This window comes from Trichosurus vulpecula, chromosome 3 (genome assembly GCF_011100635.1).
Source record: "Trichosurus vulpecula isolate mTriVul1 chromosome 3, mTriVul1.pri, whole genome shotgun sequence".
Lineage (NCBI taxonomy): Eukaryota > Metazoa > Chordata > Mammalia > Diprotodontia > Phalangeridae > Trichosurus > Trichosurus vulpecula.
In genome coordinates this window covers 377233614-377305702 of record NC_050575.1, presented here as the reverse complement: position 1 = coordinate 377305702, position 72089 = coordinate 377233614, and the positions used below count along the sequence as shown (strand labels likewise).

Sequence of the window (72089 nt, the reverse complement as noted above, 5' to 3'; positions counted from 1 at the left end):
GGCAAACCACTCCAGTATCTTTGCCAAGAAAACCCCAAATGGGGTCACAAAGAGTCGGACACCATTGAAACGATAGAACAACAACCTCCATTTAGTCTGGGAAAACTACAGATAGCCCAGTTTTTCAGCCCTGCCTTTGGTGGCAGGCAACCCACCCGCTGCCTCCACCCACCTGAGTAAGTGCATCTGTGCTGACAAAAGAGAGGAAAAGAGAAAAGTCATCAGACTCATTTAATTATCTAATGAGGCCTCTTTATCATTCCATTAATCATCCTCTGACAATAATAGCCCTAGGGAAAAAGTTGTCCAGGATAAAGTCCATGGAAATTGTGGGTTAATAGAAAAAGGTGGTGCTCAAACCATATATTTAGCCTGGGGGGTAAGATGAGGTATCTTGAAGGTACAGAATTCACACTGGTTGCGAAAGGTACTTGATTCTTAACTGGGACTTTGACACTAGGCTTGTCATTGCTGGACCTGGCCACCTCAAGGCCAGAATCTATTGTTAATCTTAATGTAGTTAGAGCTAAGAGGGCCTTCTTCTTGAATGGAAGCCTGCTCTTCCCCTTCCCACTCACCGCCCTCCCCACCTCACTCTTATTTTCCTATTCTTTTTTCTTTTCTTTCTCTTTTTCTTCCAGACCTGCCCAGTCCCGCCCCCTATTTTTCAAACTGTCCCTCACCAAGGTACTATCACATCCATAAATCTAGAGTACAAAGACCAACCACATCTCTGAAGCTCCAGGGGGCAGTTTTGGCAGCTGGATTAGAGAAGGGGGAGGTGAGGCAGGCCTGGGAACACTGTCCCAGAATCTGAGAATTGTGGAATCGAGAAGTAGGAAATGACCTCAAAGGTTATCTACTGTAGTACATCCTCTATTCAGTACAATAGATCCCTCTATATCGTTCCTGACAGCTAGAAAAATATTAAGCTGAGCACAAAAGAGTCCTAGGTTCAAGCCCTAGATCTGATGTTTGTCTGTGGCAAGACACTTTTAGATCTGGTGGAAATGAAGTGCTCATGGAAACCAGTGGAGAACAGGCACTAGGGAAAAAAAAATCATGGGGACCTGACCATGGATTAGGAGTTTGGGCACTAGTTAAATAGCTAGGATCAGATCCCCTTGTGCTTATCTAAAGAACTTCACACTTGGGACAGATAATCTTTTGCTTTGATGAAAAGCCTATTGAGCTAAGAATGTGGAAGGAACAAACAGTACACTACTTGAGGGGAAAATAAATCAAGGAAAGGGTCCTCTTTCCCCTCAAAGACTCAAGTCGTTAAAACTAAAAGAATATGATAGAGACTGCTCTTCTCAAAAAGAAGAGAAGGTTCTTTAGCCAAGGACTCTAGTTGTAGCCAGAGCTGGCAGTAGAGAAAAACTCCACAACTATGAGTCCAGAGGAATAGTCCCTAGGAGTGAATGGCCAGCAGCAATGGTAGGACCAGTGGGAAAGCATCTGAAGGAAAGAAAATGTCCAGTAAGGACAATTTATCTCATAGAGACACTATACATCTGGTAGAGACAAAGGGCTTATGGAAACCAATGGGGAGCAGGCACTGAGGAAGAAACATGGTGACATGACCAGTAGAAATCAATAGCCCTACAGCTCCAGAGGCATGAACTAGTCTGCTATATGTGTCTTGGCCACATATGTGTGCACCTTGCTATGTGTATTCCCTATGTTTGTTCGTTCTTCCCATAAATGGCATGTTTATCTGTAGAAAGTGTGACACAGGTTTACATTTTGTGTTTACTTATCTGTTTACATAATCTCCCCCAATAGAATATGAGCTCTTGAGAATAGGGACTGTTTTGATTTTAGTTTTCTGTTTGTTTGTTTTAATCCCTGGTGCCCAGAATACTGCCAGGCACATAATAGTGTAGTTGTTTTTCAGTCATGTCCAACTCTTATGACCCCATTTGTGGTTTTCTTGGCAAAGATACTGGAGTGGTTTGCCATTTCCTTCTCCAGCTCATTTTTATGGATAAGAAAACTGAGGCAAACAGGGATAGGTGACTTGTCCAAGGTCATACAGTAATAACTGTCTGAGGCCGGATTTAAATTCAGGAAAATGAGTCTTCCTGATTCCTGGCCCATGCTCAGGCACACAATAGATACTTTTAAAATGCTCATTGAATGAATGTTGAATAAATAAGATCACTGTGAATGGAGGTATGGGGAAATATTTTAATATATTGTTCAGAAAAACTTCTTTATTAATATGGTTTGAGCCTAGCCTGAATGTGCCTAGATATTGGCTGATCTTAGAGATGGCATAGGGAAGCCAGAAGGCTGCAGAGAATGCTTAGATCCCACTCAGGCCTGTGGGTGTGTCTCGGGTTTCCCAAATTTGAATGTAAATGCTTACGGACACACATATATATATGGACGTGTATAGGTATGTATATACATATTTACATACATACATACATACGCATGTGTATGTATAAATGTATCTTGCCTGGAAACTGCCCTCTCTACAAAATAGCTTAGCTGCTGCTTGGGGTTCAGTTCATGTGCTGGAACTCTTCTCTAAAACCCTATATAATGTAAACCTCCAAGACACTGAGAAGGGAGCCTTCTTCTAGCTGGACACAACAGGTGGTGAAGTCCTAAAGTAATGAAGTGGTTTGGTGGGAAACTAGGACTTCTCACAGCTGAAATAAAAGGACTTGCAAGTTTGTTTGTAGTAAAGAGTGAGATTTACCTGATGCATTGTTTGTCTACCATCTTGGAAAATAATGAAATTGTACCTGTTAATAGAGGGCAGCTAGGTTGAAATGGATAGAGCACCTGGCCTGGAGTTAGGAAGACCTGAGTTCAAATCCAGCCTCATATATTTACTAGCTGTTTGATGCCGGGCAAGTCACTTAACCCTGTTTGCCTCAGTTTCCTCATCTGTAAAATGAGCTGGAGAAGGAAGTGGCAAACCACTCAGTATCTTTGCCAAGAAAACCCCAAATGGGGTCATGAAGAGTCAGACATGACTGAACTGAATTGTACTGAGTCTTGTTATCAGCAGATTTTTAGCAGTATTACCTAGGGAATCTCTGCACATGACTTGGAACCAGAAAAGCAGCTCTGCTAGAAGGAGCACCCTCTAGAGATGCCCTGGAAACAAGGCCTATTCCAGAATTTCCAAGAGAAGATGTTTCCAGGGGCCATATGACCACATGTGACTTCTGCTACTCAAGATGAAATATGCTGATTAAATTAATGGCTAACTGATTATTATTGCATTCATCTGGCTTTAATGTTTCATTGTGTTTATTCCTGCAAGAGAGGTATGCCCAAATTCCTTTTTTTTTTAAATTGTTTGAGGATCAGGGCCATGTTTCCTGCAACATTTTGGTCAACTGAAAGCTTGTTTTCTGTTTATATTATCCTCACCTGACCGAAACATGACTTATAGATTAGTAAGGTTAGTTGTTTGACACTCTTCAAGTGGAAGCCAAAGGGAAGTTTGAGCTTCCTAAAGTGATTTAGTTAGTTGTCAGCTCCCCCAACCAATTGTGTAAGAGAGTATTTCTCTGATGCTCTGATTCTTGGTTACATTGGTGATACATAAATTTCCCCTCTCAATCAATCCAGCATGAACCCTCTAAAAGTAGTTTAATCTGTAACTGGACTCAGTTACCTCAGAGCCTGCTTAAGGAAGCTCCCTTAAGCGATGGATGTCTGCGACCATGACTTTGCTTAACTAACTTTGTTTAACTTTTATGACATTGAAAGAAGAATGGGATTATGATCTTTGTGTTATTCCTGGTCACAGTGTATTTGTTTTCTGGTGTAAGTTGAAGTCCATTGACTTATGGCCCCTGAGACTTGTTCGAATTGATACCTCTGACAATGAGACACTAGGAAAAGTTTGTCACCAAATTAGCCACTTAAAGGAATTCTGTCAAGCTCTAGATGGGACAGGTAGTGAGGAGGATACCACTGAGTGGGGTTATTTTAATGAACTCCCTTTGAAACTACAACCCATCTCTCTGCTTCTTGTATTACGCTCTCTGCTTATGAGAATATTGGGCTTTAATAAGCCCCAAAGAGGGGATTGTGGGGAAATATTTTATCATATTGTTCAGAAAACCTTATTCATTAATATAGTTTGAACGTAGCTTGATGTGGTTAGAAATTGGCTGACCTCAGAGATGTGCTCAGGGAAGCCAGAAGGCTACAGAGAAAGCTCAGATCTCACCCGGGGCCTTGGGTCCACTCAGTACATGTGTTTTGGTTTCTTCAAATCTAAATGTTTATTCTTACCGATATACAGCTCAATGGACCTTGCTTGGGAACTGCCCTCTCTACAAAATAGCCTACTGCTACTTGGGGTTCAGTTAATATGCTGGAACTCTTCTCTGAAACCTTATATAATGTAAATCTCACAGAGACTGAGGAGGGAGCCTTCTTCCAGCTTTTCTTCTCTACCAAATGATCAAATAACTTTCTTTTTTTGTTTGTTTGTTTGGGTTTTTTTTTGGAGGGGGGAAGGCAGGGCAATTGGGGTTAAGTGACTTGCCCAAGGTCACACCGCCAGTAAATATGTCAAGTGTCTGAGGCCACATTTGAACTCAGGTCCCCCTGACTCCAGGGCCAGTGCTCTACTCACTGTGCCACCTAGCTGTCCCAAATAACTTTCTTTTAAAAATTATTTCATACGTTTTACATGACTGTACATGTATAACGTATATCAAATCGCTTGCCTTCTCAGTGAGGGGGGAGTAAAGAGAGGAAGAGAGAGGATTTGGAACTCAAAATTTTGGAAAAACAAATTAAAATAGTTTTTTACATGTAATTGGAAAAATAAAAAAATCTATTTCAGATTTTGGGGTTTGTTCTCATGACTAACAGAAGGAAGTGAGGTCCAAGAAAAGGTGATAGATTGGGAAAACAGGGAGGACTAAAGGGATTGAAGATCATGGAAGTAGGAACAAAAAATGGATTTAGAAAGAGTGTGAAAGAGGGAGAGAACAAAGAATTAAGAGATCGTGATTGGAGGGAATTTTGGTATTCTGGATAATGGAGGTGCAACAGTTACGAATGGTTATAAAAAGCTCATCATTTATGGCATGAATCATGTATGGAGGGTGAATCTGGAGGTCATGGAAATTTAGGAGGTTGATGATCTGAGAGGGAAATGTGCTAAAGGGAACATTGACATGTATATTGAAGTCCCTAAGTATGAGATATTACAATGTCAAACAGCTCAAGCCATGCCCATATCTAGAGAATAGCTTTTATTATCCTCTTTTCTTTCAGAGACTCCAATCTGAAAAAGAAATATAGCACCATAAAAAACTCAAGTCCTGTGAAAACCCGAGGTCTTATTTTCCCATCATCTTCTTTCACTGAGCTAAAATTAGGAATGGCCAAGGAAGATTCATAAAGATTGCTATAGATATACTGCAAGTGCTATAAATTTTTATATACAGTAGGTACAAATAAATGTTTGACAATAGTGATAGTTCAGCAACAACCTGTCATAATGACTGAAAGAAAAACAAAGTCTTCCTGGTGCAATCTGAGAGCCAACAAGACTCACTAAGAGGGAGAAATAATATAATTTCAGGTTCTAGTCATCTTACTCTTAGAACCTTTAACAGAGGTATTAGATCTACAGATTAATCCGGTTCTTCCACAATATTTAGTGAATGCTAATATGAGTCCATATTGGGAAACAGCAGACAAAAAAGTTGATAGGTTACATTAATAGAAGACAGTGGAGGACAAAAGTCATGGTCCTGCGGTCTTTTGCTTTGATCAGACCCAATTTATAGTGTTATGTCCATTTTATTGACAAGGTAGAGCGTGTCTAGAAGGCCAGTAGAGTGGCAAGAGATGGCAGACCAAGCCAAATGAAAACTGATTGAAGGAATGTGAATGTTTAACCTTGAGAAAAGGATCATTAGTAAGAGATATCTTGTCCTGTACCTGAAAAGTATCATATGGAAGAAGGATGAGATTGGTTCTGCCTGGTCCCAGAGGGCAAAACTAGGAGCGTTGGGCAGACTTTAGGAGAGCAGACTTCAGCTCAATATAAGGCTGAACCTTGTACAAAGTAAGCATGTAATAAATCCTTGTTAGATTGAATGAGGTTTCTAACTATTAGAAGTGTCTGAAAATGGAACGGGCTGCCTCAGGAGCAGGTGAATTCTTTGTGACTGGAAATCTTCAAGCGCATTATGAATTAATCTCTGGGGATGGATTAAAGGTTGTCAATTTTAAAGAACTGCTCCTGGGCCATAGGGGCTAGTGTATTACACTGCTCTTTTCTCCATTAAAGGGATCCTCTGATCTGGACTCAGCTATGTAGTCAGACCAGGTTCAGGTTCAATTCCATGGAATTCTCACACCTAATTAGGAAAGAAGATGAGTAGGAGGATGGCACTAGGTTCCTTTTTCTCACATTTTTCACCTTATAAAACTTTTATGCCAGCACCACTTAGGACAAATTATTTAAATCTTAGGTTTAGGTCATGTCTAGGGTTTCCCCAAGATGGGGAGTTAAAAAGGTACTCAATGTATAATATGAATCAAATAAAGGACAGGTATTAATTTCTATACAATGAAGGAATGCTAACCACAGAATACTCAATTTTGAGAAAAATAAACTTAAAACAAGATTCAGCAACTTAACTTACAACTCCCTTTATAATCTGCTGGGATACTTAACTTCATCGGACCATAAAGCAGTTTGTGGAATGGGGCCATTGATTAAGTATTTCCCATTATCCCTTTGCTCTATACTGTGCAAACAGTGCAAACAACTCCTGATGTATTTTCTGGTAAAATGGTCAGACTTGGGCCAATCCTCTTGGCTTTGGCCATTCTCTTCAATTGTACAAACTTCCTCTGCCACCAGCCATTAATTGCACCCAGAGCCTCTATACCTCTCAAATGTATGAGGTTGTTTCCAAGTCTAGATATATCCCTCTCTAGGTTGATGTTCAATCATCTGTGCAGGAAAAGAAATAAGAAGCCGGAAAGTCATCCAGTGACTCAAGTGTAAAGTTGCCTAACTCAGTCTTTGGTCCTTATGGAACAGCAAGGTAGGGAGAATGAAAATGCCCTACCTTCCTCATAGGTTGTATAAAGAACACAAGCTAGAAGCCTTTCCAATAAGATCAGAAGTGAAGCAAGAATCTCCATTATCATCATTACTATTCAATATTGTACTAGAAATGCTAGCTATAGCAATGACAAAAAAAAGAAATTCAAGTTATAAGTATAGACAACGAGGAAATAAAACTTACTTTTGGCAGAAGACATAATAGTTTGCTTAGAGAACCTGAGTCAATGAAAAAACTAATCAAAACAATTAACAGCTTCAGCAAAGTTGCAAGATATAAAATAAATCAACAAAAATCATCAGCATGTTTGTATATTACCCCAGCAGAAAGAGATAGAAAGAGAAATTCCATTTAAAATAACTATAGACAGTATAAAATAATTGGGAGTCTATGTGCCAAGATACACCTATAAACTATATGAACATAATTGCAAAACATTCTTCACATAAAGACAGACCTAAATAATTAGAGAAATGTCCATATAGTAAAATGACAATATTATCAAATTAATTTACTTATTCAGTTCCATAGCAATCAAACTATCAAAGAATTACTTTGTAGAGCTAGAAAAGTTAATAATAAAATTCATCTGGTGGAACAAAAGGTTAAAAATGTCAAGGGAATCAATAGGAAAAAAAAAAAGGAAAGTAAGGGAGCCTGGCAGTACCAGATCTCAAACTATACTACAAAGCTATAACCCTCAAAACGATGTATTTGGTATTGGATAAGAAATAGAGAGGTTGATCAGTGGAACGGATTAGGTAACCAATATACACAATCAAATGAACACAGTAACCTAGTGTTTCATAAACTGAAAGATCCCAGCTATTGGGGCAAGAACTCACTATTTGACAAAAACTGTTGGGAAGACTGGAATGCAGTCTAGCAGAAACTAGGCATAGACCAACATCTCACTCTCATACTTCATACCAAGATAAGCTCAAAATAGGTTCATGATTTAGGCATAAAGGATGGCATCCTAAGCAAATTAGGAGGGCATGGGAAAATGTACCTGTCAGATTTATGAATAAGGGAAGAATTTATGACCAAAGAAGAGATAAAGAAAAGGAAGTAAATGGATAATTTTGATTACATCAAGTTAAAAAGTGTTTTGTACAAACAAATGCAACCAGGATTAGGAAGAAAGCAGAAATCTGAGAGGGGGGAGGGGAGAAACTACGGCAAGTTTCTTTGATAAAGACTAATTTCTCAAATATGTAGAGAATTGAATTAAATTTATAAGAATAAGAGTCATTCCCCAACTGACAAATGTTTAAAGGATATAAGTAGGTGGTTTTTAGAGAAGCAATACAAGCTATCAATAGTCATATGGAAAACAAATGCTGTAAATCACTAATAATTAAGGAAATGCAAATTAAAACAACTTTGTGTTATTACTTCACACCTATCACATTGGCTAAGAGGACAAAAAAGGAAAATGATGAATGCTGGTGAGATTGTGGGAAAACAGATATGTGAACGCACCTCTGTCAGTGGAGCCCTGAATTGGTCCAGCCATTTGGAAAAGCAGTAAGCAATTTTGCCCAAAAATATTATTAAATTGTGTATACTCTATGACCCCTAAATATTGCTACTGGGTCTATACTTCAAAGAGATCAAAGAGGAAAAGGACCCAAATGTTAAAAAAAATTTAGAGCAATACTTTTTGTGGTAGTAACAAATTGTACTCAGCAGATAACCCATCAATTGGAGAATGAATGGCTGAACCAATTATGGTACGTGAATATAATGGAATACTATCGTGCTATAAGAAATGATGAAGGGGATGGTTTCAGAAAAAACTGGGAAGACTTATATGAATTGATGTTGAGTAAAGAGATTAGTTTGTATAGCAATAACATAAAAATAATCAACTGTGAACAACTCAGGAACTCTGATCCACACACAATGACCAACAACAATTCCAAACGACTCATGATGAAGCATATTATCCACCTCCAGATTGAGAGCTGGTGGACTCAGAGTGCAAATTAAAGCATATTTTCTTCTCACATTTTTTTTTAAACATGGTTAATGCAAAAATTTGTTTTGCATGACTATACTTATTTGTAATTGGTTTTGTTTTTTCTTGCTTTCTCAAAAGATGAAAAAGAATAGCAAGAGAATTTAGAACTGAAAATTAAATTAAATTTTTAAAAAAGACACTACTTGTGACATGGGAGAGCTGAAGCCAGAGAGGCCAAGCTGGAAGCTATGTCTCCATTTGAAATGAACACCCAGTCACTGGCCCCTCCAACCCAAAAGCCAATGAACGGATCTATTTATCACTTCAAAGCACCCACACTCTTCAACACTGAGTTACCATGAGAAGCAGCTGGAAAATTCATCATCATGTCTCTGGAAATTTCCAGTGGAGCTTTGGATGCATACTCCCTAGAAGGGCCTTTATAGTTCAGTCTTTACTACCAGGAGATTGTGTCAGATGACCTTTGATTTTTTTTCCAGCTCTGCAATTCTATATTTTGATTTGGGCTAACTTTGGTTTATAAACTGGACTTATAACCAATGGTAAAGTTCTCAGTCTAATGGAGGACACTACACGCAAAAAGGTAAACCAAAGGTAGATGAACATTAGAAACTAAAAAAACTTAATCCTATGTTAGTAAGGGAGGGGGAATTTGAAAGATTTTGCTGGGGTATATACATATGAAAGTCAGGAATGTGACTAGGCCTGTTGAAAAGATTTCACCCCATTCTCTGGGGTTTGATCTCAAGTGTCCTTCCTTCCTTCTTCTCCCTCCCCACTCCCCCTTCATAGGAGAGCAGAAGGTGTTTTGGAATTGAGAAATTGGGAACCTGGACTCCAAGAGCCTTGGAAATTTTTGGGAAAATTAGTCCCTTCATGGATGATGACTTGGTTTAGGCCTGAGGCATCCAACACTGGGCCCACAAAACTCCTGAATGTAGCCTGAACCAATTTAAAATACAATTGTGAAATATTTACCAAAATAAATAAAATTATAATAAAGGATAGATAATGTTAATATGTGGTTTTCTAAGTCAATATGCACCCACAGAGATACTTATATGTGGTTTAGTGGCCCTCTATTTGAGTTTGAGACCACTGCTCTAGGCTTCAGAGGCTAAAAGCAGAAAGCATATTGAATGCTTACTTAGAAGTACAATGAGATCTCTGACAGAGAGACTCAAACCTTAGAACAAAGTTTTAGTTTGAAAGATGTGAGCCTGGAGGTACTAAGCTATTTAGTTAGAAGTATCTCTGCCATAGAAGGAAGTTTCTCCATCCACCCTACCTGACTTTGTTGGTCTGTAGTTGGAGCTACTACTTTTCTATTAGGGCTATTTTTTTTAAAGCCTCAGTATTTTTAATTGAAAGACTGAGACAGAACCTATTCTTTTCATGAAAAAGAGATAATACTCTAATCATAGACTAAAGTTGAAGCCAGAAACTGGCAGCAGAGACAAGCACCATAGTAGACCTGTGCCTGGCAGTGGTCAGCCGAGATTATGAACTGAGCTGAGGAGCAGTGAGGGGAGGGAAGGTTGAGAATAAACTCCCCATCCTGCTCTCTGTCTCCTGGCTTCCCTGGCTTCCTTCAAGTCCCAGCTGAAACTCCACCTTCTACAGGAAACTCCTCCCAATTCCCCTTCATGTTGGTGATTCTGTTATTTCTAATTTATCTTGCATAGAGGTTGTTTGCACATAGTCGTTTGCATATTGTCTTATAGACTAGGTCTATTAATCCAGAAGACGACAGTAGTCATGCAGCATTAAAGGCAGGAATTGACCCTTCTTGTATACCTTGGACATGTGTGAATTGTCACTTCATCTTTCATGCCATAGTCACAGGTGTTTCCTACACATGTGTCCCTCCTTTTATGTCCCGTGGCCATTTGTGTTTCCTGCCTGTATATCTCTCCATGCACATGCCTAGCCCCATGTGCTCTGTGGGTGTCTGCCCATGTGTACTCCCTAGCTTTGTCCACTCTTTCTACCAAAAATGTATATATTGATGGGAGTTTATGCCCCCAGTCTATGGAAGAAATGTTTTATTGATACTTTCCTTGCTATGCTATTATATGAAATACCTCTCTTTTGATCTAATTATGTCCTCTGACTAATTATTAAAGGGAAACAAACTGGTAGGGGCTTGTAACACATGGTTTTTATTGGATATAGACCCACAGGGTACCTTAAATTCAGAGTACTGTCAGGAAGAGATCCAATCTGAGAGTTGGAGTTGTTATGAATTCGTTTAGAGTTGACATAGCTTTTTCTTCCCTTCTTTCTAATAGAATTCTGTGACCCAAGAACTGAAAAGGGTCATTAAAGATACTCCCAACTGCCTGCAGGGGTGTAACAACAATGTTGCTAGCAGCTGCTGTGGAGGTGAAAGATCAACAAGACCAGCACACAGAAGGGCTGCTAGCATAGGTTGTTTGATCTGCTTTTCTAAGGAAAGCAACTTTAAGAGGTTAACAATCTTACTTTAATTAAACATACATCTATCATTCACTTAGTTCTGGGGAAAAAGTTAGCACCTTGTACTTTCAGAGAAAATAAAAACAGAAATTACAAATAAGAAGTATAAACAGCAAAATAACACAAATCAACAGACAGGCTTCTATCTGTCTGACCAAATCACAATACATAGTTACCAGAGAGAGAAGCAACAACATCTGGGTTTTCAAAGCTGGGGGGCTCCTTAATGGCTACCCAGAGTCTCCACACCAACACTCTTCCAATGAGTGAGCCCCAAACAAAATGCTAACCTCAGAGTATGTATACACTTCTTCAGGGTCAGAGTGCTTCACACTTCTCCTGACCTAACTAGCAAAAGGGTGTGGGCCTTCCTACAAAGGCAAGATTCAATCAAAAGCACTTGATTGTCTTAGTGTTGAGAAGCACTCCAAAATAAAGGACAACAAAAAATCCAACTTTGCTTGCTATTACCAGGAGAAAGCTAACTCTGCTCCACTCCCTGCCCCTCCCCTCCCCCCAATTTAATGCAAGCTCCTGGCAGGCAGGTTCTGTTCTGTTTTTGTCATTGTATCTCCAGCACTTAGCACAATGACTTGCAGAGTAGATGCTTAATACATTGTTCACTTCAATGTGCCCAAATTTTAAAAATGTTTGTTGATACCTTTTTTTCCCATCATCTTCAGTTCCAAATTTATCCCTCTCCCCTCTCCTACCCAGGGACCAATCCCTAATAACAAAGCATTAAAAAAAATGAGGAGAAAAAAAAGTTTGGTAAAACTAACCAATATCTCATCCAAATCTGATGGTAAAGGCGATGTTCAGGTCGTCATATCTGCATACACAAAGAACTATTCTTAGAGTCAATGAAATAGAGACAACTGTCCTAGGCTGCAAACTTTATAGGCCTCTCCCAAATGCAATTGGTGTTAAAAAAAGATGACTTTTCATATACAACCAGACTGTAAACTTTAACCTCCCAGTAAAGCAAAGGAGGACAAACTGCCCCTACTTGATTCCCAGCCTTCCCTCACTGGTTACTTTTTCCTGAATCCTTATCTGGGTGTTCGGTCAGTAAGTCAGCCAATAAACATTTATGGACCTGCCATTTGCCAGACACCGCACTAAGCTCTGGGAATATGAAGAAAGGTAAAAGGCTGTCACTCCTTGTTCTCACAGAGCTCACAGTCTAGTAGGGGAGACTACAGGCAAAAAATGACATACAAACGAGTTCTATACAGGATAAATTGAAAGCAATGGATGGTCATTAGCATTGAGGGGAATCAAGAGAGGCTTCCCATAGAAGGCAGGGTTTCAGCTGGGACTTGAAGGAAGCCAGGGAAGCCAGGAGACAGAGATGAGGAGGGAGAGCATTGTAGGCATGGGAGACAGCCACAGCAAATGCTGGAAGGCAGAAGATGGAATGTTATGGGGGAGGAACAACAAGGAAGCCAGTGGCACTGGATCATGGATTTTGTGGAGGGGAACAAAATACAAAAAGACCCGAAAGGTAGGGAAGAGTCAGGTGGTGAAGGGCTTTAAAAACCAAAGGATTTTATATTTTGTCCTGGAGATAACAGGGAACCACTTGAGTTGATAGACTAGAATATAGATCTGCATTTTTAGGAAGATCACTTTGACAGCTGAATTTGACAATTGAGTGGCAGATGTTCTGGAGTAGGGAGAAACTTAAGTCTGGGAGATCAATCCATGGGCTATTGCAATATTCCAGGTGTAAGGAGATGAAGGCCTCTACCTGGATAGTAGTGGCTCTGTGGGTGGAGAGAAGGGGACTCATTTGCACAAGAGATGTTGTAAAGGTGGAAACTACAAGACTGAAGGATGACTGATATCCAGTAGATTGTAAGTCCCTTGAGGGCAGTGACTATTTTTATTTTTGTCTTTGTATCTCCTATACTTACAGCATTCTTGGCACACAGTAGGTGCTTAATGAATGCTTATTGAATTGAACTCTTTTGTTTGACTTTTGGAAGGCACTATGATAAGGTCTGAGGTTCCCCTCCCCCTCCACCCCAAGCCTTTGGTATCTTCCCCAAGATTCCTCTAGTCCCTCAAAATCATGGTGTTTCTGGCACAGATCTCTTCTCTGTATAATCTTGGTTTAGTTCAGCTGCTTTCCCCATATTTTTAGCACTATTTCCACTTCCTCATGTAACATATCTGAGACTAAGACGTTAAAGCCAAATGCGGCAGTGTTACTGTAACTGATGGCAAAATGAGTTATTTATGAAATTTTTTATAGTTCTTTCCCATTTTTCCTGTTTGTTGTTCTCCTGCCAGTCGTACCCCTAAATGCCTCAGGAAATCAAACAATTGATGAAAACTTTAATAAAACTTTATTTAATTTTAAAATAATTTTAAAATTATTTTATTTAATAAAAACTTTAATAAAAATTTAAAAACTTTATTTCTTTATTTTTATATCCATTTTTAAAAATGTTGAATTCCAAATTCTCTTACTCCTTCTAGTCCCTTCCCTACCCATTGAGAAAGCAAGCAACATATCACTTAAAGATGTGAAGTCATGCAAAACATATTTCTATATTAACCATGTTGCCAAAAAGAAAAAAGAAAGAAAGAAAGGGGGGAAGAAGTAAAAAAAAAAAAAGTATGCTTCATTTGCACTCAGAATTCACCAATTCTTGTACTGGAGATGGATAGCATTTTTCATTATGGATCCCTTGGAATTGTTTTAGATCATTATATTGATTAAAGTAGCTAAGTCTTTCACCAGTGATCACTGTTACAATGTTGCTGTTACTGTGTACGATGTTGTCCTAATTCTACTGAGTTTGCTTTGCATCAGTTCATATAAGCCTTCCCAGGTTTTTCTGAAATCACCTCCCTCTGTCATTTCTTGTAGCACAATAGTACTCCATTAAAATCTTGTGCCACAACTTGTTCAGCCATTTCCCAGTTGAAGGACATCTCCCCAGTTCCCAGTTCTTTGCCCCTACAAAAAGAGTTATAATAAGTATTTTTGTACAAATAGCTCCTTTTTCCTTTTACTTAGTCTCTTTGGGATACAGACCTAGTAGTGCTATTACTGGGTCAAAGGCTATGCAAAGTTTTATAGCCCATTGGGTACAATTTCAAATTGTTCTCCAGAATTGCTGGACCAGTTCACAAATCCACCAATAGTACATTAGCGTCCCTATTTTTCCAGACCCCCTCCAGCATTTGTCATTTTTCTCTTCTGTTGTGTTAATAAATCTGATAAGTATAAAGTGGTACCTCAGAGTTGTTTTAATTTGCATTTCTCCAATCAATAGTGATTTAGAGCATTTTTTCTTGTAGCTATCAATAGCTTTGATTTCTTCTTCTGAAAATTGCATGTTCATATCCTATATTTTTATAAATTTGGCTCAGTTCCATATGTATTTGAGAAATGAGGCCTTTATCAGAGAAATCTGCAGCAAACAATCATTAAACATTTATTAAGTACCTACTCTGTGCCAGGCACTATGCTAAGAGCTGAAGATGCAAAAAAAGGCAAAGGAGTCCTTACCCTCAGGGACCTGCTTATGGTCTAATGGGAGAGACAACAAGAAAACAAATATGTACAAACAAGCTATATAAGGGGGAAATAATTATGAGGCAAAGCACTGGAATGAAGAGGGAGTGGGGAAGGTTTCCAGTAGAAGGTAGGCTTTAGTTGGAACTTAAAGGAAGTCAGGGAGGTCAATATTGGCAGTGGAAGAGAGAGAGCATTCAAAGCATGGGGGATAGTCAGAGACAATTCCAGAGCCACTTTGCTTAGTTTCATTTCTTGTCAAGCTTTAAGTAAACTTGATGTTACCTCCATGGTTTTTTGGGGTTTTATGTGTGATACTGCTCAAAATCTCTCATCACTTTCCTTCCCAAGACTTTATAAATTGGTATATACCCAAATCAATATTCCAAAACTTAGCAGGATGACTGGCATATAGTAGGTGCTTAATAAATGTTTATTGACTAACTATTTTCACTGATATTGCTTTTCATTGCCACATCCCCCACCCCCACCCCTTTTGTCAGGAGATTAGGGATTTGCCTGTTCCATTGTGTTTTCCCCTACCCTCATTGTTAGCTGCTAGCGATTAGATCTCTAATTCCATTTAACCAATTACCATCAATTAACTGTTAAAATGGACTATTGACTTTGAAGATATAGAAAAAAAAGCATCGCCCCCCCCAAAAAAAAAAAACTTTGGAATACACTCTCCTCTGTGCTTCCTCAATCTCTAGGGAAAGAGGGCAGAATTAGCAGTATCTACATAGCTCTCACCAAATTCACATACAATCGAATGAAGTTATATACTAAATGCTAAGGATACAAAGAAAACCAGACCCTACCTTCAAGAAGTCCACAGTCTAATGGGGAAGACAACATGCAAACAACTATGTTGTTGTTTGCTGTTGTTTATTCTTTGTTTTCGAAGAGGACCAGTGACATCCCTGGTGGTGTCTTGACTTGCAAGTGAATTAGATTTAAGTGAGGCAGAGTTACACAAAGTTATCTAGTCTCACTCTCGCTTCCAGAGTTATCGAGGTCCGGAGGCAGGACAAAAGTCAAAAGGATTGTTAATGGCCGGGATGTACCTTGGTGTCTTCAATGTCTGACCAAGCTTGAAGTTCTCAAAAGTACCTGCTTCAGCTGCCTTCATGGCCGTAAGAACAAATTGTTCACATCCATCCATTCCAAGGAGGAAGTCTTCTCATGCTTGTGGTAGACATCCCCCTAACTCACTGATAGGTTTGAGGTCTTTTGGTTACCCTCAACCTGCTTCAGCTCCTCTGCTGAGATGGTTTACTGAAGTGTGGCCGCTGGGCATGCTATAGCTTCTTGTAGACGCAGGTGAGAGTTGGGTGTCAGGTGGACACCAAAGGTGGATGAGTAGGCCAAAAAAGGGCTTAGCAGCTCTCAGAGGTGCTAGTCTTCCCTGAATGCCCCATACATCAACAAAGGGAGAGCACTACCATTCAGGGGGAGAGGGAGGGGGACAAGCTATTTGTAGAAGTTGAGATTTACCTGAGTCTTGCAGGAGGCCAGAGAAGTTAGGAGGTGGAGATGAGGTGGAATAGCATTCTAGGGATGGGAGTGCTAGGGGTGGAGAGACTCAAAAGGCATAGAGTCAGAAGATAAGCATCTTGTGTGAGGTGAGGAACAGCAACAAGGACAGGGTTACTGAATCACAGAGTGTGTAGAAAGGAGTGAAATGTAAAGCTGGAGAAGTAAAAAGGGATCAGGTTGTAAAAGGTTTAAAAGCCAACAGAGGATTTTATATTTGGTGCTATAGGCAATAGAGAACCACTGATGTTTATTGAATGATGGGAAGGTGGGACATCATCATGCCTGTACTTTAGGGCAGATCAATTTGGGGGCTAAATGAAGGATGGACTGGAATGCTCATTCTGGAGTCAGGAGGACCTGAGTTCAAATCAAACCTCAGATACTGTGTGATCCTGGGCAAGTCACTGCCTCCTGTTATCCAACTATCCAAATGGGAGTTATCCAAATGGGAGTTATAAGAGCACTTAACCTCAGGAAAGTTGTTGTGAGGATCAAATGAGATAATTGTATTGCACTTAAAAATAGTACTTGATACCTATCAAGCGCTTACTAAATATTTAGTTCCTTCACCTTGTTCTTTCTCTTTGGTTGCCTCTGCACATGGTGTTCCAATGAGAGAAGAGGAACAACTGTATGGGGACAAGCGATGGGTCTTCTTGATCTGAAGCCAACATGTGGCCAGTAAATTTAGGTCTTGGTTCTTTGCTTTGGTATTTGTCCTTTCATTTTAGGGGAAGAAGAATGGCAGCTACTTGTGCTAGGACAGAGAGAGGCCTGGCAGCTACTTCTCTGTAAACTTTAAAAGGTCAAGAGGGCAAGCCACCAGCATCCAGCTGGTCCAGATTTGAGGTCCCATGGAGTAAAGATGTACCTACAGGACCCAGCCAAGGGACAGTAGAGAGGGGAAGGTCTGTTTTTGCTTTCATTGTGTCCTTAGCACTTAGCACAGTGTCTGGCACATAGTAGGTATTTAATAAATGTTTGTTGCAAGTTGTGATATATGAATGTGATGGAATATTATTGTGCTATAAGAAGTGATGAGCAGGCAGATTTCAGAAAAACCTGAAGACATATTAACTGATGCTGGGGGAGCAGAACCAGGAGAACATTGTACACAGCAACAGCAACATTGTGTGATGATTAACTATGATAGACTTAGCTCTTGTCAGCAATACAAAGATCCAAGATAATTCCAAAAGACTCCTGATGAAAAATGCTAACCACATCCAGAGAAAGAACTATGGAATCTGAATGCAGATCAAAGCATATTATGTTCACTTGTTTTTTGTTTTTTCTTTCCTGTGTTTTTACCTTTTTGTTCTGATTCTTCTTTCACAACATTAATGTGAAAATATCTTTAACACGATTGTACATGTATAGCCTATAACAGATTGTTTGCTGTCTTGGGAGGGTGGTGGAGGGAGGGAGAAAAATTTGGAACTCAAAATTTTACAAAAACAAACATTAATGACTATCTTTACATGCAATTGGAAAAAAAATAAAATACTATTAAGGAGTAAATGCTTGTTGCTGGCTTGCCACTTGTGTAAAAGAATAAATGTCCTTCCCTAAGCAAGTTCTCCTCTGTGGGCCCCAATTTCTCTTCTAACAAGTGAAACCTTGAATGAGCTCTCAACTCTCTTTTTTCAGGTTTAAATACTTTGATCTCGGGAATTTTTTGGGTCTCACTTTTTTCATCTATAAAATGAGGGGATGGAATTAAGTAGCCTTTGGGGCCTCTTCCAGCTCTAACCCAGTAAGTCCAATGCCCTTTCAGGAGGCAGGAGGTCCTGCCAAGTAAAGATGCTCCAGGCTCAGGGCTGTGAACCACACCTGTCTTCTCTGTGCATCAATTTTTAAAATTTATCTGGAAAAAGACTTTCAGACTTTGCCCCAGCCAGGCGTATTGGTTCAAGCTGGTAGGGCTGTCCTGATCAGGAATGGCCCTGCCGGAAGAGAGTTTGGGAGAAGAAATGAAAATGAAGCTGGTGGTTTTTGACAGGAGAATCAGAGGCAGAATCTTGTACATCCCGGCGTATCCATCGGAAACCCTTGCGCGTGCGCGGCCCTTTAGCGTCCCCTAATGGCAGATTCGGAAACATGCACGGTGAAAAGGAATCGTGAAAAGCGCGGCTGCGCGGGGACGCAAGGGCACACTGGACGGCTGCGCATAGACTGGGGAAACCTGGCCTGGGCCGTAGTGCGCCTGCGCGGTGGGGGCGGGGCAGCCTGGTGTACCGGCGCGGTGGTACCTAGCCCTCCTCTGGGGCGGGAGTGCAGCAGGCGTGAGGCCGAGCCCAGGCAGGACTATGGCGCAGCCAGAGGCGGGGAAGCTACCCAAGGAGCAGAAGTACGATCGACAGCTGAGGTGAGGCAGGAGGGAGGAGGGGGCAGGGGCCTCCGCCGAGTCCTGGCCCGGGCCGGGCATCCCAGGACAGCGCCAGGCTCGGGCTCAGGCAGGCCCGGGGGAGCGGCCTGGCGGGAGGGAGCGGGCGCCGAGGCTTCTCCCGCCGGCCTGCCCCCTGCCCCACGTCAGACTCAGCTGTCGTCGAGGCACCTGAGCCCCTGGGAGGAGCCATGCTGGGCCCACCCCCCTCGCGTGGCCCTGGACTGTGAAGAGAGGCCCTGGCCTGGGAGCGTCAGGGTGGGCAGGCCGGGGACCTTGAGTGCCATAGCAGGGAGAGAGGCCTGGGAGCATTGAGTGTCAGAGCAGGGAGAGAGGCCTGGGAGCCTTGAGTGTCAGGGTAGAGAGAGGCCTGGGAGCCTTTAGTGTCATAGTGAGGAGGGGCCTGGGAGCATTGAGTGTTAGAGAAGGGAGAGGCCTGGAAGCATTGAGTGTCAGAGCAGGGAGTGAGGCCTGGGAACATTGAGTGTCAGAACATGAAATGGCATGGCAAACAGGTGTCTTAGCATCTACCATCAGAACATAGGAGGTATGTGCAAACAAGAGTCTTAGATCATAGAATGTCAGGGCAGACAGGAACCTTAGAGCACTGAATTTCAAAACATAGAAATCAGAACCAAGAATGTCCTTAGAACATACATAGAATGTCAGAATAAGAGGAGACCTTTGAGCATCAAATGTTAGAGCAAAAGGGGCATGAGAACATTAAAAATTTGAAGGGAACTCAACACCCAGAATGTTAGAGCTGGAAGAGATCTCAGAGACCTAGAGATGGGGAAATTGATGCCCAGGGAATGACTTGCTCTTATCATACAGCTGCCCAGTAGTAAAGCCAGGATTTAAATCCAGCTGCTCTGACTCTAAATCTTGTATTCTTTTGTATAGCCAAATATGGCAGCACACTTGAGGACTGCTGCTGTGAATAGCTTTAAGGGTCTAATCGAGTAGTATAATGAACTCTCTATTCAGAACTAAACCTTATTCAGGAAACTAAAGCATAACATTCACAACAACATAACTTATTACTAAGGTGGCCACATAGTCTTAAACAAAATATATCATTCAGTTTATCTTATAGTATTCCTCATAATATTCACACATCATATATCATTGCATCCCCAAAATACTTGTTTACACAAGCAGAGGTTTTAGGCCAGGGTCTTCCCTAACACAACATATCATCCTTAAAGGGTAGCAAAAAATAGAAACACCATCCACTCATAGGTCACAGTAAGTTACAATCTCTTCAATCAATACAGAGTGTCCAGGTAAAGTCCTCTTTTGTCTTGACTCAAGGCTGACTTCCAAACCCCATGGTTCCTCCTTCGTAGGCCAACTGCTCCTAGCTCTTGCCTGGATTCACAGGCAGGCAGCTCTCTGTTCCTGCTCCTTGTCTCAGCTCATGGGGACTACTCCACTCCAAGTTCTTCCTTCTCCTGCCTGACAGCAGTCTCCAGGGGCTCATGCTTGCAGCTTCTGTTTCTAGGAGAACAAAGCTTAACAGGACTACAACAATATTTACACACATTACCAATACCATCATCTCAATTCACTTTTATAAAGACCAACAGACAAGGCTTCTGTCTGAGTAATTAACACAGACCAACAGACAGCATGTTGGCATCACATTCTTTCTGTTAGGCCTGTCCACAAGCAAGTTCCCCTAGCCCACTCACACTTGCTTGCTTCTTTCTGTCTCTCAGCTCTGCTTCTATCTTCACCCCACTTTCCCTCTAAGCAATCCAATATATACTGTTTCCTATCAAAGACTCTTGATTCAATCACTGTTTCCAGTCAAAGACTTGGTTCAATCAAAGGCAAGACTCAATCAAAGGCACTTGATTGGCTTAGTGCTGAGAAGCTTGGAGGTCAGCACTTAATTAGATTAATGGTTAATTATTTAAATTTACCTTACATTAAGCACTTAATATGTTACAGAAACTTAACTCCAAAAGAAATAACAGCAAAAAATCCCACTTTGCTTACCATTACATCTTTCTAGTATGTTTTCTGCTGTGCCCTTTTGCCTTCCTTTGTGGGTAGGTGTTTACATCTAAGGGTCCACTAGGACCTTCTAGGAAAAGAGATTCCTTCCACCAATAAAATACTTGCCTTTTGTACCCTCTTCCTGTTCTTCCTCTGCTTCTGCCCTGCCAGCCATCCTCAGCCTGTACTAGTCTCGTCTCTGAGGATGAGAAGTGAGTACAGGGGACTCATCCTGGGGCACAGCTGAAAAGAACCTAGGAGATGAGTCCAACTGCCTACTTTACTGATGAAGAAATGAATGTTGAGAGGGGGCAAGAAACTTGCTAAATGGTACATTGACATTTGTAGCAGAGCTGGGACCAGAAATCAGGGCTCCCAACTCCTGGAGTCTTTCTGGTACCCTTTACTGCCCTCCTGGCTTTTTGTCTTCCTCTCCTTTTCATTCTTCCCCAAACCTGAGCCTTCAAAGTTAAAATTATAGATCTGTCTTCAAGTGGTTGCCTTTTCCACTTACTTGAAACAACATTACCCTGGTGCTAATTATAGGCAGTGTCTGGAGGCTGTAACAGAGTGTAGCTTCATTAGGTTGCACCTATGGGTTTTTCCCTTGCAATTCATTGTGCATGCATTTCAGTATGGTGTGTATGCTCCACAGTGCGAGTGATAACAAGGATTTATAAAACAAGGTTCCTTGCTTCCAGGAAACTTAAAAAGTATGGTTTCCAATCCTTGCTCTTCAGGTCCCTGAGAGAAGAAAGCAAGTTAAGCAGATTCCCTGAAATCTTACTTTTAATATTAGAATCTGGCCTTTACAATATGAGCATAAGTGATTGTGATGGAGAAGTAATTCAGCAAACATTAATTATGTACGGTGGATTGTGCTAGGCACAAAGCTCAAAACAGTGGGCAGTACCTCACCTCAGGTATGCTCTCCAGACTGCATTAGGAGTTAATATACAGATTGCATAAGCTGAGTTTCATTGTCATCTCTCTTAAGAGATCCAGCTCTTTACTCTTTCGCCTCAGCAAGCTTTGCTGTTCACTGGTTTGCAGATAATAGATGTGAACAGTGGGGATAGTAAGAGCATTGCCAACACCATTGTACACTGGGTCTTTACTTCCATGTTCTGCTCTTTCCCTGAAAGTGAGGTGCTATTGGGTTACACCAAAGTCAGTCAATCAAAAAGCATTTATTGAGCACCTACTAGGTGCCAGGCACCATGCTAGGCATTGGAAATACAAAGACAAATATGAAACAGGCCTGCTCTGAAAGAGCTTCCATCCTAGCAGGGAAACAACTTGTAAGCATATAAGTGGACACAGTATGTTCACAAAATAATTAGAAGGTAATTTTTGCAGGGGTTGGGGGCGGGGCGGGGATATTAACAAGTGCAGGGATTAGGAAGAGCCTTGTTTAGGAAGTTTCATTTAAACTGACCTGCTTCTGAAAGGCACAGAGGTAAGTAGGGAGCATGTTCTGGGACTGGGCCATAACCTGTAAAAAGCATAGAGACTGAATGTGGACTATCATGTGTAAGGAATACTGTGAATGCCAGTTTGACCTAACTGTGGAGTGTGTAAAGGGGAATAACTTTTCCTGGAAAGGTATATTGGAACCAAGTTGTGAAGGGCCTTGCATGCCAAACAGAAGAGTTTGTGTTTGGTGCTGCAGGTAATAGGGAGCCGTTGTAGTTCATGAGCAGGTACTGACATGGTCAGACCTGTTCTTTAGGAACTTTATTTTAGCAGCTGGATGGAGGATAGATCAGAAAGGGGAGAGACTGGAGCCAAAAGACCAATTCAAAGGCTACTGCAGGAGACCAGTCATGATAGAAGGAATATAGCTGAATTCTTCCCCACAACTATTCTACAAAAATTTAGAAAATGCAACAGACCAAGTCTTGATTGGAAAATCTAAGAAAAAAAAATCACTGGGGAACATTTTTCAGCTCATATCAGCACAGGGAAGCAGACAGAGGTCTACAGACACTGGGGATAGGGTCTGATGAAGAATAGAGAATGCACAGAGCATTCTAGTACAGGGACTCAGAGGGCCTGCCTGTACCTGTGCACCAGGGCAAGAAGAGGTCCCAGATCTGGCACAGAGGTGCCTGACCTTTGAAGGGGAAGAATCATTTGCCACTTGGCAGAAATATTTGCCAATTGGCAACTCTGGTGTTTACTATCCACTCAATGCTTAGTCACAGATCCAGTATGGATTGAGGAGGGGATTCGCACCTAGGGATAACAGCCCAGGGCAAGGAACAGCCAAAGGCCCTAGGCTATGTATTGAGCCCAGAGCAAATACAGAAGCAAGCATAAGCTATATGACTTTGACCACATCTCTGGCCTTAACACAAAATCTTAAGTCAGTAAGTAAGACTGGAAGAATGAGCAAATTAAAAAAAAAGAATCCTTCCATAAAAATCTGTTAAAGTAGCAAAGGACACTCAAGACCCAGACACAGAAGAGAACGACCCCAAAATGTCTATAAAGCAAAATCTCAGAAAAACACAGCTTGGGCACAAGTTCAACTAGAATTCCTAAAAGAGATGAAGCAAGAGATTTTAAAAATAGCTAAAAATGATTCTGTAAATGAAACAAGAATGCTAGAGGAAACAAATCAGAAAAGAAATGAAAGCTATGAAAGAAAAAAATGGAAAGAGAATTAATAGCTTGGCACAAAGGTAGAAAACCTTACCCAAGCAGCAGACTCCTTGAAAATTAGAAAGGTATAAATAGAAGTTAATTATCACATGAAACAATAAGGAATATTAAAGCAAAGTGAAAAGACTGGAAAAAATAAAAGAAAGTGTAAAGTATCTTACATAAAAACCGACTGACCTGGAAAACAGATTAAAGAGAGATAATTTAAGAATCACTGGACTACTTCAAGGCCATGACCAAAAAAAAAAAGAGCTTATGATTTCAAGAAATCATATAAGAAAACTGCCCAGATCCCTTGGAGCCAGAGAACAAAGTGCAAATAAAAATCCATCTTTCACCTTCTGAAATAAAGCCCAAAATAAAAAGCTCCAGGAATATTCTAACTAAAATCTAGGGCTTCCAGGTCAAAGGAAAAAAAATGCTGTAAATAGCCAAAAGGAAGGCATTTAAGTGCTGAAGAGCCACAGTCCAGAGCATGCATGATTTAGCGGTCACCAATAAAAAGGAGCAGAGAGCTTAGAACATGATATTCCAGAAGGCAAAAGACAGGTGGGGAACCTGCAGCCTGGAGACCACATGTGGCACTCGTCATGTGCAGCCCTTTGAATCCAAACTTCACAGAACAAATCCCCTTAATAAAAGGATTTGTTCTGTAAAACTTGAACTCAGTCAAAAGGCCCCACCCAAGGACCTAGAAAGCCACATGTGGCCTCAAGGCTGAAGGTTTCCCACCCCTGACTGGGCTTATAACCAAGAATAACTTAGCCAGCAAAATTAAGTACAGTCCTATGGAAGGGAAAATGGACTTTTAACGAAAGAGAATTTCCAAGTATTCCTGATGTAAAGACCAGAACAGAAAGCAAGGAGAGGCAAGAAGAGGTAAGAAAAACTGAAAATGGCAAACATGACTGAGCGATCATAAGAGACTGAGCAAAGCAAGGATGACCTATTTACATTCTCATATGGGGAGATGATATATATATATCAGCTCAAAATCCCATCATCATCATCAGGGGTCACAGAGGGAATCTAATAAGATAGAGGGTATTGCAAAGGTTTTGTTTTTCAGTGGCAGTGGGAGAGAGAGGTGGATTTTTGTCAATTGAAAAAAAATTAATTTTAAAAAGAGGGTGTAGGTTTAATGCAGCCAAGATTAGAAGGGAATCAGTTAAATGGAGGGGAAAACCCCAACATTTACAGCAGGTTTATCTGATAAACTATGTTTTAGACTCAGGTCTTTCTGACTTCAAGTCCAGCTCTCTGTCCACTGTGCCATCCAACTGCCTTATGTTATACTAATTCTGATCAGCTGAAGTATTTGTCTCATTTCCTAGAGATATGAGAAATGATTCAGATTGGTAAGAATAAGCACCATTACTTAATTGATAGAGATATTAATTGACTAAGATATATAAACAAATGGTTTTCAAAGGAATACATCCAAGCTTTCAATGCCCCAATTTTTTTTTTAAATGCCAAACACTAATAATTAGAGAAATGAAAATCAAAGCAACACTGAGTTTCCATCTCACACATCGTAGTTTCACAAAGTTGACAAAGGAAAATGACAGATATCGGAGGGGCTGAGGGAAAAGAATTAGTGTATTATTGGAAGAGCTGTGAAGTAGACCAGTCATTCTGGAAGCTATTTGGAAATGGACCCAACAAATTACTAAACTCTGCATTTCTTTTGACACAGTGATACCAGGACTAGGCCAGTACCCTCAAAGACTTCAGAGCAAGAGGAAAAGGACCCATGTATGTAAAACCGTTTATAACAGCTCTTTTTGTGGTGTCAGAGAGCTGAAAACTAAAGGGGTGCCTATCAACTGGGGAATGGCCCAACAAATTATGGTATTTGAATGTAATGAAACATTATTGCACCATAAAAAATGACAAAAGAGACAGTTTCAGAGTAACCTGTGAAGACTTGTATGAACTGATGCAGAGTGTAGTAACACCAGGAGAACAATTTATACAATCACAGCAATGTTGTAAAGACAGACAACTTTGAAACACGTAAGGACTGATCGGTGCAATGACCAACTCTGACTTCAGAGGACTGATGATGAAATATACTACCCATCTCTTGACAGAAATAAGGGACTAAGACATACATTTATACATGAGCAGTGTTGGAATTTGCTTTGTTTGATCAGTCATATTTCTTGCATGGGTTTTTTGTTTACTTTTTTCATCTTTTTAGGGATGGGATAGGGAAGGAAAACAAATACTTGTTAATTGAAAAAATAAATAATAATTTAAAAAAGAAGGCTATTAGAATAGTCCAGGTACAAGGTTATGAGGGCCTGAATGAGGGTAGAGGCCATGTGGGTGAAAAGAAAGGGACAGAGGGCAGAATCAACCTGACTTGTAAGCTGATTGAGTAGTGCTACCCTCAACAGAAATAGGAAAATTTGGAGAAGAGATTGGGTTTGAGGGAAAGGCTAATGAGGATTATTAAAAAACATTGATTTTAAGATGCCTTGTATATATGCGGATTGAAAATGTTCAGTAGGCTGTTGGTGATGCCGGCCTGGAGCCCTGGAGTGAACCTAGGGCTGGAGATACAGATCTGGGAGTTAGCTGTATAGAGATGATCAGTGGTCAGTGAATCAATGGGAGCTCATGAGATCAGTTGTAAATAGGTTGTAGATAAAGAAGAGGGCCCAGGACAGAGCTGTTGGCCGCACCCAAAGTGATGGGGTGGGACATGGATGATGATCCAGCAAAGGAGGCCAAGGAATGGTCACCCAGGACAGAGAAATCATGATAGAACAGCAGCAGTGTAATGAAAGTATCCAGAACAGAGGTGGTCAGGAGTATCAAATGCTTGAGGGGGTCAAGAAGGATGAAGATTGAGAGAAAAGCAATTAACTTTGGTGACAAAAAGTTCATTGATAATTTTAGAGAGAAGTTTCGCATGATTGATAAGGTCAGAAGCTAATTCAAGGAGAGGAAGTATGGAGGTAGTGATAGTAGACAACTTTTTGTAGGAGTTTGACTCTGGAAGGGAGGAAAGCTAGAAGATAGTTTGAAGGGATGGTAGGTGTAGTACGGGTTTTCTGAGAATAGTGGAGACCTGAGTGCATTGTAGACAGTAGGGAAGGAACTAGTAGATAAGGAGAGATTGAAGATCAGAGAGAAAGAGGTAATAAATTTCAGAACAGTCCTGGAGGCTAGAAAGGGATTGAGATAAAGGGTACAAGGAAATAGCCTTGTTGAGAGAAAGGGCCATCTTATTTTTTCAGAGACTAGAGTAAAGGAGGAGAGAACAGGGGATGATACCAAGAGGTTGTGAGATGTAAAGAAGGAGAGGAGGGAGCTCATGGAGAATTGCCTCTATTTTCTCAGTATAATGCAAGGTCAGGTCCCTCTTCTGATAGGGTTGTGGGGAGGGAGTGGTGTGATTAGCTTGTAATATCACTTAATCAACAGAATGACATCAATATTCTGTTCATCCCTTCTTGGCTTTCTCTTTAAAACTTGTTTCCCTGTATTCCAATCTCTAACTCTTATCTCAGTCATCCATTCTATATTCCGTAGCTACTTGACCCCTCTGACCCTTTTTTGTATTTAAAAAAAAAAAAAGGAAACTGGAGAAGGTATCATTAGCCTTGATCAGATAACACATCTCTGCTTTTTTTTATACAAATGGGTATAACAGGTAATAATATACCTCTCAGGACCTTTTTTTACTTATTTGTATTTTATCATTTGAATTTCTTATGTATATAATTCTAGGGATTATTATAATAATCAATGTATTAATAAGGAAAAGAATTACCTATAGGAAGAAGATTTACGTTAAGATTGAAGATACTCTTTCCTTGTTAATGAGCAGTAAAGTGTATCTCAAAATTTTCTGTGCCCTTCAGGTTTTGGGGGATTGTGTGAAACTTCAAAAATCTTTGAAGTTTCTTTATTTCTTTTTTTATAGATTATGGGGTGATCATGGACAAGAAGCTTTGGAATGTGCTCATGTTTGCCTAATAAATGCAACAGCCACAGGAACAGAAATTTTGAAAAATCTGGTATTGCCAGGTAATGCATATGAATTATACAATTCTGTATATATATATGTATATATACGTATATGTGAAGATATACATATATGTATGTACACATTTATGTATATAGACACACATATTTGACTTTTCTTTTCCCCAAAGGTATTGGCTCATTTACAATTGTTGACGGAAATCAGGTCAGCGGAGAAGATGCTGGAAATAAGTAGGTTGACTTTTTTCCACAAATACACAAATTAAGGAATATGTTTATTTCTTTTCTTGTGAAACCATTTTACTTTGAAAATATCTTGCATACTTCCAAGTTTGTAATAAAGTATACACATTTAAATATGTGATCAAGCCACATAAAAATAATATTTTACATTTATTTAGTGCTTTACAGGTTACAGAGTGTTTTCAAGAACACCGTCTTATTTCATCTGAGTAAGTGTGAGTGAGGCATTGTCTTTTCTAGTATAAGCCAGTCTGTTTGGCATAAGAGGAGAGTATTGGAGGTGGAAATCCAGAATTCTGGGTTGGAGTACTAGTTCTGCTTTTTCTGTGTCATTTGGCAGATAATCATCTTCTCTGCCCCTCTATTTCATCATCTGTAAAAAGGCCATTATAATGTTTGTACTGCCACAAAAATGCTATAGCAGTAGAGGTCTGGGGCATGGAGGTGGACCTTGATTCTCAAAGGCTATTACAGTAAAGCACAAGTTCAGGCAGATTCTGCTTAACTGAAAAACCTTTGAATACTGTGCTGGCCGACAGATGGTTTCTGTTGTCTGCAGGCCAGTGTAAAAGGTTCATCACCAGCAAATTAGCCATTATGTGATGAATTTTAGGCTACAGTTACCTATGAAAGAGAAACCATATAAAACAAGGCCCTGGTCCTATGTGACTCTTTCTACTTTTGTACTATCAGTGGCAAAAGATGGGCAAAGTTGCTAAGAAAACAAACATTAATTTAACTGTCGATACTTTTAAGTACATGATCTCTGTCAAATATCACTGCATGGATATACTGTGGAAGGAACTGAATCACATAAATATCAGCATTCTTGCTACAAATAAAGCCAAAGACAAAAAGAAGTTGCACCTAACTGGAAGCATGGCTTATGGGTTCTTCTCTGAGGTGAATGAAGGAATAGATTTAATCTTGTCTCTGCAGGAAGCAAAAGCATCACTTTGTGGGTTATTTGCTAATTTTGCCTTGTGATACTTATAAGCACATGTAAGTAAACAAACCACCATGAAGGTATGGTGGTAAATTAGATGTCAATATCTGTAGCAGGTGAGTATGTAGGAAAATTCTCTAAAGGATCGGTGAGTCAGCAAGCTTTATTAAGGGCCTGCTCTGTGTCCCGCACTGTGCTGGCTGCTGAGGATGCAAATACAAATAACCAAATGATTTCTTTTCTCGAGAAGCTTCCATTCTGACAGGGGATGCAACAAAAACAGATATAAGCATAGACAGACTAAACATAAAGGGAATAAATTCAAAGTGTTACAAGGTAGTTGCAAAGGAGGACACTAGTAGTTGTGGAAATCAGGAAAGGCTTCATGTAGAAGGTGGTACTTGAACTCAGTCTTGAAAGAAGAGAGGGATTCTTTGAAGCAGAAGTGAGGAGAAAGCAAATTCCATATTCTCTAAATCAAATCAATATACATCTTAATACTCATTGACTATGATATGAAGTTGGACACGGTAGGACACGGAAAATTATTCAAAAATGTGGCTTAAGATCAAGAAAGGAAAGAGACCTAAGGCTTAGAGACTATTTGGCAGCCTTATACCTTTATATCCTAAGTACTTTCTTCAAATGATCATCAGAAGATGCTAAATGCGGCAAATAGAACAATATTACCAAAAATGAAATGTAATATATCTGAGAAAGGAAATGACTGATTAGCTATGTGGGAGTCATTACAGAACCAGATGTCTGTATGGAGTCAGATCATTGCCTGGTAAATCAGTATCAACTTAGAAAAAAAAATAAAGATAGGGATACTATATGCAACGAAGTGTCCTCCAGCCAGACCTATTTAAATAAGCTTGTTGACTCTGAAAAATGGGAAATGAGCAAAAATAAAGATATTGACTCTTCTCTTCATTCCTTGAAGAAGATAACCATTAACAAAAGTTATCACAACAAGGAGGTCAAAAGAGCCTAGAAGTCACCTCCATCAGTGAACATCTGATTTCCTTGCCAGATGGAGAGACAGAAATGATGACCAGGCACATTACCATTTTGGAATATAAAACATGGAAGATAATTTATTATGGATAGAGTAGCTTCATAAAATAGTGATGGTGTCCAAGGTACTTAAGAAGAAGTTAGGAAGAGCTGGACCTGACAAAGAAAAGGAGGGACACATGTTGGAGACAAAAAAATTTTAAAGTCCTTAGGAATTAATTTTCAAGATATCCCAAAGAGGAGAGGATCCCAGAAGAATGGGAAATATTATGGATGGTAGTTACCAAAAGTAGGGGATTTACAAAGACATTAGCAACTCCTATCCCACATATAACTATGTAGTAACTATTATCTCAAATGAGATAATATTATATAGTGCTTAGCCCAGTGCCTGGCATATAGTAGGTTCTGTATAAATGCTTATTCCCCCCTCCTTCCACAATATGTCTACTTTCTCATCTTTCTAAAATCTTTGAGGAAGGACCATATACATACTGAAGGTTTCCTTAAGGAAATTAGGAGAAGGGAATGATCAGACTTAGGCAATTTTCTATCATTTTCACATCTTCACTAATGTGTAAAGAATATAAGGGCACAGTTTGTCTGTTTGCTGATTATATAAGAGCACTTGAGTCATTTGGGTAAAATATTTAAAGACTACAAAAATATACCAATTTTAAAGACTACCCAAGGAAACTACTAGCATATATTTGTGGCCTACAAAATTGCATGACCTGTCTGACCATAGAGATAATTTTAACAGACCGATGAGTTTTAACATCAAGAGGAACATCCAGGAGAGAGACAGACATCCAGGGAGTTTGCCATTGTCTTAGAGACATATTTTCTTGACAAGGAGATTTTACAGATGCTCTTGTTTACATGTAACATTGTGCTAATTGCTTTAATCCTTTTCAGGGCATTCTAAATGATAGCTATGATTACTCAGTGGGGATTGGTTTAGTAATGCAAAAAGACCAAAGTGGATAAAGAACACCTGTCGACCAGATTGTGACTTATACGTGAATGTGTAACTAGCCCTTTTGTACATTTGTACAGGGGGAGACAGGGACAGGACAATAGGGACAGTGGCTTATATAGGAAGAAAGATTGGTCTGGATCACATTGAGGAAATGGTGTCATGTTTTCAGGGATCCCTTGCTACATCAGTGTTCTCTCAGGGATGGTCTATGACACTGAGTCATGGAACACTGTAATCTCAGAAGATTCACAATTACATGTTGAGGGTTGAGGGAGCTCAAGTCCAGGAACCCCAAGACTGGAATTCCCAGACAGGGTCATTGAGAGGGAGTGCCCCTCAAAGACTCGAGTACTGGAGAGGGTCAGGGCCGTCTGGAATGAATTCACGATCTCAAACATTCTTTAAGTCAAGGTGGCAAAGATTTATTACGCTTTACAGCGGGCAAGAGTTCTTAGGGAACCTGCAACCTTACAGGGCTACAGAGAGAGTTTAAGTACAAGATTTGGGGGGTGAAACCTGTCAATTAGGTGTTTTGGGGTGGGATTAGGTAGTGGTTAAGGGTTGGTCAGTTCTTAAAGGAACATGCACATTTAGTATTTACTGCGCAGGTGTATTACCCGGAGTTCTCTAGGAAATAGCCCACAGCGAGGGGTTGCTAGGGGTGTGGTTTTGACTGTGAAACATCACTAAGTCATCCGCTGGTCACGGCTGCCTGGCAATATCGAGGTGGCCTCCATCAAATGTCTTGTTAGACAAGATGAATGTAAGGGAGTATACATTTGACTATGTCTAGAATACATATCAGGAAGGTCAGTAAGTAGTAAATATTGTTATGTCCCAATGCACAGCCAATTAGCAATACGCAAGGAGTTGGGCCAATAAATTCTCTATGTGCAGCTGGCCACTGTGATTTTAGAACTGGGGTCCAGGCAGAGACTAAGGAGAAATGTGATGTTAGAATTAGGGTCCGAGGATAGGCACCCCATCATACGAGTGACCCACAGAACAACAGAAAGATGCCCAGTGGCTGGATGCAAACCAAGAAGGACTTGCATGGAGAAGTGCAATAAAGGGCATATATGACTAGAAATAGAAGTAGACTAATCACATAATTCAGTTTAACAGGAATTTATTAAACACCTACTACCTTCAAGACACTGCTGCCAGGCATTGAGCATACAAGTACAGAAACAAAACAGTCCTTGCCCTCAAGGAGTTTACATTCTATCAGACGGAAAATAATAGGTACACAGCTGGGTGACCAAGATTTTGGGCTCACATAGTCCAGGACCAATTCTAAGAGCCACCCCGAGAAGGCCATTTTATCTTCTGGGTTTGTTTGGTTTTTGTTTTTATGAGTACTTAGAAAAAGTTGTAGAAAGGGTAACCACAGGAGTCACATAACTAAAAAGTTAGAAAGTTTATATTAGAGCAGGCCTTCTTATTCCTAACTCAGTGTTCTGCCATGCTATCCCCATGAAATACATTTTTAAAAGATATTTTTGAATTTTATAAACTTTGAATCATGTATTAGTTATTACTACTATTTTCTTGGATATGTAACCATCCTAGGAACAGGAGGAAAAAAAAACTTTGTACTGTATGTGATAAGTACTTTGTGTTTTGGAAAAGTTTTCTCATGGTGTCCATTCCTCAAAGAAGTTAATTTAAAAATAAACTAAAATAAGTTTAAATTTAAAAAAAGATATCTGTGTACAAGACTATAAAGAATATTGTACTTAGAATTTATAGAACTATAAAGGAAAAGTTATTCCAAAGTCCCAATTTAAATTTCTAGTATTCATATTCTTGTAGGAAATCTTTGAGAGTGTTTTCAGAGAATAATAATAAATAGTCGAGGATAACATGAATGCAGTCCATGTTGGCTTTTCATTTTTTTCTGTAATTTCTGTTAGACAAACTTAAATTCATAAGAAAAATATAATAGCAAAACCATGTTTTCCTGTCCATAAATAGCTCTTTGGTTTGACTTCATGCATGAAATAAAAGTACTATTATTCATTTCCTTAAATTACTTTGTCATGGTTTGATTGGTTAGCTTTGTTCATTCAGGCATGGTGTTCCTGAGGACAACACTTGCTTCCATTCCTACACTGATCAGTTGACTGGCCACAGACTGTGTGGCCAGGACTTCTCACTCCATACAACATCTCATAGATTTGTTTTATTGATCTAGATTAAAATGTGGAAAGATAGGAATGAAATAGAAAAATCAGTGTTACATAAAGAAAGGTTCGACTTTCTTATGGAATTTTAATGTTTTTCTTCCAGAAAATTGCTAAACTCTGAAATAGTTTTATTATTAAATAATAATTAAAATTTTATATTTCTGTTATGAACTAAATTTACTTTGTGGTACAATTAATATTTCCTTATGGTAAAATAAGACTTTAATTTCTCTTTTGTTTTGTCACCTTTAGTTTTTTTCTTCAAAGAAGCAGTATTGGAAAGGTAAAATCATGTTTGCTCTATGTATTTGAATGTAGTTCTGTCTTGCTTGGAAATCCTGAAGAACTTTATTAGTTCAGACTGAAAAAAAAATTGAATCTGATTATTTGTTTCATAATGCTTATAAAGGTATCTGAAAATGGAAACATTTCTATGTAACTTTTGGGTAGTTATAAAAAGCTCAAATGTATAAGCATATATAATATGTGCATACACATATATACATATATTTATTTGTTAGGTTTTTACTCTTTGCCACTTAGTTACATTGTGATTTGCAAGAACGTTCAGGGCTTATGGGGTGTTTTGATATTTTATTTTGTCTTGGTCTCAGGCACTCAAGTTTTTTTAAAGTTTTATTACTGTTTTAATTAAAGATTAGCCAAAAAATTCTATCTTTAAATAATTTTTTCCTCAAAATTTATTCCTCTTTTCCTGCGTGAGTGCTACATACCAAGCTTAAAATTGATTTCTCTTTGACTGCCAGGCCCTTGTTCTGATCATCAGTGGTCAGTCACTGTCTGCTTCTGTAGATGCAGGATATTGGACTGAATTGTACTGGCCTCAAAATTCACCCTGGTAATTAGATTTTAAAAATTAAAATAAAATATTAGATTATTTTCTTATTTGCCAATTTCTTATAAAAAACAAAGTACCAAATACATGGTTTAAAAAAAATTCTTCTCACTTGTATTCTGGTTAATTAAGTTTTTCACAGAAAGTTAGATCTTGAAGGAACTGTGGGAGTCATCCAGTCTCAACCCCTCCCCCCTTGTTTTACAGATAAGGAAACTTGAGATCCTGAGAGGTTGTGACTATCTATGGTCACATAGTGTCTGAGCTGGAACTCAAACTCAGGTCTCCTAATTATAAGTTCAGCATATATTTTAAGTGATATTTCCTTTTACTCTCTATGTAAAGTATCATTTTAAAGAGGATTGCTAGAGATATGCATGCAGTTTTAATAGCATTGCAAGGCAAGTTTTGCAATATGTGGAAATTAGCAGTTGTATAACCAGAATATCCCTAACTTCAATCAATTGCTTTGTTTATTTTGAAAAAGAACCGAGCTCAAGCTGCCATGGAACTCTTACAAGAATTAAATAACGATGTCTCCGGGAGTTTTGTGGAAGAGGTGTGTGTATCTTTTAATTTATTGCTGCCTTTTAAAAACTGATCGTATTCCAGTTTGTTCACCTGATAACTGATGAAAATCCTAGGATTATTGTCTTGGTTCTTAAATAACGTCATATTAGGGATGAAGGGAGAGAACAGAAAGGGCTGCAAAGATCACTTGAGTCCTGAGGTAGGACACAGTAGCAGAAAGAGTATTAAAGCAGGGATTACTAGAGCTGAGTGTGAATCTTAAATAATGTCATCCCTTAAAGGCATCTGTCATTGACCTGATTTAACTTTGGTAATGCCTGCATTATTTCCTGTTTTCTAACATTATTTGAAATTGTTCTGCCTTACTGAAATGTGAATGTCAAATTGTTGGAATTTTTTTCTCCTGTCCTATTTAGAGTCCAGAAAAACTCCTAGACAATGATCCTTCATTTTTCTGTAGGTTTGATGTGGTGGTAGCGACTCATTTGCCAGAAAGGTACATCTTTATGTCCACAGCCATTGGGACATGGGGGAAGGGGCTTTCATTCTGCTCTTAGACCTAGATTGTTTCTTTTTCCCAGAAAGGATGATACTATGCAGATAATGCATGAATGCTACATAGTAGCTTTTGCTTGAATGCATGAATGAATGCATTGAATGAATAAAAGCATGAATGCTTTTATATTAAGCACCTGCAAACTGATTGTCCCTGAAAAGACAGGCAAAGGAATAGAGGGAGGAAGGGTAACTTTTTTTTTTTAATATTGGAATAGTACCCTAAATATTTACCAAGAAACATCAGTAGCAATTATGATAATAGAAAACATTTTGTTCAAGCCTAAGTGGTTTATAAATACTTCTCACCATTTAATTTTCTTGGGTTATAACAATGATAGAGATTTTTGAAAATGTTTTCAAGCAGTACTCTTAATTGGAAAAGTGTAAAATTTCGTCCCTTTCTAGTCCTAAGGATATATATTTGTTTTGAGTTTGAACCCGTATGCAAGTAAACATTTGCATTTCTCTGTAATACTTAATTTCTTTGTCTAAATATACCATTTGTATCTTTCCTTTTGTCATAGTCAATTAATAAACATTTATTAAGTACCTACTATGTGCCAGGCACTGTGCTAAGTGCTGAGGATACAAAGAAAGGCAAAAAGACAGTTCCTGCCCTCAAGGAGCTCACAGTCTAGTGGAGGAGACAAGTAAACAAATACGTACACTATATACAGGATAAAAAGTAAATATTTAAGAAAAGGAAGGTACTAGAATTAGGAGGGTTTGGGAAAAGTTTTTTGTAGAAAATGGGATTTTATCTGGAACTTGAAGGAAACCCAGAGGCAGAGATGAGGGAGAGCATTCTAGGCATGGGGGACAGCCAGAAGAAATGTTTAGAACTGAAAGATATACCAGTAAAGAGAGCTTTACGTTGCTTTGTTTTAATGCTGTTTGGGGTATATTTTTGTCTGTTTGCTTCATATTTTGATGTATTTTGCTTTCTTTTGCAGTACGTTGCTACATTTAGCAGAAATCCTTTGGAATGCTTGCATCCCTCTTTTGGTCTGTAGAACATATGGGTTGGTTGGTTATATGAGGATCATCATAAAAGAACATCCAGGTAAGAGAATGTAAAAGCAATTTGAGTTTGAATTTGTGTGCATGTAAACTTGATACAATTTTAGAAAATGAATTTTAGTTTTCTACAGGGTGTCCCTATAAGTTGTAGTGCATCTTTAAGCTAGGACTCATAAGGTGCTCCATTCTGTATTAGATGTTGTGTTGACATACTTTTTGTCTTAATTGCATTGAAGATGATTCTGCCCCCAGAAGAATTTTTTTAGAGGAATAGTTGTTCAAATTTCATTTATTTATTTATTTATTTATTTGTTTTTCTCAGGGGGGAAGGCAGGGCAATTGGGGTTAAGTGACTTGCCCAAGGTCACACAGCTAGTAAATGTGTCAAGTGTCTGAGGCCTCATTTGAACTCAGGTCCTCCTGACTCCAGGGCCGGTGCTCTACTCACTGCACCACCTAGCTACCCCTCAAATTTTATTAAAGTCAGGGCCTTTATTTACTTTGGTTTTATAATGTGCCCAGCACAAAGCATGAACTTACTTGTACTTAACTATCAGAGGCAAAAAAGATACCATGTATTTTGAGCAATGACTTTCATTAGTGAAAGAAAAGCATCTGCAAAGAGTTTAAACCCGGACTCTATTACCGATTCACTGTGTGACCTTGGGCGAGTCATTTCTCTTCTTTGGGCTCAGTTTCTCAGAATCTGTGAAATAAGAGGGTTCATCAGGAGGCAGTAGATCCCAGGGTTTGGAGAATCATTTAGTTCAGGTCCTCATTTTTTACAGGTGATGCACCTGAGGCCCAGAGAGAGAAAGAAATGACTTGGCCAAGGTCATTCAGGAAGTAATTAGTAAGCCGGGATTTGAACCTAGATCTTCCAGTGCTCTTTCTGCTCTTGTGTCCTGCCTCAGAACTCAGTTGATCTCTGCAGCCCCTTCACTCTCCCCGTCTTCCCTTAGGTAAACTCAGCTGGTTACATATCTTGTTTGTTTCACAGTAATAGAATCTCATCCAGACAATGCACTAGAAGATCTTAGGCTGGATAAGCCATTTCCTGAGCTAAGAGAGCACGTACAGTCCTATGATTTGGACCACATGGAGAAGAAGGTGGGTACTACGTTTGTAATTCATCCTTATGACGAGAAATCAGCACGTTTTGTACATTGGTTTGCTTGTGTAGTTGGTCATCACTGTTAAGGGCAGTTTTCACTCATATTGAAATGGCTCAGTGCCTTCTTCTAGATTTGTTTATTAAGCCATGTGAATTCAATGAATATGTTCATTAAATTTATCAGTAACCATCTAAAGAGAAGATACATTTTTCTTCTAGACCAGGGATGGAGAACCTTCAGCCTTGAGGCCACATGTCGCCCTCAAGTGCAGGCCTTTGACTGAATCCAAACTTCACAGAACAAATCCCCTTAATAAAAGGATTTGTTCTGTAAAACCTGGACTCAGTCAAAAGGCCATACCTGAGGACCTAGAAGGCCACATGTGGCCTTGAGGCCACAGGTTCTCCAGCCCTGCTCTAGAATGAGAACACCAATAGAATGCCTGTCTTTCCTCCTCCCCCCCCCCAATCTGTTTAATATGTGGCCATCTTTTAAAGGTCCACTCAGATTCTGTCTCTTCCAGGAAGCTCTCTCCTCCCAATGAGGAGTCACCTTGTTTCCCCTCAAATCTCATACCCTCTTCTGGTTGGTAATGATCATTCCTTCCCTCAGATCTCAGACCAAACTTTGCCCTTCTCTTACACATTTATCTTGGGTTATTTTGCACTGTTATAATTTGTACTATGTCTTATCCCCATACTAGACTATAAGCTTTATGAGGGCAGAGAATGTAAATTATCTAAACTTTGTTTCTCCCCCAGAGCTCAACACACAGAAGGTGCTTAATAAATATTTGCTAAATTAAATTGGAATCCTTAGATTTGAGTTCCAGCTGAGCTGCTTCCTCTGCTTTGTGGCCCCTGGGACCTCACTGGGACTCTGCCTAAACTTACCTGTCTGCCAAGCTGTTGGGGTGGGGGGGTGATAATAGCACCAGGCAGTCAGCTTTGAATTTATTAAGCACCTACTTTGTACCATGCCTGGAGGGTATAAAGACCCAAATGCAAAAAGCCCTTCTCAGGTTGGGACATAACACATACACATATAAGTCTATGCAGGAGGGAAAGAGCAAGCAGTTGAGGAGATCAGGAAAAATTCCTGGTAGAAGGTGGTGCTTGAGCTGAGTCTTTGAAGGAAATGAAGAATTCTCTGGGCTGAAGATGAGGCCTTTGGGGATAGTACCAGAGCACAGGACAGAGATGGAGTGTTGTCTGGCCAGAAGGTAAGCATGTATAATGAAGCTGCAAAGGTCAGCTGAGGCCAGATCATGAAGAGCTCTAAATATGAACTGGAGGAGTCTCTATTTTGTCCCAGAGGTAACAGGAAGCCATGCACACCCGCATTTAGAAAAAGCCAGAAATGGCAGCAATATGGAGCACGCAGCAATATGGAGCATGCGTCTGGGAGGGGAAAGGCAGAGAGACCAAGTAGAAGACCATTGCTGAAGACCAGACAAGAAGTGAGGCGGCATTAAGATGGGGGCTGTGTGAATAGAAAGAAATAGATCAATATGAGAAATGATGTGGAGGTAGACAGGGAAGAGTTGGCAGCTTAGAGGCTGTTTGGGGTGAATCAGTGTGAGGAGTAAAGCATGATGCCGAGGTTTCAGTAAGGAAATTGGGATGAGGAGTAATTTAAGTATATACTGTATTTAAGAAATTCATAGGAAAAAAAAAGAAATTCATAGGGCATGTAGTTTGAAATGTACAGTTGGTGATTTGTGATATGAGATAGGATGTTAAGAGAGAGACTTGGTCTGGTTATGTAAATCTGGGAATATCTGAATAAAGATGATTATCAAACCTATGGGAGCTAATGAGGTCTCCAAGTGTAGAAGGGACAAAAGACCACAGCTCAGGAGCTTTGGGGTATAGCCACAGTTGGGGCTAGCCAAGGAGACAGAGCAGTGGACACACAGTTAGGAAGATAACCAAGGAACAGGAGTGTCACAAAAATCCAGAGAGGAGAGAGCATTCAGGAGAGAGGCTGATGCTGCATAGAGATCTAGAATGATGAAGGCTAAGATCAAAACCATTATATTTGGCAGCAAATAGCACATTGGGAACTTTGGAGAGTAGTTTCAGTGGCTGATGTTGTCAGAAGCTGGGTTGAAAAGGGTTAAAAAATTAGAAGAGAGGATGTGGGTGGAGTGAATGGAGACAACTTTTTCTAGGAGTTTGGCTGGGAAGGGAGGAGAAATACAGGCTGATAACTTGAAGAGATGGTTGGGTCAAAGGAGGATTTTCTTTTTTTAAATATTTCATTTTCCCACCAATTAAATGTTAAAACAATTTTTAAACATTTGGTTTTTTTTTAAGTTTTGAGTTCCAAATTCTGTCCCTCCCCTCCTGCCTCCCTAAGATGGTAAAGCAATCTGATATAGGTTATACATGTGCTATCATGTTAAACATTCAAAGGAAGATTTTCTAAGGATGGAGGAGATCTAGATGTAAACACAGCAGGGAAGGAGACAGTAAATAGGAAGAGATTGGAAATTAGAGAGAAGGGGGATGATTGCCAGAGCTGATGAGAGGAATCATGGACACAGGTAGAGGGGTTGGCTTTGGTGAGAAGGGCTGCTGCTGTCAGAGGGCAAGGTAATGTGAGGGTACTTAATGGTCACAGGAGGACCTTGTGGCGATTGAAGGCCTCTACATCACAGGGGGATGGAGGATGGATTAGAAAACGCCTGTGAGTATTTGGTACACGAGAAGAAAGACATTAACAGGAAAAATGAGACAGTAAAAAAATAATCTACCCACTGACCATAATAATAGCTCCTGTTTCTGTGAGACTTCAGTTTTACTGAGTACCTTTTCCCTCAAAACCCTACAGTGTAGTGGGAAGACTGGAGTTTCAGAGAGGGTCGTTCTTTACTTGTTCATGTCTTATCACTAGGAGTTTTGAGAGTGGGGATTCTAAGCCAGGGCTCTTTAATTCAAGTCTGTGGCCCTTTTATCAGCCATGACTGTGTATTCAGCCTTTCTCTGCTTTGTCTCCTCTTTTTTCTCAGGACCACAGCCACACTCCATGGATTGTGATTGTAGCTAAGTATTTGGCACAGTGGCATAGTGATGTAAGTCTTTTTTTTTTCTTGTTTTTTTTTCACAGATATTATTATAAAACACCAGTCGTTAGGTTTTTTTGGCTATTCTTTTTTCCTGGGAAAAAAGGGCTTTTAAAATTGTGTAGTTCTTTTGACAGGTTTTTTAATCAGCAAAAGTATTTAATTACATGAATGTCATTCTGAAATTTTTTGAGGAGGAAAATTGGGAAGGTATAGCAAAACACTATAAAATTTTCTTTTAAATTCACCTAATGATTCTTTGGTTATTTATTGAAAAACAAGTAAATATTAATTATCTGTCCAGTTGTGGGAATTTAAAACATGTGAACTCTAGATTTTTGTGTATTGAGTTTATATAACCACATGAGGCTTTTTATTTTTACTTTAGAAGAATGGACAAATACCTAAAACATACAAAGAGAAAGAAGCCTTCAGAGATTTGATTAGACAAGGTAATATTATAAAATGTAATTGTGGAGTGTAAAATACTTGAAAGAGCAACCAAAAATCTATGTTTCACTTGAGGCACATTTTTTTATTTACTTTGAGATTGCATTTCTTAACATTTTTTTAGTACCTGTCCTCATCTGCTAGAGATATAAACATTTTTCTTTTCCCTTAGGGAGGCTAAGACCCATTTTTCATTTTTCTTTTTTTTTTTAATCTTAATATCTTACTTTTTTCCCAATTACATGTAAAAACATTTTTTAAGTTTTCTCCTACCCTCCCTCTCCCATCATTGAGAAGGCAAGCAATTTGATAAAGGTTATACATGTGCAGTTATGCAAAATATATTTCCATATTATCAAGATCCATTTTTCATATGAAGTTTAAAGTTTTTCCTAAACCATATCCATCTTAAGGTACAGTGTACTGACTTGCCCCTAAAAATGCTAGAATATGAGATGATGGGGAGGAAAAGAAGGAAGAACTCATTTCTTTTTTAATTTCTGCCCAAATAGGTATTCTGAAGAATGAAAATGGTGTTCCAGAGGATGAAGAAAATTTTGAAGAAGCTATTAAAAATGTGAACACAGCACTAAGTACCACTCAGGTATTGTGAGTATTATCAACTCATTAAATAGTCAATAAACATATACTAAGCAATTGATATTTGTCAGGCACAATGATAAACACCAAGAATCCAAAGAAAGGCAAAAGGAGTCACATTCTAATGTGGGAGAAACAGCATACAAATGATTAGGTAGATACAAGATAGATACAGTGTAAATGGAAGGTAATCTTAGCAAGAAGGGAATTTGGAGGGAAAGGAGGGTTGGTGACTAGGAAAGGTCTCTTGCCAGAAGACAGGATTTGAGTGAGTCGTGAAGGTAGGAGTTAGAAGTGAGGACGGAGAGTATTCCAGGCATGGAGGACAGCCAGTACAAATTCACTGATGAGGGAGATGGAGAGCCTATTCAAGGAACAGTGAATAGGTCATTACAGCTGTGGAAAGATAAGAAGGGGCCAAGTGTTAAAAGGCTTTATTTTTTTTATGAATATTTTTGTTAATTTATTGATCTCCCTCACCCCACTCCCTTCATTCTCTTTTGTGATTTTAGCTGTCAGTCAAAATGACCTTGCTACTAGCCACTTTTTAATTAAATTAAAGCCTTTGTTGTCTTGATGTTCTCTGATTTTTGGTTATTACAAGTACAGCAGCAGAATGTATATGCTAAACTTTAAACATAAGGCAGATTCTTCTAGTTTTATCTATCAAATGCAGTTTACTTTACACACATATCCAACATTTAAACCATCAAGAACTTTATAAATGCAGCAATCTACAAGAATGTACCTAATAACTTATCAGTATACACATAACTCTTCTCCATTTTATGTGACACTGCTCCAGATCATAATAGTCTTTCTCAGTTTTTGCTTACCCAAAATAACATTCGTGGTATTTCCCTTACTCAGACGAAAGTCCGATTTTCTTCTGACCAGTACATCCCTTAATTTGCCCTCTTTTTTATCACTCCCCTCCCTTTCTATTATCTCCTTCCCCTCCTACTTCCATGTTGAGTAAGATATATTTCTATGTTTAGTTGAATGTGTATATCTGTACTTTCCTCTTTAAACCAATTCAGGGGACAGGGAAGTTCAAGCGTTACCCCCCCCCCCCACCATGCCCCATTTTCCCCTCCACTAGAAAAGCTCTTCCTTGCATTCCTCTTTTATGTGATATAATTTTCCCCATTCTTCCTCTCCTTTCCCCCTTCTCGCAGTACATCCCTCTTTCTCACCCATTCATTCTTTTTAATATCATTTCAACATAATCAACTTATTCTCATGCCCTCTGTCTATGTAGAGTCCTTCTAACTGCTGTAATAATAATAAAATTCATAGGAGTTTCATGTAAACAGTTTAACCTTATTGATTTCTCTTTCATATTCACCTTTTTATGCTTCTCTTGAGTCTTGTATTTGAAAGTCATATTTTCTATTCATTGCTGGTCTTTTCATCAGGAATGCTTGAAAGTCCTCTGTTTCATTAAATGTCCGTTTTTCGCCCTGAAGGAATATACTCAGTTTTGCTGGATAGATTATTCGCAATTATAATCCTAGCCCTTTTGCCTTCCTTTGATGTGGTAGCTGCTAAATCTTATGTGATCCTACCTGTGGCTTCATGGTATTTAAATAGTTTCTGACTACTTGAAGTATTTTCTCTTTGACCTGGGAGCTCTGGAATTTGGTTCTGATATTCCTAGGAGTTGTCATTTTAGGATCTTTTTCAGATGATTGGTGGATACTTTCAATTTCTCTTTTACCTGTGGTTCTAGGATATTGAGGCAGTTTTCTTTATAATTTCTTGAAATATGATGTCTAGGTTCTTTCTTTGATTATGACTTTCAGGCAGTCTGGTAATTCTTAAATTATCTATCTTTCCTTTATTGATTTTCCAGGCCAGGTCTTTTTCTGATGAAATACTTTGCATTTTTTCTGTTTTTCATTCTTTTGCTTTTGTTTTATTGTTTCTTAATGTCTGATGAAGTCATTGGCTTCTGCTTACCCGATTCTAATTTTTTAGGAGTTTCATCAGTAAAGTTTTGTACCTCTTTTTCTTTATTTTTAATTTTTAATAGTATTTTATTTTCCCCCAGTTACATGTGAAGAAAAATTTTAGCATTCATTTCCACGAGATTTTGATTCCAAATTTTTCTCCCTCCCTCCCCTCCTTTCCCCTCTTCTGAAAATGGTAGGCAGTTTGATATAGTTTATACATGAGCTATCATGTAAGGAATGTTTCCATATTAGTCACACTTGTGAAAGAAGAAACAGATTAAAAAACACGAGAAAGAATAAAGTAAGTGAAAAAAATATGCTTGGCCAATTCTATTTTTTTAAGGTGTTGTTTTCTTCAGTATTTTTTGGTGCCTCTTTTACCAAGCTGTTAATTGTCTTTTCATAATTTTCTTGCACCACTCTTATTTCTTTTCCCAGTTTTTCTTCTGCCACTCTTATTTGGTATTTAAAATTCCTTTTTAAGCTCTTTTAGAAATTCCTGTTTGTCTTATGCCCAATTGCCTGTTTTTTTTTTTTTTTTCCCAAGGCTTTGCTTGTGGCTGTTCTGACAGTATTCTTAAATTTGTGGTTTGGTCTTCTCTGTCACCATAGTACCTTTTTATGGTCAAGTTCTTTGAACTTTATGTTAAAGTTGGGCTCTGTTCCTGGGGTTGGCATGCACTATCCCAAGCTTCAGGCTTTTTCCACATTGCTATTTTCAGAGCTAGTGCTGCAAGTTGTAAGTTTAAGGTTTAAGGTATGATTTGGGGAGAGGTTTGGTCATTGCTTTTCTGTTCTGCACTCTGGTACTTACCCAGGGCCCTACTCCCTTGGGACTGAAAGCCATATTGCTCCTCGGGACCCCTGCTCCCTTGGGACAGCAGAGGACAGCAAGTGCTCCTTTTGATTGAAAGCAGTATGCTTCTTAGGGCCTCTTGTTATTGCAAGCACTCCTCTCCACTCTGAAGCTGTGACCCGGAAATAGCATTGGGCAATGGAGTTGCCAAACAGTGTTTGATCCTACACTCTGAACTAGCACGATGTTCTTCTCGCCAGTTGCCAGATCCCCTTATTGTCTCTGGCTTGAGAACTCCCGAAGCTGCAGCTACTGTTGTTGCTTCCTCCAAGGCCCACAGCTAGTGTTGCCACCACATAAGACCAGCCCCCACCCAGTATCACAGACCACTCCTTCTGACCTCTTAAGTTGTCTTGGTCTGGAAAAATCTCTCTCTCTGACCTTTTGTTGGCTCTGCTGCTCCAGAATTTGATTTGAGATATTAATGTAAAAGTTGTTTGGAGGGAATCTTAGTAGAGCTTGGCTGCTTCCTCTACTCTGCCATCTTGGCTCTGCCGTTGGAGCAAAGTCGGTGAAGGGCTTTAAATGCCAAACAGGATTTCATATTTGATCTGGAGGTCATAGGGAGTCTCTGGAGTTGATGACTATAAGGTTTGTAAAGCACTTTCTTATAACAACCTTGTGAGTTATCTCTGTTATTCCCATCTTACATATGAAAAAACAAGCTCAGGGAAAGAAGAGACTTGCCAATCATCACACAACTAGTCAGTGTTAAGAGTCCCAGGATGTGAACCCATGTCTCCTAAATACCAAGCCCATAGTCTTTCTGCTATCCTAGGGCAGGGCTTCTTAAAATTTTTCCACTTGTGACCCCTTCAGCACTTCTTAAACTGTGAGTTTAAGAAGTTTAAGAAGCACTGAGGGTATTTCTCAAGTATTTTTATTTTTTATTTTTCCTTTTAAATAGTATTTTATTTTTTCCAATTACATATAAAGACAATTTTTAACATTCATTTCTTAAAATTTTATTTATTTATTTATTTTTTAATTTAAATTTATTTATTTAACATATTTGGTTTTCAGCATTGATTTTCACAACAGTTTGAATTACAAATTTTCTCCCCATTTCTACCCTCCCCCCCACTCCAAGATGGCATATATTCTGGTTGCCCTGTTCCCCAGTCAGCCCTCCCCTCTATCACCCCCCTCCCCTCTCATCCCCTTTTCCCTTCCTTTCTTGTAGGGCAAGATAAATTTCTACACCCCATTGCCTGTGTATCTTATTTTTTAGTTGCATGCAAAAATTTTTTTTTTGAACATCTGATTTTAAAACTTTGAGTTCCCAATTCTCTCCCCTCTTCCCTTCCCACCCACCCTCCCTAAGAAGTCGAGCAATTCAACCTAGGCCACACATGTATCATTATGTATAACCCTTCCACAATACTCATGTTGTGAAAGGCTAACTACATTTTGCTCCTTCCCAACCCATCCCGCTTTATTGAATTTTCTCCCTTGACCCTGTCCCATTTCCAAAGTGTTTGTTTTGATTACCTCCACCCCCATCTGCCCTCCCCTCCATCATCCCCCCCCCTTTTATTTTATTTTTTTAATCTTCCTCCCTCTTCTTTCCTGTGGGGTAAGATACCCAACTGAGTATGTATGGTATTCCCCCTCAGGCCAAATCTGATGAGAGCAAGGTTCACTCATTCCCCCCTCACCTGCCCTCTCCCCTCCTCCCACAGAACTGCTTCCTCTTGCCACCTTTATGCGAGATAATCCCATTCTATCTCTCCCTATCTCCCTCTCTCAGTATGTTGCTCTCTCATCCCTTAATTTCATTTTATTTCTTTTAGATATCTTCCCTTCATCTTCAACTCACCCTGTGTCTGCTCTCTCTCTTTTACATATATATATAAACACATATATATATACACATACATACATATACACATAGATATATACATACATACACATTCACTTATATATATATATACATAAACATATATATATATATATATATATCTATATATATCTATATATATATATATATATATATATATGCATATTCCCTTCAACTACCCTAATACTGAGGTCTCATGAATCATACACATCATCTTTCCATGTAGGAATGTAAACAAAACAGTTCAACTTTAGTAAGTCCCTTGCAATTTCCGTTTCTTGACTACCTTTTCATGCTTCTCTTGATTCTTGTGTTTGAAAGTCAAATTTTCTATTCAGTTCTGGTCTTTTCACTGAGAAAGCTTGAAAGTCCTCTATTTTATTGAAAGTCCATATTTTGCCTTGGAACATGATACTCAGTTTTGCTGGGTTGGTGATTCTAGGTTTTAATCCTAGCTCCATTGACCTCCAGAATATCCTATTCCAAGCCCTTCGATCTCTTAATGTAGAAGCTGCCAGATCTTGGGTTATTCTGATTGGGTTTCCACAATACTCAAATTGTTTCTTTCTGGCTGCTTGCAGTATTTTCTCCTTGATCTGGGAGCGCTGGAATTTGGTGACAATATTCCTAGGAGATTTCTTTTTGGGATCTATTTGAGGAGGCGATTGATGGATTCTTTCAATTTCTATTTTGCCCTGTGGCTCTAGAATATCAGAGCAGTTCTCCTTAATAATTTCTTGAAAGATGATATCTAGGCTCTTTTTTTGATCATGGCTTTCAGGTAGTCCAATAATTTTTAAATTATCTCTCCTGGATCTATTTTCCAGGTCAGTGGTTTTTCCAAGGAGATATTTCACATTGTCTTCCATTTTTTCATTCCTTTGGTTCTGTTTTATAATATCCTGATTTCTCATAAAGTCACTAGCTTCCACTTGCTCCAATCTAATTTTTAAAGTAGTATTTTCTTCAGTGGTCTTTTGGACCTCCTTTTCCATTTGGCTAATTCTGCCTTTCAAGGCATTCTTCTCCTCATTGGCTTTTTGGAGCTCTTTTGCCATTTGAGTTAGTCTATTTTTTAAGGTGTTGTTTTCTTCAGTGTATTTTTCAGTATTTTTTGGGGTCTCCTTTAGCAAGTCATTGACTTGTTTTTCATGGTTTTCTCGCATCCTTCTCATTTCTCTTCCCAATTTTTCCTCTACTTCTCTAACTTGCTTTTCTAAATCCTTTTTGAGTTCTTCTATGGCCTGGGGCCAGTTCATGTTTTACTTGGAGGCTTTTGTTGTAGGCTCTATGACTTTGTTGTCTTCTTTAGGCTGTATGTTTTGGTCTTCTTTGTCACCAAAGAAAGAATCCAAAGTCTGAGACTGAATCTGGGCCCGTTATCACTGCCTGGCCATATTCCCAACCAACTAACTTGACCCTTGAGTTTTTCAGTGGGGTATGACTGCTTGTAGACTAAAGAGTTCTATGTTCCACGTTTGGGGGGGAGGTGCCAGCTCTGTCAGACCCACACTACTCCTTCCCCAAGAACCTCCAGCCCGGGCTGGGCTTAGATCTTCAGCAGGCTGTTGCACTCCTGCTCTGATCCGCCACTTAATTCCTCCCACCAGGTGGGCCTGGGGCCAGAAGCAGCAGCAACTGTAGCTGCCCCCGAACTCCTTCCACTCCCGCAGCTTTTCCCACTAACCTTCTCCGAAGTCTTTGGTGTTTGTGGGTCGAGGGGTCTAGTAACTGCCGCAGCTCACATATTCAGGGCGCTAGGGGCCCCATCCGCCCAACTCCAAGTTACTCCAAGTTTGGTTGTTCCACGCCGCTCAGGCTGGGCTCTGCTCCACTCCGTTCCTAGCTCCCAGCTCCCAGCTCCGTGTGGGATAGACCTCACCCAGAGACCATCCAGGTTGTCCTGGGCTGGAGCCCTGCTTCCCTCTGCTGTTCTGTGGGTTCTGCCGTTCTAGAATTGGTTCAGAGCCATTTCTTATAGGTTTTTGGAGGGACTCGGTACGGAGCTCACTCTAGTCCCTGCTTACCAGCCGCCATCTTGGCTCTGCCCCCCTAACATTCATTTTTTAATAAAATTTTGAGTTCAAAGTTTTATATCTCCTTTTTCTCCCTCCTCCTTGAGATTTGATACAGGTTATATATGTTCAATCATGTGAAACATATTTCTGTATTAGTCATGTTGGGTAAGAAGAAACAGAACAAAAGGAAAAAACTACCAAAAAAAATGAACAAAGTGAAAATAACGTGATCCAATCTGTATTCAAATGCTGTAGTTCTTTCTCTGGATGTGGATGACATTTTCCATCATGTGTCTTTTGGAATTATCTTAGATCATTGTATTGCTGAGAAAGGCTAAGTCGGTCATAGTTGATCATCACACAATGTTGCTGTTACTGTGTACAATGTTCTCCTGGTTCTGTTCACTTTACTCAGCTTTAGTTTATGCAAGTCTTTCCAGGTTTTTCTGAACACTGCCTGCTCACCATTTCTTATGGAGCAGTAGTATTCCATTACATTTATATACCACAACTTGTTCATCTATTCCCCAATTGATGCGCATCCCCTCAGTTTCTATTTCTTTGCCACCACAAAAAGAGCTGCTATAAATATTTTTGTACATGTGGGTCCTTTTCCCTTTTTAATGATCTCTTTGAGATACAGACCTAGAAGTGGTATTGCTGGGTCAATGGGTATGCACAGTTTTATAGCCTTTTGATCATAGTTATCAGGTACTTTTAAAAATTGCTAAAGGGAAAAGGATTTAGATGAGAGAGGCAACTCGGTTTTAATAGAGTCAACATCTGAATAATAATTATGTATAGGAATTTGGGCACATACTTTTGGAATGTAGGCGGTGTGACTGAATACACATTTATAACACAAATAGAATCCTGTTTTAATGAGCTTGTAGAAATGTATTGCTTGCTGTATGCAAGCCACATTCAAATGGTAATCCATGCTAGCTAGAGTCTATTGGAAGTGATAATGGAGTTCTTTGGGGGTCTTCTAATTCCTTTTCAAAAAAGCAGATGTTAGTGTATATGCTTGTGTATGATGACAAATTGAAGCTAGAAGACTTATGTGAAAAGCAGTGTTCTGTTAGTCTAATGTGTCAGCCATGTAAGGAGGGCACTCACCTCAGATGCCTCTCACTTCTCACTTGGCCTCACAACTTTGAGACTTCTCAGACTATTCCATGTCCTGCTGCCATCCTACCCTTCCCCACCCCAGCTTCTGTGTGTTGTCTTTGCCTGTTAGATTGTAAACTCCTTGAGGGCATGAACTGTCTTTTTTCATGTTTATGGCCTCAGAGCTTAGCACAGTGCCTGGCACATAGTGGGTGCTTAATAGATGTTTATTGACTGATTGCCAGAGAGGAAAATAATAACTGAGATATAGTGCTTTAAAGTCTGCAAAACCTGGTGTTGCTAACCCAGTACTTGTTTCTTCTTCTGCATTAAATGTATTTGAATTATTTTGATAAATTCTTAATGAAATTTTATATAGTCCAAAATGTTTATGATTTTTCAAAATAAATTGAGGTTGGAATTGTTTGGGAAAGAGAGCCTATCTAGTCACGGCCTTTTGGGACTATAAAATAGTACAACTCATCAGGTGACCTCAAAGTCACAAAAGTGCTTTCAGGTCTCTCGTGTAGCAGAAGCACAGAGCAATCACTGCAGGAATAACACTTGGCAGTTCAGCCAACTCCCTCACATGGCCGGGCTAGCTGAGCCATGATGGTTCCAGGGCTCTAGAACATTCCAGGATTTCTTTCTACTCTGAACTGGTTCTTATCATTCCACCGGCCTCACTAGGAAAGTCAAAGCATCTTCCCCTCAGAAGGAGACTTAATAAGAAAATGTCTCTGAAGTGCTTGGAATTACTTTATCCTTTCCTCTCCCATATAGTAAACACATGACCATTTATAAAACTTCAATGTATTATTTTTTTAAAATGTCAATTTTATTCATATTCAGCCTTGTACAAATATGCATGATGGTGGTTTTCAAAACATTCCTCATAACTCTGGGATAGATGTGCTGTGAATATTATCCTTATTTAACACACAAGGAAACTAGAGGAGAAGGGAGAGAATGAGCATTTATGTAGCACCTACTGTATGCTAATCACTGCTTTACAGATATGTTTTCATCTTATCTATTCTTTCATTTGAATTAAGACTCACATTAGGCGGTAGGCCTTAGTAAGTGTTGAGCTGAGACTCCGGTCTGCCCCATCCAAGTCTACCACACTGTCTTTACAACACAGACATCATACATAACTGAGTCATTTGGTATAGTAAAGTAAATACAAAGTTTGTAGGTGGGGCCCTCAGTTCTCAGCACTGCAGTTTATTAGCTCTGTGATCTTAGGCGAGTATATTCACATGTCTTAGTCTCAGTGTCCTGACGTGTAAAATGGGAATAATAATACTTGTACTACCTTGTGTGGCTCAGATAATGTTAAAACACAAAAGTGTGCTGTAAGTGAGCTATGGAACACAGATCTTTAGAAAAGTATCTCATAACTCATTTATAGAGTGTTTCTTTACAGTTGGTGTTGACACTATGAACATTCACTGTATATACCTGCACAGTGTGTACTTGAATCAGCAATTGTAATTGATACTCGGTTCTGTTGCTATTTTAGAGACTTGTGTGTCTGTGTCACACCCAGTGAGAGGGTTTAACAGGTCTGTCCACTTTGGATCAATGTGATCTCTGTGAGGTTATTTTTTATTTTTCATAAAGTTGGAAAGATTCAGAGCCATTAAGTCCATTTTAGCATTAGCAGGTATTTTTATTACATTCCAAACTTTTTCCACTTTTCTCAAGCCCCAAACATATTATCATGCTTCACACTTAGAGCAGATGATTTAGCCTCCTACTTCACTGAAAAGAGTGGAGCCATCTGATGAAAACTCCCTCTCATCTTCCCTTCTCCATCCCTAACTGCTTCCCAGCATCATCACCCACCTTCTCCTTCCCTCTTATGTCAAAGAAAGACATCCTGCATATTCTGAGACCTTGCTTCTCTCTCACATGTGTTTTCTTTTTTAAATTACATTTTATCTTCAGATTCACATTCTTGTTTGACCCTCTTTCCCACTTCTCCTGGCCAATTTGAGAAAGCAAGAAAAATGAAATTCCTGTTACAAAGATGTATAGTCAAGCAAAATGAATTCCTGCATTGACCATGTCCAAAAAAAAATCATGCCTCAGTCTGTACTCTAAGTTTATTATCCCTCAATCAGGAGGTGGGTTGCACATTTCATATTTAGTTCTCTGGAATTATGGTTGCTCATCATGTTGATTAGAGTTCCTCAGTCTTTTAGAGTTTTTTGTCTTTAAAATATTGCTGTTATTATATAGATATTGTTCTCCTGACCTTACTCCACATAGGTTCATACAAGTCTTCCCCTCTGAAATCATCCTCTTCATCATTTCTTTTTTTTTTTTGGCAGGGCAGTTGGGGTTAAGTGACTTGCCCAAGGTCACACAGCCAGTACATGTGTCAAGTGTCTGAGTCCAGATTTGAACTCAGGTCCTCCTGACTCCAGGGTGGATGCTCTACTCACTGCACCACCTAGCTGCCCCTTCATCATTTCTTATAGCACAGTAGTATTCAATCACATTTATATACCGTAATTTGTTCAGCCATTTCCTAGTTGATGGGCATCCCCCTCAGTCTCCAGTTCTTTGACACCACAAAAAAGTTGCTATAAATTTTTTTTTACATATAGATACTTTTCTTCTTTTACTGATCTCTTTGTGATACCAATCTAGTAGTGTGTCACTAGATCATTGAGTATGCACAGTCTACTAGCTCTTTGGTCATATTTCCAAATTGCTTTCCATAATGGCTGGACTAGTTCACAGCTCAGCTGACAGTGCATTATTGTATTTATTTTCCCACAGACCCAGCAGCATCATCATTTGCCTTTTTGTTAACTTTTCCAAACTGATAGGTGTCACACATGTATTTTTAATCTGTACCTCTCCCCTGCATTCTCCTCTGGCTACAAACATTTTAAGTTTCTTGGTTCCTTCCTTACGTTAACAATAACTCATAACTAGATAGTGCTGAACTGAATAAAGTTATTTTTACCTGATGCTTCTGCTAGCTCCTCAAAAGCTCTGCAGTCTGGCTTCGGCCCCCAGTACCCTTAACTGCTCTCTGAAGTGTCATCTGTTACTTTCTTGTTAAAGATTGAATGGCCTTTCCCCCCAGCCCCTTAGATGTCTTTGAAGCATCAGACACTTTGGATCACCTTTCCCTTGGCTTTAGAGAAACCATACTCTCCTCCTTTTCCTTTTGTCTTTCTGATCAATGCTCCCCCATCTTCCTTCTTCCTCCTTTGGGTGACTTCTTTTCTTTCTCTACAAGGGGAAGGGGCATAATCTCATTCTTTCCAAGAGCACCTCCATGCAGTTCTGGAAGATGATTCCCAAATCTCTATCTCCTCTCTTTTTCTTTCTGTACTCCAGACTCATATCTCCAAATGCCTGTAGCATATCTCTATGTGGATATTCCACTATCATTTCAAATTTCAACATGTCTAAAATTGAATTTATTGTCTTTTCTATCAAAATATACTCAACTTTTATTAGTTCTGTCAGTGGCACCACCATTTATCCAGCTTCTCACATTAAAAACATTTTAATTTTTCCCTTTTTCCCTTTCATATCTGATAAGATATCAGGTTCTATCTTTTCTGCCTCCACAGTATCTCACATTTTTGCCCTCATTGCCACTCATCTGGACTGTTGTGTACTACTCCTTACTGGTCTTTCCAACTTCAAGTCTCCTTAATAATCATTTTTACTAATAATAGCTAGCATTTACATAATGCTTTAAGGTTTGCAAAGTGCTTTACAAATATTATCTCATTTTATCCTTACAGCAACTTTGGATATAGGTGCTATTATTAGACTCATTTTACTGATGAGAAAACTGAAGCAGACAGGTTAAATGACTTGCCCAGGGTCATATAACTAGTAAGGGTCTAAGGCAAGATTTGAACTCAGGTCTTTGTGACTCCAGCTTCTGTACTCTATCCACTGTGACACCTAGTTGCCTCTCTTCTTTTCAGTGTTTCTTTCAGTGCAAGCTTCCTTATGCAGTAATCTGGTTATGACTTATCATAGTTTCCCAAAGTGGGTGATACTGCTCCCTGAAGGGCACTAGAATGATCCAGGGGGCTAGTAATAGCCTCAGGTGCAATAGGTGGGCATTGAATAAAAATAAGGGTTAGCCTAATGTAACCCCAGGAGGATGCTGAGTAATTTTTTTTTAACGGAGGTGGTAGGCCAAATAAGTTTGGGAACCTCTGACTTAGATAAAAGCAAAAATGGCATCTTTATCAATTTTATAGATGACATAAAGCTAGGGGGAGTAGTTAACATACCGGATGAAATAGTCAAGATTCATAAAGATCTTGGCATCTAGTAAGATGAAATTAAATTGGCTTAAATATAAGGTCTTTTGGCTTCAAAAAATCAACCTCCTAAGTATAAGCTTGGTGGACTCATCTTGCTTTTCCTCATGCGCAACATTCCATCTCCTGACACCATACCTTATCACTGGCTGTCCTCCATACCTAGAATGCCCTTCTTCCAGTCTCTGCTGCCAGGCTTCCCTGGTTTCCTTTGAGACTTAGCTTAAATAAGAGGCCACAAAAGAGGCCTTTCTTATCCCTGTCACCTCCCTCCTCCATGAAATCTTTCCTGATCTACCTGCATTTGGGACCTCACAGAGAACTTTGTCTCTCTTTAATAGTTTTGTTGGGAATATTACTGATTGTAATTACTTATGTATGTGTTATATCCCCTTACTAGGTTGTAAATTTCATGTGGACTGGGCCATGCCTTATTTAAATTTTCTGTTTGTCCTAGAATCCAACACATGGCTGTAGACACAATGAAGGTTTAATAAATATGGAATTATTCAGTTTTTAAGCATGAATACATATATTACCTCTTCCATAGGTATTGGAGAACAGATTGTGTTATCAGTCAGTCAACAAGCATTTTTTTTAGTATTTTATTTTTATTTTTCCCCAGTTACATGTAAAAATAATTTTTAACATTTGCTTTTAAAACTTTGAGTTCCAAATTCTCTCCCTTCCTCCCTCTCCACCCCTCCTCATTGAGAAGGCAAGTAATTTGATATAGGTTATACATGTATAGTCATGCAAAACATCCATAGTAGTCATGTTGTGAAAGAAAACACAAACAAAAAAACCTCAAGAAAAACAAAGTAAAACAAAAGTATGCCTCAATCTGTATTCAGACACCATCAGTTCTTTCTCTGGGGATGTAGCGTTTTTCATCATAAGTCCTTCAGAGATGTCTTGGGTCACTGCATTGCTGATAATAGCTGTCATTCACATTTGATCATCTTACAATATTGCTGTTACTTTGTACACAGTACATTTCACTTTGCATCAGCGTATGCAAGTCTCTCCCAGCTTTTCTGAGAGCATCCTGTTCATCACTTCTTATAGCACAATAATATTCCATCATAATCACATACCACAGCTTCAGCCATTCCCCAATTGATGGGCATCCCCTCAATTTCTAATTCTTTGCCCCCAGAAAAGAGCTGCCATAAATATTTTTGTGCATATAGGTCCTTTTCCTTTTTGGTTTTTATCTCTTTTGGGATACATTCCTAGCAGTGGTATTGCTAGGTCAAAGGGTATGCGTGATTTTATAGCCCTTTGGGCATAGTTCCAAATCGCCCTACAGAACAAGCATTTATTAATACCTGGCACATAGCTGGCATCTGTGAGCATTGGGGTTATAAATCCAAAGAATGAAACAATCCATGACGTTTAAAGAGCTTAGATCCAAATGGGGGACACATTCTCCCTATTACTCTAAGTACCTGGGGGAGAGAAAATTTCTCTTTTTCATTTGGTACGTTGTTTTTATTATCACCTCACATAGATTCATCTTGAAAATGCAATTTGATTATTTAAAGAGCAGAATCTATATGGGAAAAAAAGGTAGGTAATGCAAACTGAACCAATTCATAGGAAAATCCAGAGCTGGAAGGGACTTCAGAGCCATCCAGTCTAACCCCTCAGTTTCTTCTTCTGTAAAATGAAGGTTTAGACAAGGTTTAAACAACTTAAGCCCTAGGGGCAGAATTAGAATCCAGGTTTTTTGACTCTGCAATCAATTTTTTTTCCCTGTTCTTAAATAAGAAATAAAAACAAATGCTTTCTCTGTTCTTTTCTAGATACCAAGCAGTATTGAAGACATATTTAATGATGATCACTGTATCAATATTACCAAACAGGTAATAAGATTCTTTAAGAGTGCTATTACCTAAACATACATGTTACAAAGTGAAATTTCAGTTGGCATTTTTTTTTAATGTGCTCATAGAGTCCACCCTTTTGGATTTTGGCTCGGGCTTTAAAAGAATTTGTGGCAAGGGAGGGTCAAGGAAACTTACCTGTTCGAGGCACTATTCCTGATATGATTGCAGATTCTGGAAAATTTATAAAATTACAAAATATGTAAGTAATTCTTTTGAATATGTAATTTTGAAAAAGATCTTTAACCTTACTGTTCCACTAATTGCCCATATATATAAAATTCTAATAATGTCTTCCACTGATTCAAATAAGAGACCAAATAAATTATATAAAGTTTCTTGGATTTCTGCGGTGAAAATGGAACTTCATATATATGTAAATATTTCATTGGATCTGTGATCTTGGTACAGGTCTTCCCTTGGTACAGATCATAAGCCATCCATCACTTCTCATCCTGTTTATTTCTTGTTCATGTTCCTTCCAGATACTTTTTTCCTCATTTTTTTAATTCTTAAAAAACAACCAAAACAGGCACTTCTTTTTATACAGTAGAACCAGGAGGGTTGTACATGAAACTATGAATCCACTGTGTAACACTTGCTCTTCTTTTAAGTATGTTATAAATCCAAGATGTTACTCTCAAAAGCTTTTCTATTTGTGATTCTGACCTTCCTTCTGTTCTCTTCTGTGCATTTCAAAACATGTTTTAATTTCATTTCATTTCATTTTTTGGCAACCTTAGCCCTAGCTCCCCACAACATACTCTGTCTCCTCTCAAACTGAGAAAAAGAAAAACAAAATCTCTGTAACTAATATGCATAGTCAGGTAAGGCAGATCTCCACATTGGCCATGTCCAAAAGTGTATCTCATTCTATATCTTGAGTTCATTACCTCTCTGTCAGAAGGTAGAGGCTTCATCATAAAGTTGTTTGTTCTCATAGATTTTCTACAGAGGATCCATTCAACATGCTTGCTGTCTTTCTCTAAATCTTCTTATATTTCATGGATATATTGGAATATTTGCCTCAAAATGACTAGCACACATGGTGGATTATTAATACGTAGTAAAGACTGAATTTCACATAGCATTAGATCTATTCCAGTTTCTACACATAATATACATACAATGAAAGATTTGAAGCTAGAAAGAGCCATTATAGAGATCATACAAGTCAGTCCTTTGTTTTTAACAGATGAATCAGGCTCAAGTTTTGTGACTTGGGATTAGCAAGTTATGGAGCCAGAACCAAAACCCTGATTTCTTAACTCTTCGAATCTGGTGCTTTTAATACTTTGTCAGGTTCACTAATTGCAAATGTCATTTTCCTATAATACTGTGTGATAGCAAATGTGAGATTTACCAAATCAGCATCTTGTTGAGGAGGAGAAATGGATGTCTTTTGTTGTCTAGTTTCAAGATACTGATTTTAAGAATGTTTCAGACTGTGTTCTGAGTAGCTATTTTTAATTCTTCTATTTTCTAGTTACCGTGAAAAAGCAAAAACAGATGCTGCTGCTGTGGGTCATCATGCTGCTAAATTGCTCCAGTCTATAGGTCAGGTGAGTTGTTGGCCCAGGCTCTGCTTTAGTCTATACAATCCCATTTTAAAAATAGTCTCCCAGGTCCTGGGAAAAGCTCTTCTGATCTGTCATTGAATCTCCTTTAACATCTGCTTTTGCTGTGGAACAAAACAAACATTTGTCTTTTTACAGGCACCAGAGTCCATTTCACAGAAAGAATTAAAATTACTCTGTAAGTCACCTTGGATTCATTTGCTTTATTATTTTGTTTGTTGTAATGTACACAAAGTGTGTTGCTGGGGAGGCTATCAGGAAGTTTAAATGATTCAGAATCTGCATAGGTTCCTCTCTTGATGAAATGTATACAGCTATGATGCTTGGTTGCGTGTGTGAATTTCATTTAAAAAATGGAAGAATTAAACTCTGCCAACAGACATTTATTAAGTACCTAATATATCCAAGGCACTAGGCTAGGTAAAGTAGTGTAGAACTTAGCCCCTGAGTATCTATAACAATACTGAAAAGAAATTAAAACTAAATACTATTTACATGTAAACAAAATTCCTTTATTCATTTTAGGTAATGTGGAAAAAATTAGAATAACTGATTATCTAAAATGTGTGTTGAAGGTGGACTCTTATAGGACATTCAAGCTCCCTTCTACTTATTTACTAGGTCTTATCAACTATGTCAGTTTCAGTGCTCATTTTGGCCTTTGTGGTTGGAATATAATGAAGGGTTTCTCAAATCCTGTGGAGAGTGATTGTTGTCTAAAAGACTGATAATATTTTCTTTCATTTCTTAAGTCTGTTTTAAAACAAAAAAAACCCCTAGTTTGGATGGGACTCTCATAGAGTTTTCCCAACAGCTTTTCCTCTGTTTTCTGGATTTCCACACGACTTTATCTTCTTCACATACAATGCTATTCCAACCTCACTTTTACTTATCCTGTTCCCTCTGAAGAAGGGAATTGGGACTGGAATATGTCACTGATTCCAACTGTGATTCTCATTTTATTGAGTCTTGGTGATATCTATGAGGTAAAACCTGCCTCCTCAAATCAGAATGTCTGTACTATAGCCCAAGAGGAATAGGAAACTCTTGATATTGAAATTCTGAAGATGCAAAGAGAAGGAACAATTACAAGAGGAAAAGGGCAGGTTGTCTAATGAGACCAGTGTAGATGCACAGAGAACTCATCAATCAACTTCAGTTTTTAAAAGACACATGGAGTAGATAGTAGAGAATGAACATAGAATTGTAGGATCATCTTAAAATAAGATTATCATGTCAGAAGTGCTAAAGCTAAGAATAAGAAGGTTTATGAGGAAAAGTAAGGGGGCAAAAATGGTTTTTACTTTAAAAGAGAAAACAAAATTATTGAACCCAAGAAAGGCAAAGGCAGAAAGGCATCATATTCACCAAAGTATTCATAATAGCCCCTTGTTTCCTTTTTCCTCTTTTTAATTATTAGGAACTTGACAAACATCAACAACAGTAACATTTCCCTGTTAAAAGAACAAGAAAACAAAAAGGAACTGCATCTTAAACCTTGATTTCTACCATGTACAGTTTAGTTTTTTAAAAGTTTATTTCAAATTTAACGTAGTAGTTCCAGCACAGCTCAGCTTATCTGAACCTCCTTCTGCTTTCCTGTTTATTTTTAAATGATTCCTTGACTCTCTTTTCATCCTTTTTTAATTTATATCATTACCTTCCCGTCCATTCTCACCTTCCCCCAGAGTAAAATCTCTCCCTTGTATAGTCCCTAAAATCAAATCCACATCTTGGTCGTGTCTGAAAATGTATATCTCCTTCGGCTCTACTTTTCTGAAGTTATGATTGGTAATGCATTTATCATAGCTTCTCAGTCTTTCACAGTTTTTTTTTCCCCTTTTCACTGTCACTGTCATTGTATGAATTGTTCTTCTGGGCCTGTTCACTTCACCCTACATCAGTTCATACAAATTTTCTCAGGTTTTTCTGGATCCCTCACTTCTTAGAACTCAGTAATATTCCATTACGTTCATATACCATAATTTGTTCAGCGATTCTCCATCTGCTGGACACTTTGTTTCTTGTTCTTTGTTACAACAAAAAGTGGTGCTCTAGTTATTTTTGTACGAGTCCTTTCCCGCTTTGATCTCATTGGGGGATAAGCCTACTAGTACTATGCATACGATAGGAACAATTTAATGACTTTTGGGGTATACTTCCAAATTACATAGCAGCCCTTTTTGTGGTATCAAAGAACTAGAAACAGAGTGGACATCCTTAATCTATGAAATGGCTGAACCAATGAAGGCATATGTATGCACATTTATATTGTGACAGTGAATGTAAGGAATTGAGAGAAATACGGGCAAACTTAGATTAATTCAGTGAAACATAAGCTGTAGTAGGAAAACACTACGTACAGTGACTGCAACAATGCAAATGGAAAGAAAAAGAAGATGGGGCAGCTAGGTGGCGCAGTGAGTAGAGCACCGGCCCTGGGGTCAGGAGGACCTAAGTTCAAATCCGGCCTCAGACACTTGACAGACTTCCCAGCTATGTGACCTTGGGCAAGTCACTTAACCCCAATTGCCCTGCCTTCGCCTCTCAAAAAAAAAAAGAAGATGACAGTGAACATGTAGCAATAACTATAGTGATCCTGGAGCTTGGCCCTGGAGAAGAAATGAGATGGCTTGCTTTTTTTTGGTTAAGAAGTGGGCTGCTCTTGGCAGAGATTATTGCACATGCTGTCAGGCATGGTCTATTTGTTAATTGGTTTGGATGAACTGTTATTTTTTTTTCCTGTCTCAAAGGGGAGAGTATATTCAAAATGAAAGTTATATTAAAACAAAAGTTATCCATAAAACTTGTAAAAGTAGTATTGGAGAAAAGAAGAGACCAGAAGGGATGGGACTACTACCTAGATAGGATAGGAGTAACCAATGGAGAGAAGCCAGAACTAGTCAAATTTTATCTTACTCATGTTTTCTCCATCAAAGGGAATGTTCTTTGGGATACAAAGAACAGAACCAAAATGACCAATTAAGTTGATACCTAACAGAAGTAGAGAGCTAATAAGAAGGTACCTGGTTGCACTTGACAAGCTCAAGTCACCAGTCCCAGATTACATACATCCTAGGATGCTGAAAACACCAACAGATATGGTTTCAAAGCCATGTCAGAGATCTTTGAAAGATTTTGTAGACTAGGAAAGGGGTCACAAGAATGGAGAAGGATAAATGCCCTCCAGAAGTGAAACACATGAAATCTGTATGTTGTATAGACCAGAAAGCTTGGCTTCAAATTCTGGCAAAAGTCTAGAACATGTTACTAAAGGGATGTTTATCAGTGAGCATCTGGAAAAGAAAGCAGTCAGGAAGCATTTATTAAGCACCTACTATGTGCCAGGCATTGTACCAGCAGTAATTATTAAGAGCCAGCATTGCTTCATCATGAGGGAATTATGCCAAACTAACCTCATTTCCTTCTTTGGTTGGGTTGCTAGACTAGTAGATCAGAGTGATGGTTATAGATATATATATAATATATATGTATATTTAAAATAAATTTATTTTTTATTTTTAGTTTACAGTTCCACAAGTTTTTGGGTTCCAAATTTTCTCTCCCTCTCTCTTCTCCCCCTTCTCCCTCAAGACAGCATGTAATCCAATGTAGGTTCTACATATACCTTCACATTCAACTTACTACATATATTTTATTTATGTTTTAACAAAGAGTTTTAAACATTTATCTTAATTCTTGTGGATAAAATCAAAAGATTGGGACTAAATGATAGTACAGTTAGATGGCTTCAGAATTGTTCAAATGGTAAGACTCAAAGAAGAGTCATCATTAAGTTTTACTTTGGCAGGAAGTCTCTAGTGCTGTGCCCCAGGGGTCTAGGCTAAGCCCTTTGCTATTTATCTTTTTTTTTAATCAGTGCATTAGATAAAGGTATAGATGGCATGATTATGAAATATGAAGTTAACCAAAAGCTGGAAGAGATAGCTGACTTATTGGATGACAAGATCCAGAAAGCTCTCAACAGACTGGAATAAAACATTGGGCTGACTCTAATAAGATGAAATTTAATAGGATTAAATGTAAAAGCTTAGACTTCAGAAAAATCAGCTTCCATAAATACAAGATAGGTAAGAATAGCTAGCCAGTTCTTAATGTGAAAAAGATCTGGAGATTTTAGTGGACTGCAAGCTTTTTTGATTTGATAGCCAAAAAACCCAATTGTAATCTTAGGCTGAGTTAAGGGAAGGGTGGAGTCAAGGCCTGGGGAAGAGATAGCTCAGAGATTGTACTCTGCCAGGATCTGACCCCATCTCAGGAGTGTTGTGTTAAATCCTGAGTGCCATTTGATGGAACTGAGGATATTTACCTTAGAGAATAGAAGACTCAGGAGGACATGGTAGCTATCTTCACATATTTGAAGGTCTGTCACATGGAACACGGTGGTTATTTGTTTTCATGTGGCTCCACGGGAAAAAAAAGATAAAAGTTGTGGATATTGGAGGAAAAAAAACTAGAAAGATCCCAAAGTAAAATGGTCTGGCTTGGGAAGTAGTAAGGTTTGACCTCACTGGTGTTCTTTAAGCAAAGGCTGCATGCACAATGGTTTGGCATGGTGTGGAGGAATTCTTATTTAGGTATGGTTGAACTAGGTGTCCTTTGAGACCCTTCTAGCTTTGAAGTTCTGTGATTGATAAGATTATATGCTTATCAATCTACTTCCCAACCCTAAGGTGAATAGAGTAAATAGAAATGAACTCTGTATATTCTACAGCAAAATTCTATAACAAAAATTTAGACTTTTTTATTATTAGAATTACAAAATTACAAAAATTACAATTAGAAGGAATGAGTTGGTGCAGTAGTTAGACCACTAGACCTGAAGTCAGAAAGACCTGAGTTTGAATCCAGCCTCAAACACTAGCTGTGTGACCCTGAGCCAGTCATCCAACATCTATCTGTCTTAGTTTCCTCATCTGTAAAATGGAGATAATAGTCTTCCAGGGTTGTGAATATGAAATGACATAATATTTGTGAGGCACTTTGTAAACCTTAAAGCGCTATTTATAAAGGCTATTTTTATTATTATTATTATGAAACTAGATACAGCATAAGAATGAGAGTATAGTCCCAGCCTTGGTGCAGTATAGAAGTCCTGGATGTGCAGTAAGAGGACCTGGGTTTACATCTCACTTGTCCTACTTGGTGGCCGTGTGACTTTGGGCAGGTCATGAATTTCACCATGCCTATTTTATCTGTAAAATGTGGGCATGGAATTAGATCTCCAAGTTCTCTTCTGGATAGAAATAATAAGATCCTGTGATTTTCCACATTATTTAAAATGAATAAGGTCAGATGCTTTTGTACATCTGTAAACCATTTTTATCCCGGTGCTTGGGGGTTTATGTCCCAGCTTCATCAGGGATCCTTAGCTTCTCCAAGCCACAGTCCCTTCTTTAAAATGGGATCCTGATACCTGGGCTCTCTTTGTCAACAGTGTTCCATCCTTTAATGGGTCTGTGCTAGCTTGTCTCTGGCAACCAATAGGTTTGTGATAAGGATCCAGTGAGGCAGTGCATGTGTGAAAGTACTTTGTAACTGTAATCTGTCAGGTATTGTTATATACCATATCATCTATTCATGGATTTATTTTCCACCTTTAGAAAAAGCAGAGCTTTTAATTAGGCCTGAATATCAAAGTAATGCCAAGGAAAAATGTAATTGAATCAGTCTTCACCCCACCCCTACACAAAGGATAGTTCCTCCCATATTTGCTTGCTGGGAAAGGAGGAACACTCTACACAGGACTCCCATCTCATGGCTGTCTCCAAGAAGCCAGCTGAGCCTCAGCCTGCCCCACTTTGCCTGTGCAGCTGCAGTTCCTCTGGGACCCTAAAGCCTCTGCTGCCGCTCTCTGTGGGCACCATCTTAGTTACTGTTTTCTTTGCTTGTCTGTATGCTCTGTCACTTGTGTACCCACATCCAAGTTGTCTCTCTTAAGTTTTAAACTCCCAGAAGGTCTGAAAGATTGAGTCCAGTTAATACTGAGCTTTGCACATATTAGACACTCAAGTATTAGTTGATTTGATTTAATTTAATACCCTTTTTTAGGTTTTAGTACCTGAAAAGAAACAAAGATGCAGGGCACAGCCACCATGGTCCTCTTCTGTCCGGAATACTGAAGTCCACTTTGATGGTTTTAATGGCCTTTGTTGTCACGTAGGTGGTATTATGCATTTACTGAAGGCAGGACACTGAACTAGATGCAGAGTTAGCCATTTCAGATTCCTTTTAGAATCTGTTCTCCTTCTTGGTGGGAGAAATCTCTTCGTAGCACATTTCTGTGATGGGTTTACACTGAATGTCATGTAGCTATAAGGACCTGTGAATTAGAACATTAATATACTGCAGCCACTTAATTCTATGTTTCCCTGTGTTTAGGCAGCAATTCGGCATTTCTTCGAGTGGTGAGGTGTCGATCCCTTGCTGAAGAATATGGCTTGGACACTATCAATAAGGATGAAATTAGTGAGTATACAAGATCTTCAAACAGCTATCTTATTGCCTTTAAACAATTCTTTTAAAATAGCTTTAGCTGTTTTTCTGTACATTTCAATATTGGCATGTAGTCATTGGAGGCCTTGCAGAGATACAAACATTTTTACTCTGTAATACATGATAGAATCACTTCTGTGAGGGTCAGTTGAAGCCTGTATCACTGTGACCCTGCCTAAAGTTAGACAACAGCTGTTATTTTTCTCAGATGATACTGAGATGAAGGATAGGCTTCTAGCGTAAGTTCTTATGGCAGTGGTTCTTAGAACCAGAAACTGTACTTTTAGCATTCAAAAGGCTGTAGTCAACCTGCCTGGGGTGACCTGAACTTGGGAGGAAAAGGACTCAGGCAGCTAATTTTACTTATTTATTTGTATGTTTATGTATGTGCTTCTGTTTGCATTTATATGTAGAAAGACAATTAAAATAAATTTTAAATTATTTTGAATTGTTAAAAACTAATTTAATTTTTAAAAGACAATTGAAATCACTAATGAAGTATTAATTTTTTTAATTTAATTTATTTATTTAACATATTTAGTTTTCAGCATTGGTTTTCACAAGAGTTTGAATTACAAATTTTCTCCCCATTTCTACCCTCCCCCCCCCACTCCAAGATGGCGTATATTCTGGTTGCCCTGTTCCCCAGTCAGCCCTCCCTTCTGTCACCCTACTCCCCTCCCATCCCCTTTTCCCTTCCCCTCTTGTAGGACAAGCTAAATTTCTACTCCCCATTGCCTGTGTATCTTATTTTCTAGTTGCATGCAAAAAACTTTTTTTTTTGTTTGTGAACGTCTGTTTTAAAAAACTTTGAGTTCCAATTCTCCCCCCTCCTCCCTTCCCACCCACTCTCCCCAAGAAGTCAAGCAATTCAACATAGGCCACATGTGTATCATTATGTATAACCCTTCCACAGTATTCATGTTGTGAAAGACTAACTATATTTTGCTCCTTCCCAACCCACCCCCCTTTATTGAATTTTCTCCCTTGACCCTGTCCCCTTTCCAAAGTGTTTGTTTTTGATTACCTCCACCCCCATCTGCCCTCCCCTCCATCATCCCCCCCTTTTTTATCTTCTTCCCTCTTCTTTCCTGTGGGGTAAGATACCCAATTGGGTATGTATGGTATTCTCTCCTCAGGCCCAATCTGATGAGAGCAAGATTCACTCATTCCCCCCTCACCTGCCCTCTCCCCTCCTCCCACAGAACTGCTTCCTCTTGCCACCTTTATGCGAGATAATCCACCCCATTCTATCTCTCCCTATCTCCCTCTCTCAATATGTTCCTCTCTCATCCCTTAATTTCATTTTATTTCTTTTAGATATCTTCCCTTCATCTTCAACTCACCCTGTGTCCGCTCGCTCTCTCTCTCTCTCTCTCTCTCTCTCTCTCTCTCTCTATATATATATATATATATATATACACACACATATATATACACACACACACACACATGGATATATACATACATACACATTCACATATATATATATATATGTATACATAAACATATATACATATATGCATATTCCCTTCAGCTACCCTAATACTGAGGTCTCATGAATCATACACATCATCTTTCCATGTAGGAATGTAAACAAAACAGTTCAACTTTAGTAAGTCCCTTGCAATTTCTTTTTCTTGTTCATTTTATTGATTACCTTTTCATGCTTCTCTTGATTCTTGTGTTTGAAAGTCAAATTTTCTATTCAGTTCTGGTCTTTTCACTGAGAAAGCTTGAAAGTCCTCTATTTTATTGAAAGTCCATATTTTGCCTTGGAGCATGATACTCAGTTTTGCTGGGTAGGTGATTCTTGGTTTTAATCCTAGCTCCGTTGACCTCCAGAATATCCTATTCCAAGCCCTTCGATCTCTTAATGTAGAAGCTGCCAGATCTTGGGTTATTCTGATTGGGTTTCCACAATACTCAAATTGTTTCTTTCTGGCTGCTTGCAGTATTTTCTCCTTGATCTGGGAGCTCTGGAATTTGGTGACAATATTTCTAGGAGATTTCTTTTTGGGATCTATTTGAGGAGGCGATCAATGGATTCTTTCAATTTCTATTTTGCCCTGTGGCTCTAGAATATCAGAGCAGTTCTCCTTGATAATTTCTTGAAAGATGATATCTAGGCTCTTTTTTTGATCATGGCTTTCAGGTAGTCCAATAATTTTTAAATTATCTCTCCTGGATCTATTTTCCAGGTCAGTGGTTTTTCCAAGGAGATATTTCACATTGTCTTCCATTTTTTCATTCCTTTGGTTCTGTTTTATAATATCTTGATTTCTCATAAAGTCACTAGCTTCCACTTGCTCCAATCTAATTTTTAAAGTGGTATTTTCTTCAGTGGTCTTTTGGACCTCCTTTTCCATTTGGCTAATTCTGCCTTTCAAGGCATTCTTCTCCTCATTGGCTTTTTGGAGCTCTTTTGCCATTTGAGTTAGTCTATTTTTTAAGGTGTTGTTTTCTTCAGTGTATTTTTCAGTATTTTTTTGGGTCTCCTTTAGCAAGTCATTGACTTGTTTTTCATGGTTTTCTCGCATCCTTCTCATTTCTCTTCCCAATTTTTCCTCAACTTCTCTAACTTGCTTTTCCAAATCCTTTTTGAGCTCTTCCATGGCCTGGGACCAGTTCATGTTTTTCTTGGAGGCTTTTGGTGTAGGCTCTTGCACTTTGTTGACTTCTTTAGGCTGTATGTTTTGGTCTTCTTTGTCACCAAAGAAAGAATCCAAAGTCTGAGACTGAATCTTGGGTGTGTTTTCGCTGCCTGGCCATATTCCCAACCAACTAACTTGACCCTTGAGTTTTTCAGTGGGGTATGACTGCTTGTAGACTAAAGAGTTCTATGTTCCACGTTTGGGGGGGATGTGCCAGTTCTGCCACACCAGCACTGCTCCTTCCCCAAGAACCCCCAACCCGGACTGGGCTTAGATCTTCAGCAGGCTGTGCACTCCTGCTCAGATCCGCCACTTAATTCCTCCCACCAGATGGGCCTGGGGCTGGAAGCAACAACAGCTGTAGCTGCCCCACCTCCGCTGCCCCCGGAGCTGGTAGCCGAACCGCGAACTCCTTCCACTCCCGCAGCTTTTCCCACTAACCTTCTCCACAGTCTTTGGTGTTTGTGGTGAGAAGTCTGGTAACTGCCGCAGCTCACTGATTCAGGGTGCTAGGGCACCCTGACCACTGGTTGGTCCACGCAGCTCACGCTGGGCTCTGCTCCCCTCTGCTCCCAGCTCCGTGTGGGATAGACCTCACCCAGAGACCATCAAAGCTGTCCTGGGCTGGAGCCCTGCTTCCCTCTGCTGTTTTGTGGGTTCTGCCATTCTACAATTGGTTCAGAGCCATTTTTTATAGGTTTTTGGAGGGACTCGGCAGGGAGGTCATGCTAGTCCCTGCTTTCCAGCCGCCATCTTGGCTCTGCCCCCATGAAGTATTAATTTAACTATTTCAGTTATGAAAAAAGATAACTTCCATATTAGTGGCCTTTTTTTCTTTAATTTTGATATAAGGATAGCTATATTCTCCTTTTCCCACACCCACCCTCTGCTGTAAGGTGGGACATGATTCCACATTAAGAGATTTCTTTTGATGATTTGTGCCTTCCACAATTAAGAGCAGTCAAAGTATTCACATATTCCTTTTTACCACTGAAGGCCTATGTAGATAGTTGTGATTGTCAGTTTGTATGTGTGATATGAGAAGCATCTATAACATCTGTTATCTGGTCACACATTTACATGACAATCAAAGAATGAGAGATTACCATATTACCAAGTAGAGAACAGAATTCGGAGGTCCATAAATATTTCAGAGGTGAATTTTTTTTCAATTCAGCTAGCATTTGTTAAGTGCCCGCCATATGGCAGGTGCTATGCTAGGCATTGGGAACACAGAAACAAAACTGAAACTATCCCTGCCCTGAAAGAGCTCATGTTCTTTTGGGGAGAGGGCTTTTTAAAAGACTGGCCTGGGCTTCATAGGACTTCTTTTTCTTTTTTTTTAATGTAAGTACTTTTATTTTTGTAATTACATGTAAAGATAGTTTAATTACATGTAAAGTTTAATAGCTTAATTATATGTAAACATAGTTGTCAACATTCATTTTTTATAAGATTTTGAGTTCCAAATTTTTCTCCCTCTCTCCCACACTTCCCCCTTCCCTAAGACTGAAAGCAATCTGATATAGGGATATGTGTAGTCATGTTAAACATATTCATAGGACTTCTTTCATGCATAATCATTTCAGTAGTTATAGTTTTGTGATTTACAGTGTGGCCTTGGGCAAGTCACTGAATCTCTCTAGGTCTCAGCAGTGGGGTGAAATGGAAAGAATGCTGGCTCTGCGGCTAGAAGGCTTGGGCTCATTCACTCCCTCTGCTGCTTTTTCTGACTCTGGGCAGATCACTTCACCTCTCTGGGCCTTGACTTCTTCAGCTGAAAATGGATTTAGTGTGTAATCATGGAAATTTGAATCTTCTTCCAGCACTAATTCTTATAATTCTACTATTTAGTAATATGTAATATTTAGGTAGTGAAATTATCTTCCATGCTGAAACTGGTTATACACTACAATATTCTGTGACCATTACATTTTTCCTCCCGAGTGTTTCTTATTGTGTGATATGTCAAAATAAGATTTCTTTTTCCTCTGCCATTTCCAGCTTCCAGCATGGATAATCCTGATAGTGAGATTGTACTGTACCTAATGCTCCGAGCTGTTGATAGATTCCAAAAACAATATGGAAGATATCCAGGTAACCATTTCATTAGCAAAGCAGGTATCAATAAAAGTTCAGATTGTGAATCACATTCAGGAAATATTTTCAGACAATTTGTTTTAGGGGTGCTTATATTTTTTAGGGGGAATTGGTTAGATTAAGAACATTTTACAATTTTCTAGCCTTTCTGGATATTACTTTAGTAATATAATAAACATAATAAGTTATAATGCTGTAATAAAAATCCAGTAAACAATATTGAGGAAGTGCCTCTTAAATTTTTAAAGAAAATTTTAATGCAAATGTTTGCAAAACAGATTGATAGGTAAGGACCAGTTTAAATGCAAATGTGCCCTCCTCCTCCTCTGATTCCCATCCCCCCCAAATTATTCTTTTTTTTTTTTATTTCTCATAGTAGTTATAGCTCTCCTATAATAGTAACTATAGCTGCCATTGATAGGTAGTGCTTTAAAATTTACAAAGTACTTCACCTCTGTTCTCACTTGATCCTCACAAGTCTTGTGAGGTTTAGGTAACACAGGTGGTATTATCTCCATTTCATTAATAAGAAGCTTAAGCTCAGAAAGTCACTTATCTGTGCTCACACAGGCAAGAAGAGGCAGAGGTTTCACTCAGCCCTATAAATTACAGTCTGTTTGTTTAAATGGCTTTTCTCCATTTACTGGATTGTAAACTCCCCTAGAGTTTGTAACATGCCTTTGTCTCCCTCACAACATCTAGTACAGTGCCTTCCACATACTAGATACTCAGTAAGTATTTGTTCTTTGAATGAAAAGAATTTAATTCTTGATCTGATAAATGCTGGGTGGATAGCTGTATGAAGTATGTGAACAGCTTTTCCATTTTTTGCAGACTGAATGCAAGGTTTGTTATACCTCTGTCTTAGTATATGGGAACCAGAGGACATTTGTAATCTTAAGGTCTAGTATTGTACTAGAGAGATTATTATCGACAAAATTAGTAATATTATTTATGGTCACTGTTGTGCCACACAGGGTATAGTATAAACCCTGCTCTAAACTGCCTATTTTAATTAGAAGGCCTAACAAAAGGGTCTAGTATTGTACTTATACCAGCTATCGTATTTGACTCGAGCTTTAAGAAATGAATACAGATTTAGATTACAATATTTTTTAGAAATTCTCTTTAGGTTATGGTTGCCTTTTTTCCTTTGAATATATAAGTCCTAATATATTACTTCAATAAGAGCAGGAATGAGTGTTCACATACTGAATAGTATAACCATGTTTATGTCCTGAACAGGACAGGTATTGTGATGTGTGTGTGTAGTCTCAGAATCAGGAAGCCCAGTGTCTCAGCACATTCTGGCTGGGTAACCCTGGCCAGGTCACTTAATCCCTCAGCGGGCCAGGCCACTATATAAAACTGTAAATTGCAGAGTAGATGCCAGTCTGCATCAACAAAGAGCAAGGGTGGGTTTCCTCACCAAGTGCTCCCTGCACCACTCCAAGCCTGTCCAGCCCCCTTATGAACATTATATAGGATGTAAGAATGCATAAAGATTATGAAAAGCTAAGGAGTAAATATAAGCTAGCCGTTAATTGTTGAAGCAATTTGTCTTTAAGTGGAAAATAATTTACATTTATTTTATTAGGAGTTTATAACTATCAAGTCGAAGATGATATAGGGAAATTGAAATCTTGCCTGACCAGCTTCCTTCAGGAATATGGTTTATCTGTAATGGTAAAAGATGATTACGTCCACGAATTGTAAGTAATTTCTATTTTTGTTTGTTGTAATAATAATAATGAATTATTTTAATGGCCTAAGACTAACTTCAAGATGTTTTTCTTGGTGCTTATGTAGTTGTCGGTATGGAGCTGCTGAGCCGCACACGATTGCAGCATTCTTGGGAGGTGAGTTTGGTAGAAAGGCTCTCCTCTTGTTACAGTTCTACTTAGCTACTTTCAGACAAGTACTTACTTTTTGAAAACGCTTTGCCACATAAGCTGCAATAGAATAAAGCCTTCAAATGTTAAGTTTCTAGAAGATAAATATCCTCGGCTAAAACCCTCTTCCAGTAGTTCCGCATGGGTTCCTGAGGGTTTGGTCGGTGGGATGCAGTCTCTGGCATGCCTTGCCAAACTGGAAAGAAAGGCTTCCAAGCCAGGCCTAGTGAGAGACCATTCCACTTCATTGGGGAGGGGATTGGCACCAGATCAGCAGCAGGCCAATGGATTTTTCCACCAGAGCAGCTCTCAGGTGTCATCTACTAAATTGTCCTCTGACAACTTAGTAGAGCTACATTATGCATTATGATCAGAGAATACCCATACCGATGAAATCATACATCTTTCAAATATTTAAGTAGTGAATGTGATAGCTGAAACTTATACTGTTTTCTCTGAATTTTAATAGTTGTCATTAAAGTTTGATGAAAAGAACATATATCTTATGTATATAGAATCTAAAAACACCAAAGGCTTAATTTTTTTCTTTGAGATTATTCATGTTTATAATCAATGTAATTTAAGTAATTACTTAAAAAAAGATTCCTTTTAAAAGGATTATTTCCTAAGTAAGGAATTGAATCATATCCCAACCAAAGCCAGATTTTGAATATTTTTCCTCAGACCAAAATTGAAACCAAATCTATTATTTTTAATGCAGTGAAGGAGAGGATCTGAAGAAATAGAAATAAAATAATGCAAAGTATCTAGTAATTTTTAAGGTAAATTTACAAGGTAGTTTCCAAAGCCTTTTAATTGACCTGAGAATTTTTATTTTTTTAAAACCATGAATTTAAACCAGGAAATTGTTATTCTTGCATAACAAAAAAATTGCATGTGTGTATTTACATGTATGTATTTGCATACATACACAGCACACATGCAGGTATACACGTATACATAAACATACACAGTACACCTGCATGTATACACGTACGCATAAACATATGTATTTGAGGTGTGAGGCACTTAGAGGTTAAGTGACTTGTTTAGAATCACAGAGATATGTAAGAAATGGGACTTGAATCTAGATCTTCCTTACTCAAAGGCTGGCTCTCTGTTATACCAGCCCTGTACAACCTGTGGCCCACCAAATGATTTTGGGTGGCCCAAGAAAAATGTAGAGGATGTTTTCCTCTACATTTTTCTTGGGCCACCCAAAATCCTTTGGCCTGCCCATGGGCCATAAGTGGCCAGAAGGCCGCAGGTTGTGCAGACCTGCATTATACCATGCTGTCTCTCTTTTGATCGTATTTAGAAAAAAATATTTTTAACTTATTCTTTGAAAAACATGATGTATATATAAAGAGCTTATAAAGAACTGTTCTCCTCTTTTGTGTGGAGATATACAAAAACCTGGCATCTTGGTACTACTTGTGGAGTACTCAGTTTGAAATATTAATATGATGGAGTTCTTAATTTAAATGTTATACAACTATTGTGAACTATTTAAAACATTTTGTTTTTCTAATTTTTCTTTCATAGGAGCTGCTGCTCAAGAAGTTATCAAAATAATTACCAAACAGTTTGTAATTTTTAATAATACCTATATTTACAGTGGCATGTCACAAACCTCAGCAACTTTCCAGTTGTAGAAAAAATTACAGTATGTTAATAGCATGCTAATGCTTAAAACTGTAATTGTCTTCAGGTTGTGCTAAGTTCTGTATAATTCTGCTAATACAGGGCTGCTAAATTCTTTCCTTAATAAACATTAAAGATTTTTTTTAAAGAAATTGTGTGATTCCTGATTATTTTGGAGAGGGACAGTAGTATAGCCACATTTTTTAAACAGAATACCTATGCTGAATTTAATTCAATAAATGCAGTCAGTCTAGTTTTGCAAGTTCTTAACCATAATCACCATAATTTCTTTTTATAAATTAAAAATGGATTAAAAGAATTCATAGAATGTTAAAGCTTGAAAGAATCTTAGAGTTCATCCAGTCCAAACTCCTCATTTTGTAGATGAGGACACTAAACTACCCACATCTATCCTTGATCTCAGGCTCTTCCCTTTTCTTTGGTGATCCTTGCTCCACCAAACATCTCCCTTTCTCA

The 72089-nt window shown here is 38.8% G+C and overlaps 1 protein-coding gene across 2 annotated transcripts; it reads left to right on the top strand.

Annotated features, from left to right (window-relative positions):
• The first annotated feature begins 18761 nt into the window (after positions 1-18761).
• On the top strand, positions 18762-71764 carry NAE1 (NEDD8 activating enzyme E1 subunit 1). 2 transcript variants are annotated; one of them, XM_036752377.1, is made up of 20 exons: positions 18762-18980; positions 27610-27713; positions 27842-27902; positions 33304-33334; positions 34395-34466; positions 34855-34934; positions 35950-36059; positions 37017-37126; positions 40145-40207; positions 40587-40650; positions 41161-41252; positions 55149-55208; positions 55298-55431; positions 56716-56791; positions 56945-56984; positions 63209-63295; positions 67981-68073; positions 69674-69788; positions 69886-69935; positions 71514-71764. In XM_036752377.1, the coding sequence occupies exons 1-20, from the start codon at positions 18922-18924 to the stop codon at positions 71621-71623; spliced, it is 1611 nt and encodes a 536-aa protein (XP_036608272.1). In that variant the 5' UTR covers positions 18762-18921; the 3' UTR covers positions 71624-71764. The 2 variants fall into 2 exon arrangements, with proteins under 2 accessions (XP_036608272.1, XP_036608273.1); XM_036752378.1 differs by having other exon boundaries at positions 18844-18980; positions 40590-40650.
• Positions 71765-72089: the final 325 nt, after the last annotated feature.

Coding starts and splice junctions, on each gene's coding strand:
- NAE1 (XM_036752377.1), top strand. CDS start 18,922: ATGGCGCAGCCAGAGGCGGGGAAGCTACCCAAGGAGCAGAAGTACGAT. Junction 37,127..40,144: donor TGGACCACATGGAGAAGAAG/GTGGGTACTACG, acceptor CTTTTTTCTCAG/GACCACAGCCACACTCCATG. Junction 68,074..69,673: donor ACAATATGGAAGATATCCAG/GTAACCATTTCA, acceptor TTATTTTATTAG/GAGTTTATAACTATCAAGTC.